The following is a 68,438-nucleotide window of genomic DNA, read 5'->3' on the forward strand; positions in this document are numbered from 1 at the left end:
GATTAAACTACAAAGATTGTACACAATATGTTTGGGATATTTATGTTGTTTTATTTCAAATACATTTCCTTAGCTTAACAATTTTTAAATTGTGTTTATATTTGTATTTGTTTCCATTAATTTAATTACTTATCTTTTAAAGTTGATATTCAAAGTTTTATTGAAGCTTTATATGCTTTTTATGGGATAAAATGCAATGAAAATAATAATTTATGCGGTATTTAATGCATCATTAAATAATCCATTAATTAACAATTATCCATAACTATCTGTCTGTCTGTCACTGTCTCTGTCTCTGTTTCTGTCTACGTGTGGGTGTATTTTCACTCTAACGTACGTGCAATGGATTACATAATAAATAGAACAAATATTTACAAAATCGTAATCGTTTTATTTTAACATTATGTTGATGCGTACGCGTACAACATGAAATGCATTATTTATATAGTATAGTGTTATTTAGTTGAGAAGAGATACGACTACTCGCATATGAGTATCTGCAGTTTTATCCGGCGCTAAGTTAAATGCAAGTCCTACACATCTAAGCCATTATCTATGCTATACACATTTCATGTTTAAGCTGTACTACTATATATGCAATACGAGTACTGGCTAGAATGTAATCAATTTTCAGTGTTTAACTTCCGATTCTTGTAGTACAAACCAAGCAGATAAGGCAGCAGATGTAAATGCTGCCAATATGGCTAATATCCGACCTGCCAGCTGCTGAGGTGTAGAAGTAGGTTTCCAAGAAATTTCGCAATCCAGAGTCAGATGAGAGCGTTACTGAAATGGGCATTTTCATTAACATTTTCATTTTCGTTTTCATTTTAATGCAATGTGTTTGGGGTTTGTGTGTTTTGCCAATGTGAAAGGTGTTTCAATTGCTGCTTGTTGTGGTTGTGGCTTACCTCTGGCAGGCACCGGATCCTTTTGTGGAGTGCCCAATTCGATTTCCTTATACTCCTGATATAAATCACCAATTTGAGCCGTGCACCGTAGCATGAGTCCACCTCGAACATTGCCCAATGCATTTGTCATCTGCACATTAGCTGCTCGCCCATTTCCATTGATATTTCCATTGGCCGCTGTGTGAGTGGTGCTGATGGCGGTGGTACTAGCCACAAAGTGCACCGCCTGTAATTGCAGTTTGAGGCTCAGTCTGGAAGCGATGAGGTTGTCAACAGTGCGAATATATTGTGTTTCCTCGCTGGCCACCTGTCGGAAGTAGATTTATGCTTAGTGGACTCATAATTAAAGGCAATCACCCCTGTATACATTGTTGTGCCTTAAAGAAATATCATTAAATTTGCATTATCATAAAAACATAATGATAATAAAATCACAGTGTTGTGCATTTAAGCAATATCGTTAATGTTTATTATCATTAATAAAACAATAAATATGACACTAAAGGCATTATCATTACATTTGTATTATCATTAAAAAATAATGATAATGAAATCACAGTGTTGTGCATAAAAGCATATTATGAAAGGAAAATCGAAATCATTATTTGGTCAATGCAATTGAAACTAAGTCTTAAGTCCACCGGTAAAGGAATTATCCTTAAAAAAAAAAGGAATTTTTTCAATGCTAGTAAAATTTTGCTTCATTGTTTTAATGCTTGCGACATTTAATTTCTTTAAAACTTTTGTTTTTAATGCTAGTCAAATCTCTATCATTAGCACTACTATTTTTAATGCTAAGGAAGTTAATTTTTTTTAAATCAATTAATTGATTGATTACAACACTGTCTGCAACCAATTGATTTCATCTGCTTATTTATAAGCAAATATGCTTTTTCTAAATTATTGCATATGCAATTTATATGCATATGAAATGAGTGCGTCGAAAAGTATGCTTTAAATTATTCAGAGCCAACTTCATAGTCTGCTTTTGTACAGAAATACACACGAGTGTATGTTAAAGCAGATGAAACTGATTTTGCTTTTCGCTTCCGCTTGACAAACTAAAAATATATTTACTGAAAGCGGCAAAGTCCCCAAAAAAAAAGTTGCTGTCCGTTATGTGAGTGGGTATGTGTGTGTGTGTACAAGTATGAATGGCCAATTTGTCGTCTGAGGGAGTTATTACAACTACAACTACAGCTACAACCATGTGGCATTTGCCACAGAGCCAACTGTCTGAGAGCTGGGGGCTACATCAGTGGTAACAAATGCTTTTGGCCAAGTTGCTGGACAAGCAAGGAAGCGGATACTGAGAACGAACGGACATGGTATGTCATGCTCATACTCATACTCGTATTTTGTTTTTATATATGTGTATTTCTTTTGCTCTGGCCTTTTTATGTTGCCTTTTAAAAACAGTTTTCAGTGCTCCACTGCAGAGGCAGAAGCAACAGAATCAACAGAGCCAACAGAGGCAACAGAATCAACAGCAGCAAGAGTAACACTCATACGCCTAGTTGGTTTTTCGCCTCTGCAACTGTCGGACACATTGTTTGAGTGTCTGCTGTTCAAGGTTGTTTGTTTGCTGTTGTTGTTGTTTCAGTTGCATGTTGGCTGGTTAGTTTCTACTGCTGCTGTTGTGTACAGTGTACACTGTTTAAGCTTGCCTTTAAGAGCATGAGACGCCTTTCCGTCCACCTTTCCGCCTGCTTTTAAACTGCTATTCCATCTGCGTTGTGTGCATTTAAAAATTTCATTTCCGTCCTGACAACAACATGAATAGCGACTCTTAACAAAATGCACCTAAGTCGGGTCCATACACTTATAAAAAAATGTCCTAAAATTAAGATTTTGGTCTCAAAACTATGAATTTTATGCTAACAAAATGCGATGATTTGCTAAACACAAATGTAAATGTAAACTTGAACCTCGAGCTTAACGCACTTGCAGGTTACATTTTCCAAAAAGACATCAAAACTCACAATGTATGTATCTTAGTTATATTGTGTCAAAATTTCAGGACTGTACGACTTATGGTTTGGGCTGCACAATGATCAGTCAGTCACTCAGTCAGGTGAATGTTCTTGATTTTAGTATTGGTCGTTTTCTTTCAGTGTAGCACTCTGGTCTATCTCAAGTCCTTAACACATTCATGAACATATTCATATTCATATTCATATTCATTTTAAAATGCATATTCATATTCATATCCATTTTAGCCTTTTTCTCTGCTTTCTGCTTCATTTGCTAGAGATTCCATTCTCACTGCCTACTGGGCCACATAATTTCCGTTTGTCGCATCTTCTCGCCTGAAATGAGATTTTTATGCGCAAATGGTTGTAGTGTTGGCCATTGTTGTCGACAAAAGGAAGTGCAGACGTCATTTTGCAAATGATTGTGATGTGATTTCCGTTTGCTGCATGCTCGCATACCGCAGCCTATACCCTGCATATATTTCCCTTTTTGCTGCCACTGTTTCTAATGACAACCTGTAAACCGCTGGCAATTTAAATACAATAAATACGCATTTCGTTTCCACTTACAAACATTTGAGCACCATTTACTTATACATGTATTTTACTCTGTTTAGTGCCCTAAAAAGGTGTAAGAAATGTCAGAATGGAGCCAAGGTGCCCACGTTGAATTTGGGTCAACGTTGGCAAGAAAAACGTAATGCCAAATCGACAGCGAAATACCCTGTGCTTAAGTGAATCGTTACACTTAATTGAAGCATGCGATCGGTAAGTCAGAGTGTTAATAGATTGAATATAATAAAAGATCTACCCATATGCAGAACAGTACTCAGCAGGGTGAATCGATTTGTGTAGGCTCGGAAAATTTTAAAATTGAAAAATGTTTTGTTTTTTTTGTAAATTTTTAACATGTTATTATCAGCGTATCTTTAGTGTTTTTTGTCCGATCCTGGCAAGATTAACGTCAAAACTATTGATAGGACCAGGACTTTCAAAATTTCATTAAATCATAGGACCAATTGTTCCTATAATCTAATTTTCGTATTTTTCAACCCAAAAAACAATGACTACCTTGTATCTTTTTTAAGTGGTATCCGAAAGGAGCTGAATAACGCAGTGGGTTATAGGCGGAGCCAATTCTCAATTCTGAAGCAGAGCACACACCCACAACATTAAAAAGCAAAATCGCTTTATTGTTGTGCGTCTAGTTGTTGTCGTTTGTTGTTGTTTTGTGTTGCGCGCCTTTAACCCTTTTTAGCATCCCACTCAGCCATACTAACACACACACACACTCAAACACACACACACTCAAACACACACATACACCAAAAGGCATTTTATTTTTCTTCTTGTTCGTTCTTTGGCTTAACTTTATATTTGAATTTTATTTTTATTTTCATGCTGGCAAAGGCACAGCGACATAAAAAGCCATTTTAGTTAACTCGTTTTCTCACTCTTTCTCACACTTTAGTTGCCTTCCTTTCTTTTCTTGTCGTTTCGTTTCTTTTCTTTTTATGTTGGCTGTTGTCTTTCGGGAATTTAATACCACGTAATTTACGAGAAACTCTTAAGACGCCAAGCGCTTTAATTAACCATGTGGCTGAAACAGCGACCCAAAAGTGTAAATACCCTCATATTTCTTGTGATTTACCTTTACGGCTTTGGCAGTCCTTATATAGGAAGGAAACCCATTCCCAAATTGATCCCTTTGCCAGTGTTTTGGGCCGTTAAATGAATGTTTGGCATTTGTTTGCGTAAGAAGTTTGCAGGCTAATTGTTTTCAAGCATTATAAATATTGCTCGAATAGGCAAAAATTTTGTTGATTTGACATGTTGTTTGTTTTAGCAAGGTTAAGTTAATTTTGATGGCCACAAGACTTGTTAGCTTTGAGATAAAATGCTAAAAATATTATTAAAAAACTTTTATTTTATTCCTCAAAAATAATAGTCATTTAAGACATTTAAATTTACTAATCAGAATTAAAAGCTTTTAAAGATTTTAAATTTATTTCATAAAAGTCATTCAGAACTCTCATAAGAGACTATTCAGTTTTTTTTAGTCACAAGTAACTATTTAATTTTATTTATAAAATAAAACAATTTAAATAACCATTAAAGGTGTTTTTTTGCCTTTTACTTCATAACAGTTATGCTCCCTTCTTTAAAGAAATATTTTTATACCCGTTACTTAAAAAATAAGTAAAAGGGTATATTGTGTTCGTTGGAATGCATGTAACAGGGTGAAGGAGACATCACCGACACTGTAAAGTATATATTCTTAATCAGCATCAATAGCCGAGTCGATATAGCCATGTGTGTCTGTCCGTCCGTCCGTCGGTGTGAACAAAAGGATCCCAGAGACTATAAGAGATAGAGATACCAAACTTTTCACCCACAGTTTTTAAGATAATACTTTTTTTGTGATAATTAACGTTATATATTATTATTATCTATTACCCCACTGAATCGCAACAAGATCGGACAAGTAGAAGGGCCGTTATGCCGAATACAAGTCTTATATATATTAAAGTAAGTAACATGTATCCTATGGTCGGGATCTCGACTATAGCCTTTCCGACTAGTTTTTTATTAGCAACACTGAGAGTTTAAGTTTAAGTTCAAGAAAATAAAAATGATTGGGCGTTTAACACAGTTTATTATCGATTAAGCTGCTACAAGTATTATTTATTTTTTAGAACATCTGCTAGCGATTCATTAATCACATCCACTTAAAGCTGTTGCTCATCTTCATTTGTCCAGGGGACTTTAAGTAGTTTCAGTTTCGAAATCGTTCCCCACTAATGCCGAATAAATAATTTATCATAAAATCGATGTTTAATGGCAATGGCCAACAGCAGACACTTGTTTGTCCGCCAACTCCCAAAACTGTCGACAGCTCTAATCCCAACTAATTCCCATGATTCACCAAAAAATTTCATTTTCTTTTCAGTTACTTGTTCATTAATATGACAAAAACTTTTCAACAAATTATGTTAGTCGTTAAGGGCATTATGTTATTTTATGTGTGCGACTACGAATACGAATTCGAATACGAATCTGAAAACGAATACGAATACCATTAAATAAGTTTTCTTTCTTGATAAATTGCTTAGTAAATTACATTTCTCTTTTATCAAACAAAGTAAAAAGCTGTGCTAAAATTAAATTAAAGCTTTGCCAAATATGTTTAATGGAAATGTACTTAAATAATTGTATTCCAACAAAATTCAGAAGATGATCACAAAGTACTTTAAAGCAGTGTGCCAATAAATAATAGTTTGTACTTATTCAGCTACATATTTGGTAATACTCATAAGTCAAGACAAAAGCACAAGCTGTTGCAATATTTAAAGCTGGCATTATTTATTTATGACTGGATTGCAGAGTGAAACTCAAAGTCGCCTGAGGTTTTGCCGTTCTAGACCATTTAAAGAGCGTACAGCCAGATCATAATTCAATATCAAGAAAGCATTTACTCTACTGCCATATGAAACTAAATTGCCAGCAGAATGGATATGGATGAAATTCGTGTTGTGTTGTTGTCTACGCCAACATAAACACAACAGACATAAAATTTTATATGGAACGCCGAGACAAACGAAAAGACTGTTAAACCCGACTCCCAATCCCCAATCCCCAATCAGTACACTGATAGAAAAATGCTTGAACACTTTTACAAGCATTATTTATTTACTAACACTTTCATAAAATTGTGTTTTTATATAATAAAGTGAACGAACTTTAAAAGTATTAAATATGACTTTATTAAATTTGAATGTACGTCATACTTGATTAAAATATTACAAAGAAATAAAACATATTTCGTTTGAAATAATTTTAATCAAGTTTTCTGCACTTTTAATATAAATATGGTATTTTTGATTTGAAGTGCATTCTCTTTGATTTTACAATATTCATTTTAACATTGACATTTAAGTATGATTTTAGGTAAATTAAAATTTCATATTTAAATTTACACCCAACAGAAAAAAAATTTATTACAGTTATATTTATATTTTATAGTTCGTTTTTTCTGTCAGTGTAGTACCCCCTCCCCCTGCACCATGCAATCATACACACGTACACACACAAGCACGACACTTTTGTCTCGGTTTTTGTCATTAGTTGGTTGACTGGAAGTAGAAGGAAGCAGAAGGAACCAAGCGGCAAGTGGCAAGTGGCATCTCGATAAAATGTTCAACGGCCTGCATGTGCTGATGTGTGTGCACATATGTGTGTGCATGCTTGTGTGTGTGTGTGTTCCCCGAAAAGTAGACAACAGCTAGCGACAGATACCAAATGACTGGATAAGACGCCCAAATGAAGGAAAGAGAAAAGTTGAATGAGAAAAGGGGAATGAGGGAAGATTGAGGCAGGAGTAAGCGTTGTGCCAGTGCACGTTATGTCTGATGATGTGGGTAGACATAATATAAAAATTTATGAAGCGTTTAATAAGTTTTCTTTGGCTTCAGTCTCCTGTCGGCAGTCGAATGCTCTTTACTATTCGTGTGGGCGTGTCAACTGAAAAGTGTTGTCTCGTAAATTCATTTGAAAGACATCCGAGTCCGAGTCGGAGTCGGAGTCCAAGTCCGAATCGGGCAATTTCAGTGCACAGAACTTAAACTTGGTAACGTAATTTATTTTATGTCGTGGCTATGATTAATAACAGCAATGCGACAAAGAAAAAGGTTTTCTTGCCCTGCGGTCAAAATGGGATACAAAAATGGAAACCATTTGCTTTTTAAAACGATAGACCCCGCCCTGAAACGGGCAAAGTTCGCATTTCATAGTTGATTTATGCAACTGATTAGCACTAGAGTCAGTCCCAGTGCCATTCCCAGTTTCAAAATTGATGCAAACATGAATATGCCGCCAAATGACTAATGATGCTCTTTCACAATGTACAAGAATATACAAAAAAAAAAAAAAGACCTTAAAGGTAAAAGTTTCGTAGCGAAAGTCTTTACATACCCCAAAATTTCTGATGTCCAATTTTGTGACGCACTATATTAAATTTAGTACAAGAATAATTTAAAACTAAAAGTATGTTTGGCATTCAGCACTGCGCAACAGGGTATTTTTGGGTGTAAGGAATCGAAATGCACAAAAATTTTTCTTTTAATTATTTTTGTACTATATTTAATTTCGTTCGTCAAAAAATTGAATATCAGAATTATTGGGGCATGGAAAGACTTTTGTCACTAGTCCTTAACCTCGTAAAGAGGTTTTTCCTCTTTCATACTGTAGGGGAATATACTTATACATATGACTGTGGCCCAAGTGACTTGTTCGCTTCCTTTTCTATTCGCTATTTGCTATTTTCCATTTCCCATTCTCCGTTCTCCATTTTATTTTGCCTTTTTGCATAATGATAAATGACAAGGGCAAATCGCACAATCAAATCAAAGCCGAAACCCTTTTCTGCGTTTATTGACTTAATTCTGTGAACACAGGTTTGAGGCTTCAGACCCAAATTTTAATTAAGTACGAGTTTCATTCGAGTAACATCATATTCATAAATAAATGACAAATTTCATGGCGCACATGGGCTGAAATTACACGAAGCCTGACATCGTCTATCACATGTGTTTGAAATGAGCTTAAGGCTCAGGAAATGGCTGATGTAATTACAAAGGATTTACGAGCCCATTTACTAAGCCCAAGCAATTTAACTAGGCGCCAGCAACCCAATTGACAACGTCTTATATTAAGTCTTGAAAAAGGGTCAAAAGTCATCTTGACAATAAAAAACTTAAATCCATTGCTTCGATGTTATCTTTGAGGGATAACCCAATTACACTTACCGGCATATGGTTGATGGTGAAGCGCAGTTCGGCGCGGGGTCTTGACGGTGGTGTACTGCAATTGGCCCTCAAAACATCACCTGGCTCGTACCGAGTGTTTTCCGTAAAGAGTTGCGGTCGTTTCTCCGGAAATTCTACAATATTTTTTCAATGAAAACAAGAGTTTGTAAAAATTTTTAAGACACAAAAATGCTAAAAATATCTTACTAGAAAATAGTTTACTTCTGAAAAAATAAACCTAGATTTTGAGATTTTAAATTGCTTTTCCTGTGGCCGCAACTTATTTAAATATAATACTCACCCACAACTTGCATTTGCGCATAAGCGGTGGCTGTAGAATATAACGGTGCATCGGCGGTTACTTCGCAGCTAAAATTACCGGAAAGGCCAAAGCTAACATTGCGTATCAGCACCAGGGTTGCATTAGAACTGCTTTCCTGCAAGTATATTTGATAACTATAAAGATGGGCTCAATAAACGTAATTCTATCCGAGTTGACTTACATCCACTTTGATGCCGGGATATTGAAAGACCTTGGTGTGGGGATATTCTCCCGGAGTGAAGCGATAAAACTCCAACTGTCCGCGATAGAACTTAATCGAATAAAGCGGTGCACCATCCAGCTGATATTCACAACGTAGCACCACCGACTGGCCTCGTCGCACCGCTGGTGGTTCAATGAGCAGGTTGACATTGCGCAGTGTCGCCTGGGCGGCATCTGCAATGAAAGGTAGAGGGTTGAAGAATAGGTTTTAAATTCAATATTTTGGTCTTAAAACTAGGAAAAACTAGGACTGAAAAATACGTTAAGAACACATAGAATTCGTTAAGTTAAAGCATATCTTGGTTTAAGGAACATTTTTAATAAGTCCAAGTTTTTTAAGCCCATGCGATTCGAAACTACGCCTTATATTCCAATTTCAAACGGCGACTTTAACTGGAGCGCCACAGGATCATTATTGGTATCGCATGAAAATTCGAAATAAATCACTGCGGACGGCAGTTCGCGCTAGTGACGAAAGCAGCACGAAGGGTGCGAAAGGCGACTAGCTATATATACAGCTAATATGGGAAATTTGCTATGACTGTCCGATCAGTTCGAGTTATATACCGATCGAAAGGTTTAGTCCTAACTTACAAAATACTAAAACTTTTTCTAACTTACCTGGGTGATGAGATACGGAGGTGTAAGTGGGAGGGGAAAAATTTAAATGATTGCAGGTAATGGGGCTGTTAAGGCCTTTTGGTAAAATACTTTATTTTTTAAAAATTCTAATTAAAAATACGAGTCGATTAATACCCCGATCAGCCAAATCCGATAGCTGGTTTAAAAGATAAATAAATTTGAAAACTTTTGGGGGACTTCTCAAAATAAAATGAAGTCAGTTTGTTTGTCTGTTTGCATCAAACCGCTAAATAAGCTTAGATGTAATGATGGGGATTTATTCTATTTCGAAAATCTAGAAATGTTTGTTCTACGACTTTTTGAAAAAACCGCTAGTGTAGCGGGAAAAAATTGAACCTCAACAGTCTCCAAGCCATAGAAGTTACAGATATGTCCTATATATCATTGGAAAGGTGTGCTAGAGGGCTTTCAGGCCTACCTTTAAACTTTTTATCTAAAGTACTCAGGTAACATTTTACAACTGAAATAAGGTTTTTTAGCTTACATTTTGGCGATTTATGACAAAACTGCTCTAACGATTTTTATTAAATTCGAGTATGTTAAAATTTTTAGATTAATCTAGAAATTGCTTTCGTCACTAGACTTTTACCTCGTGTAGAGGTTTTTTTTGTGGGACTTGTCTTACCTACATTGTGCCAAAATTTCAGGGATTTTGGTCTTACCGTTCGGGCAGCACAAATATTAGTCGGTCAGTTAGGACAAATTTTTTTTATATATGTAGATTCATATTTAATAACAATTTAATTTTTATTCCTCCGATCTTTGAGATTATTGTTTTTAATGTATTAGTAATTTGGGCTTAAAATGGTCCTATTTTTAAAACAAATTATGTTAGTTTTTTACTCTTGATTGTAAAAGTTTGTCTTTTTTGTCAGTGTAGAGGGTGGAGAATGGCGATATCAGATTTATTCAAATTGATACGGCGTGCATGCGAGCATGCCATAAAAGACAGAATGCCGCCAGTCGAAGGTAAAACCCACAATTTGCCAGCAGGTACCAGCTATCCATTGCATGTGTCTTCTGTTTCTGCACCTGCTCCTGCTTCTGCACCTACTCTTCCGAATGTTTCTACCGCCTGTTATCGTCCGGTAGAAATGGCAGAAGCAGTTGCCTGACTACGTGGTCACATTTGCATTTTCGGCACGAGAACGTAAAACAATATTGATACGGCGTATGTCCGTTTTGAGTGGAGAACCGACATCATCCATACCATATACCATTTACCTTATAGGATACCAGCCATAACATCGTCATCGCACCGCTTTTCATAGGCACTGGCCCACATAAAATGCAGGGATTAAAATATGCTACGATTCAGGGATGAATTCTGTGCACGCTGGTGACTGCGAGTGCAGTTGCCTTGTGGAAAACCAATAATTTTGGGTGTTGTTCTTAAAGCTGAACCGAACCAGACACGGCTTTAAGTGCTTCCTTCGTTCATGCAACTCGTTCTGCAACTACAACTACAACTACGAGTAACAGCAGCTGCAACAACAGTCAACAGTCAATGATGAAGTTGACATGCATGCATGGCCAATTGGACTGACTACATCAAAAAGCAATTTTCCATTTGTCTTACAATTTTTCACACATACACCCATACACGCACACATCCACGCTTATAGAATCTGATTCTGTGCAAAGTGTGTTTGGCTTTTTATAAACTCGCAAATCGTTTAAGCCATCTTACGAGAAGTTGTAAACCTCTTTGCCTCTTTTTTCTGTTCTGTTCTGTTGTTCTTTCACTCTCCATCTCTTTTTCATTTGTTCTACCCTTTGATGCCATCACCACGAGGTTCTTTTTGGAATCACAGACATTGTTTTATACCCTTACTTTATATTTAAAATCTATTGATATAAAAATATAATACCGGATCTGAAACTAGCTGGTTTAATTATTAGTAAGCCGAATTACCGAATTTTCGTGTAAAAATATATAATCAGTGTGTTCCGGTTGGTTCTGATATCAATGCTAAGGGTCCCCCCTTTGGAATTTAGAAAATGAAAAATTTAAAATCTCAAGTTTTCACTTTTAATCAACTCCTTATATCATAATTAGTATAAAACAACACTTTAAATTTGATTCTGAGAGGTTTTATTTTTTTGTAAAAAATCATGGGAAACTGGTCAAAAAATTTGACTTGTAAAGTTGTTAGGTCAAGGGTTGAGCCAACTTCAAACTTCCATAACTTTATCAAAAATGAACCGAATTTCAAACGGAATGTCATTTTGTTCATGATTTGGCTTCCAAATTCATTCTGCATTCAAATCTAATTAATTTTGTTTAAAAAAATATTTCGGTCTATTCCGGACAAGTGCGATATTAATGCTAAGGGTCCCCCCTTTGGAATTTTGAAAATTGAAAATTTTAAATCCCAAGTTTTCACTTTTAATCAACTCCTTATATCATAATTAGTATAAAACAACACTTTAAATTGGATTTTGAGAGGTTTCATTTTTTTGTAAAAAATCATGAGAAACCGGTCAAAAAATTTGGCTTGTAAAGTTGCTAGGTCAAAGTTTGGACCAACTTCAAACTTCCATAACTTTGTCAAAACTTAACCGATTTTTAAACGAAATGTCATTTTGATCATGGTTTGGCTTTTGTATTCAATCTGCATTCAAATTTAATTACTTTTGTGTAAAAAAATATTTTCAGTCTGTTCCTGTCAGTTCCGATATCAATGCTAAGGGTCGCCCCTTTGGAATTTTGAAAATTTAAAATTGTAAATCTCAAGTTTTCACTTTTAATCAACTCCTTATATCATTTTCTTGTTAAAAATCATGTGAAATCTATAAAAAATGTTAACTTGTAAACTTGCTGGGTCAAAGGTTGAACTAACGTTAAACTTCTATAACTTTATCAAAAGTGAACCGATTTTCAAGTGGAGTGTTATTTTGATCAAGGATTGGCCACTTCATTCAATCTGCATTAAAATTTTTTTAATTTCGATGATGTAAGTTTTTTGCCAGTATTTGATTAGCAAGAGTATTTAAACTTCGACATCTCAAGCTCTTTAGCTTGTGTATTCCATCTGCACTTTTGATTTCGAACTTTAATCTAGATAGAAACGCAATATCCTCGGTCGCTGTCTCTCTCTCTTTCTGTCTCTCGGCCTTAGTGCCGGCCTCAATTTCGCCAGAACTTCTCCCACTTTGGGATTTTTACTGGGCTGTTAGATTGCCTCCTCTATTTGCAGTTGTTGGTTGTTGTTGGTGACTGTTGTGCCGCATCTTTGTGGACAATATTCTCATGACTGACAATGTTTTGCTTTTTGCATCGCAAGGCTTTGGAAATTAGGCCAGGCTTAGCTCTATGACCATTCAGTTTTGTAACAGAGTGTACAGAGGATGGAATTTGTAGATTTGAATAGAGCATATGGCAAGTCGACAGAAGAGAGCGCGAGAATGACTTTATGTCGGCCAGTGTAGTAAATCTCTGCAGATTTAGGAACAACGTAAGTATAATTTACACTTGATACACTTGTTGTCACAGGTCTAGAGTTTAGGTATGTGAGACTGTGATCATAAAACGTTTATTGACTGCACAATTCAATATATCATGCATTCAATATGAGTACTACCCAGATGCTAAGGACTCAACAAGCAGTCCATATCCCACATGCTACACATCCACATAAACTGTGAGCTCATAGATTTAGTTGCAAGTTCCAACTATGAGCAGGGGAAGGTTCACCGAGAAACACCGGTGATGGTCGGTGAAGTGGTGACGTAGGGAAATGGTAAAGCAGCTGTTATGCGAACTTTGCTGTGGAGTAGTGCAAACCACGTGATGAACTCACTTGTGATAATTTATGGGTAATATTTTTACTGTCAGAAAAGCACAGAAACAAAGTTAGAGTAATCTGAGGATACAGAAAGAGAGGCAGAGAGAGAGAGTGAGAGAAACGGCGCAGACATAGACGTTATGCCGCTTTCAAACTAATTCAACTTATTGTCTGCCTCAAGGCAATCTGTCGGATGTTAGACACCTCCTTCTATACGCTGTCTTAGTCCAAATTTGTTCCTCATCCATTTTCTGCATTTTTCTCATATATACCACACACTCGACAGCTGAATATACCATTGGAATTTGGCGCAAAATGGTATGCAATAGTTTCAACAAATCTTGTCGCGCTTTTTAAGTCAAATCCTTGTGAATTTGATCCTCATTCAGTGCGAAATTTGAAAAACAAAATATAAAAAGCACGATGAGTTTGTCTTAGCTATGTTGGGTCAAAATTTCATCCTTCTGTGTCTGTCTGTTAACTGTGCTTGAAATGCAATAAATATTTCGGCTTGAAAGTTCAACAATTTTCGGCTAACAATAACAATTTTTCCACATGAATTCTTCATGTAATTACGCGTTCCCAAAAAGTAAACAAGATGCACGGAATTATATTGTGGAGTTATACACTGACTCGCTTCTAATAATAACTTTGCCCAACGGCAGTAATAAATTTGGACGGTGATAATTAACGCAATATTTTTGTCTAACACAAATTGCAAAAGTGACCAACAACTTTTATGAGTCCCTCGTTCCTACCCCCTACGTAAAGAATGTGTTCAATTATTTAGCATAATGCATAAACATGGCAAATAATATATTTGCATATACTGTAAACTGTGCCTGCAAAATGTTTGCATAATTTGTGAACAGCGGAATTTGAGTTCAAATCTCATTTCAAATCGCAGGATGTTAGACGAGACGAGGGGTGCAAAAAGGACGAGGAATGGTCAACGATTTTGCCGACAAATTGCCGCTGTTACAGTTTTGAAAAGTTTACAACATTGGAGTGTTGGAGCAACAGAGATAGCGAGATGGAATTAGAGATAGACAGAACTATCGAGATATAATTATGTGTTGAATTATGAATTGAAATGTTGAAAAGTTTTTATAGTTTTTCTGCGTGTGAGAACTTGGTCCTTCAACTATCATTTTTGGTCAGCATATACTGCCAATTCCAACTGGCCAACTGTCATTCTCTACACTTTTGTATATGTGTGTGTGAATGAAATTAGGTTTGCTTTGCGAGTGAAATAGTTTTTACGTTATTTTAATATACGAAAATTTGTTCTACTAAGTTGGGCTCTATTGTGGACACTTTATGGCTTAAAAATTACTGACATTAACGGATTAGTATAATAGTGTCAACTATTAACATGATCACAAAAATAAAATGCGTTTGCTCAACCTATTAAAATTATAAAAACCACACAAAAGAAATTTTGATGCAGAACCAATATAGAAAAGTGAAAATCTGACAAGTTTTGGCAATGATCAAGTAAAGGTTAAGTTTTAAAGAGTAATGCCAGTTTGAACTACTGTAGAAGTGTCAACGGGAGAGTATGCAAAATGGGCAGTGAAAGTATGGAAATTAAATATAGGTATAATATCATTTAAAGACTGTGTATGCCAAGACTTTTGTGCAATTAAAAATGAAGTTAAATAAGAGCATCATCCAATTGTAAAATATTATTAATATTTGCATTAAGACAACATAAAATTTTATTCACTGCGACACAAAAGCTAAATCCCATAAATTGCTTTCTTTTATTTCCATTTCTATCTTTAGTCTTTTTTTATACATGTTTTATTCTCTCTTTGTTGATACGGTTTTTAATAAAAGTCAAGTTAAATGCACGATTTTTATACCTTGTAGATTTTTTATATATTTTCAATTGAGTATTATATGTTTTTGATGTTTGTAACACGCTGTCAATAGGCGAGTTGACTTAAACTATCTGTCTATGTGACAGTTAATATCAATTATAGACATAGCTAACTAATGAAGTGGCGTCAAAGATTTTAAAACTGTAGTTTAATATGAAAGTATTCTTTCGTTCTATTTTAAGATCTAAAATACCATGAAAAATATATAAGACCTACAATAATATAATTTGAATACACGAGACAGGGTATATCATATTCGGTATCTCTCGCGGTTACTTATTTTGTATCTGCATTTGTCAAATAGTCATCAGAATGCTGGTCAAAGGATACGAACTGTAGTAACAGCTGCCAGAGCGGCATGATATTTTTTTCAAAGCTTCAATGTGAAATCGTCAATAAATATAAAAATTTATTTTTACTGTGTAGTCTCTATTTTTGCTTTCGAAGGGTGCCAAATGAATTTTCCATACAGATTCAAACATATATTTCTCAAATAATCAACAAAGCAATCCGAAAGAGCTTTCAGAGTATGCATCAATATTGTTTATTAAATTTGTTGGAATTTCTTATTAAATTTATTGCGAATTTCAGGTATTATTAATATTCCCACACATATCCATTTTGTCTAGTTAGATAATCTATATCATATTTAACTTTTAAAATGTTTTTCTGAATATTTATTGTGCTCAAATTTAATTGATTAATTAGTCTTAGGTTTTGAAAACACACTGAGCAGTAGTATTTACAGAAAGTCTACTAAATTAAGCCTATTTTCATGCAAAACGAAATGGACAGCCCTGGGCATGGTTAGTTTTAAGCAGGGATTAAAACCGAAACGAATAGCGGTTACAGTTACGGTAACGGTTATGCTCGCATTAAGGTTTTCGGCTTAGGGTTACGCAAAATCTTCAAATCTTCTTTGAAATAACTGTTTGGCTTCGGTTCACAAGAAATACCGAAATTTGCAATAGTGAGCACTACAACAACATCTACAACATAAATTAAAGAAAAATTAACACTTTAATTGCCCTATCGTCGCGTCGAAAATCAGTAGACATTTAGTTTTGATAAATTTCTGCGACGCGTCGCGACGCCCATAACTGGAATTAACCCTTATAAATGAATCGGTTACTAAACGGTTATTTCGGCTTAAAGAGTTTTGATTTTAAGGCTTCGATACAGAGAAGAAATTTTTTTTCGGTTACGGTTTTTTGTTACGGTTAAAAATTTCAATCGGTTTTGACCGGTTAAGGGTTACGGTTTCGGTTAAGGTTTTAATCCCTGGTTTTAAATAAACAAATTGAAGAGGTTTCTATGATGCTGTTCACGCAAATTGGCTGATAAATGCAAAATAAACAACAAAAAAACCAACGTTTATAATTAAATGTTGAGAATATTTTGCACGCCCACACCAATTTAATTATTTTTTTTTGATTGTACTCTTAAATAAATTTCAGCATAATGTACGTAATTAATGCGCCAAGCCGAGCGAACTGCGCTCCATATAAATCAGGTTGGGGTTGGGGTTGGGGTTGGGATTGGGGTTGGGAGTGGAATTTATCCGTGTATCTGTGCACATTTGCGGTCAGCCTCATGTTGCACGCACAATCAGTCGCCTTTCGTTGCTTATCGTTATCGACTGGCGCCATTGATTGCAGTTCATTAAGCACGCCCAGCCCTGGCACTGACACATTCTTGACAATGGTACACTCAGGAAAATATGCCATACTTAAATTCGGTAGCACCGTCCTTGAATTTATATCATATTGCTTTTAACATTTTAAGATTGCTGGGTAGTAAAAATCTTTAATTAAGTACACATATTCCAAATTTGTCTCAGCTATGCATTGTCAAAATTTCAGCCTCCTTGGTCTTACCGTTTGGGCTGCAAAAATATCAGTCAGTCAGTCAGGACAACCCGTTTTTAAAAAGGCGGGCTTAAAATTTAAATATATTTATTTTTGTATTTTTAAAAAGGCAGGTTTTAAATTTAAATATATTTATTTTTGTATTTTCTTCTTCTTTCTGGCTTCTTGTACTTGAATATCCCCTGTTTAAGTACTAAAATCCTAATTATTTTTCTGAGTGCATGAGTTGCTTCTCAGGATAACTATGTACACCCGCTGCGGTAGCGGGATTCATTAGCTTCCCATAGTCCAAAGTCCAAAGTCCACCTTTAGTCATTTAAGGGACCGCTTGACCTTCTGTGTATTCAGCACTTAAACGGCAGGTGCGCTTTCACCTTTTACGTTAATTTCGCTCTTCGCTTGTACTCATATTCTCGTAGTCTGCGTCCGTGTCTGTGTCCGTCTCTTTACAATCTCCACTGTCAGCCAATTGCTGTGGCGTTGGTCATTACTGTTGATTGCTTATTCATGCAATCATTAATTTATTCATATGCCTTCAACTTTTGTGTTGTGTTGTGTTATCAAAATGAAAGCGACCATCGTCTGCTTTGACGGCAAACTCAACATTCAACACTCAGCACTTAGCAGTCAACATTTAACATTCAGCATTCAACATTCAACAGAGGAGACGCAGCGTATACGTAATCCTCAAACAAAGGGCTTGACATGGTTGCTTCTTCTTCGTTTGCTTGTGAAAATTAATTGCAACCGCGTTGCGTTTCATGTTTATATTTTAAATTAATTATAAATATTTATTTATCCTGATTAGGTGAGTGGGGAAGTGCTTAGTTAAGCTTAACTAAATTGATTTCAGTTTATTTTAGCATAGAGCAGCGTTTTCGCTTGGATGCTTGGTAAATCGATAACAAAACTTGGCTTTAAATCTAATAGAGCCGCAAGCGAAGCGGCTGCCAACAACAGAACCTACACTAAAAAAAGACCAAGAGCATTTATCTTACACATTTTGTTTTTAAAATAAGACCATTTTGTGTCCAAATTACTGATACCAAGAACATTAGTTTTAGAAAAAGCAGTTTTTAATATAAGAATACAAATCTTAAAATGTTAGGAAAATATAAATCCATATATATTACTCATCATCCTGACTCACTGACTGACTAACCTTTGTACACCCCAAATCGTTACACTTGCAACCTTGAAATTTGGACACAACATGGCTAAGATAAATTTGTCATGACTCATGAGATAATACGACGTTTTGCGAAATTCGAATGTCAAAATTTTATATTTTCAAGTGAAACCAATAAGTCGTCGCTTCAGTTTGAAAACAAGCGCGGGTTCGAATCCCACTCATGTCAATAGAAATAGAATAGAAATAGAAATAGATTATAGAGACCATTTTTTAGAACAAAATTCTTGATTTTAGAAGCGTTATTTTTGTCAGTGTAGAACCTCATTTTCTGGTTGGTCATTACTCTTGGCTCTGTGCTGTGGTTGCTGCTAAGCGAATTCGAACTCGATTCTTTGTTCTTTCGTTTCTCATTTTATTCTATAATAAATTGCAGTATCAATTTCAATACAAAATAATAAAGCGATTCTCTCTCTCTCACTCACACCTTATGTCTTGTCTCGTCTTGTCTGATTTGGCGTATTCGTTTTTTGTGCGCTGGAGTTAATTTCATTCTTAAGTGGTAACAGCAGCAGCTGCAAAAAAGCCACCAATTTCAACTACAAAATCAAGCAAAATTATTAAATGCAGCACTGCAGACTGTGAAAAACGCTAAAATAAAGAAAATACAAGTCAATTTGTATTACCGCTGCCATCTCTTTCTCTCCATCTCTCTCTCTCTCTCTTCGCTACCAAGTGTCCTGCCCGTAAATCTTCTTCTCTTCCTTTTCTTGGTACTACCTTCAAATGCTTCTTCTTTGCCATTTCCGCTACCCTTTTACAATGTACACATATGGGTGGAAAAATGTGTAATGAGCATATATACATAAGTATTTTTCTAATTATTAGAATTATTTACTTATTTTAACTGTTGCTTACAGTGAATCTTCTGCAATTAAAATTAAAAAAAATTAACTAAGCAATCCGTATAGAAATAGCTTTAATCGCGTATTTCTCCAAAGGGTATTTGGTTGTTGGGTATTTGTGAAAAGTGTGTTTTTTGTAGCATTTTAGACTTGGCCAGAAAACCACACACAGACACTGTGGCATGTGGCATGTGGGGCAGACTGAACTGAACGCTTTCATTTCATTTATACTCGTATCGTCCTGACTGTGAATATATCTTTTTTGTATACTCGTATCTCTTTTTTGCAAAAGATACACCAAAATCTGCACAAAAATGCACTGAAATTCATCTTGATTTGCGCTGCGATTTTTTGCGAGCTACCGCAGATTTAATGCCGCTTTACTTTTTTTAGACTTCGTACTTTCTATTCGTTTTTTGTCCAATTCTTATATCACTTGACTTGTGGCTGTGTCTCTGTGTGCGGTCGTCTAGTCAAAAATGAGACATTTAAGCGCAATTTGTTAACAGTCATTGATGTGTTAATGCCAAGCTCATTGGATTTCCGAACCTCAAAAAAGCGTACTTGATATGATTTTTTTTTCTCAGTTTTGGAAATTCCGAAACTAGTCAGCTATTTAAACAGTTTTTACTAGAATATTTTGATCTAGATTTTTTCTGAGTGTATCTTGTACTTACCAAACAAAGTGCACAACAGCAGAAGAAAGTGCAGCAAGCTTATTTTAAAGAAGCTGGGCCAGAAGGAACGACTCCGACACCGACTCCATATCTCACTCCGAGTCCGATTCGGACTCCTACGCGTTGTGTCTATTCCTTCCATGGTTGTCATAGATCTCGTTGTTATTGTTGTTGTAGTTGTGGTTGTTCTCGTGACGGTGACTGCGGAATTTGATGGCAACATTTTGGACGTGTTGCAGGTACTCCAACTCCGACTCCGACTATGACTTTGCACTTCCGGGTTGATGTTGTTGATGCTAATGTTGGTACGATGTTTTGACCAGATGCGACGCCTGAGCTCACACAGAGATCCAAAAGTACACATATGTGTTGGCGTCTGCCACATTGACAATTTTTGGACACTTTGTATGCGTTTGTTTTGTGTCTCTCACTTGTACTCTGCACTCCCCACTCCACACTCTACACTCTACGCTCTGACATTAATTAAGTAAGAAATTAATTGAGCTGCATGGATGCAGGAGACTCAAGGGAGGGAAGGTCGCAGAAGAGCAAGTACGAGTAGATTAATTTGGCACGCTGCTTGCCAGATTTTACAAGATGGGGCTTGAAGAATTAATACGAGTATTCACTGCAAATCATTAGTTAGTTATAAAGTTAACTAAAACTTTTCTAGGATTTATTTTAGTTTATATAGATATTACTTTACTATTATATTTTAAGGTATTTTTTTTTAATTTTTAATTTTAAGCTCATGAAGCATTTCAATTTGCACTTATAGACAGTATTGTTTTTACTAAATCTATGTCTAATTTACTGGTATGTTTAGTAATAAATTTATTGATTTTATTTTGATTTCATATTTATTTTATTTTGATTTTATTTTTATTTTATTTTGATTTTATTTTTAGTTTAAATATTGCATTGATTTGGCTTTACAAACTGTTGCCATGTAGATCTTGCTTATATTTCGCAAAGCATTATCTCTGTGTCACACTTTATTTCATACGTCTTTCTATTTAATCACAACGAACGCGCCACATATCTCACAGATACAGATACAGTTACGCAGCCGACAGACGCACGAACACGACTAAACGCATCCGAAGTTAATGTGGGAATGTTGTCATAGCTTAGCAATAATTTGGAAATGTTGCTGCTGCCATTGGTTGGCAACATGTTGCCAAGTCTTTGCTCTTATGTTGCCGGAATATTGTGGTGTCGTTTACTTTTGCTTTTCCTTTACTTGCTCTTGCTCGTTAGATTTTCCGCGAAAATGTCTGTCACTTAACATTTGTAAGCGATTTTAGTGTCTCGTCTAATTGCCGCAAGTTCTAGTCACACATGCCTATAAACTTTTCCTAATGAGCCGCTCGGCAATCAGCTAGAAAGAGATAAAAAACAATGTTTCAATTAGTTGTTGACAAAGCCAAAAACATATACATAAGTGCATACATGTGTAGTTTCTGCATGTTTGGTTTATTGCATCCCTTTAAAAGTACAAAGTTCTAAATAAATAATTTATGATCAAACAAAGGCACACGCAAAATAATGAAGAAGGCAATTTACATATCGAGGTATTTATCGGTGTTAACTAAATTTTTATCAGTGTAGCCACCTTTCCTTACTTGATTTATTTACTATTGTCTGTGTCAATGGGCGTTTCTGATAAGCATTTTCGTTGACTTTCTGTGGTCAATTGGCATGTGCTTCACAGATACAGATATATATACAGATACATGTTGTATGCTCGTAATTATGTACATGACATGTATATGTGTTCATGTTAGATATACATATGTATATCTATAGCTGACTAATTGGCTAGTTGCACGACAATCGCTTCGGCTTGAGCCCAACAGCAAAATCTCGAATTATTTCGGTCAATAGAAGCTTACTGGTAACATTATTTATGGCATCCCGTGGCTGTTTAATTATGCGCTGCAATTCGGGCATCATTTAAAATCCTTAAAGCATTGCTTCAATTTCTCATTCCCGCTACGTCGCAGGGAATTTGTATTTGCAAAACGTTTTCCTTGTTTGATTGCACAGCCCAAACCATAAGACCCAGGAGTCTGAAATTTTCACACAACATAGCTGAGTCAATTTTATTGATCAATAAGACGCCGTTTTTTAAAATTCGAATTGCAAAGAGTCTTAAAGTTCGGGGTAAAACTACGTTTTATATTTATATATATATAAAGAGTTGAGTATCTGAATGTGTGTGGAGTACCATTCCATGTTTGCATGGATTTTAAATTGGCTATTGTTGCAACTAAGGGCAGCATTGTAAATTTGAATTGGGATGCAGGCTAGTTATCCAGTGACCGGAGGGAGAGACAAAAGGACAAAACTCAGTGCATTATCTTATCGCATCGTGCACAAAAACCAATAATCACTTCCGGCAACTATCAAAGGGAAGGGGGAGAAGTAGGGGTAGGGTTAGAATTAGGGTTGGGAGTTTGAGGGTGGCAGATCGGCAGCACTTCACACATCATTTCCTACGCTCAACATTTGTTATGCCTTTTGTACGACCAAATTGCCACAATTACTCGACAATCATTATGCGTAGAGGAGTTGTGGGGCTCTAAATATAGCCGTTGACTCCCTCCCTTCCCCTCCTTTATTGTTGTTGCTGTTGTTGTTGTCATTGTCGTCCCATTGTCATTGGCAGGCCAATGTAATGCAGCTTCATTTATCATACTCGTTTTTGGTCATTGTTTGTTTGGGTTCCAAACAATGTTTTCCACTTTTGTCTTGTTGCATTTTTTAATTTGTTTTTCATACTTTTACGTTTGTTTATTGATTAAAATATGACGGCGAATCTGGAATCAGTTGCATTGTCAGCTGCCAGCAGCTGTTGCTGTTGTTGTAGTTGTGGCTGTTGTTGCTTTGTGGTCGCCTGGAAGCAGCTGTAAACATGTGTCTGCAGCAACATTATGATTGCTCGTCTCCCCCACAAATATTATTTTTACTGTCTGCTCCCCCATCCCATCCTATTCCATTCCCTCCCATCCCATCAAAAACTTGTATTTTTTTGACGCTGCTGTGCTCTGGTATTTTTAATAAAACATTGTTTTTATAATTGTTGTCACTCTCTCCATTACTTCTGATTTATTTCTACCTTTGTTCAAATAGTCTGTTGTCTCCTTCCGTGCTTTATTTGTTTGTACAAATTATTATGGGAGATAATTTTGTCAGTTGCATTTTTCATTAATTTTTTACCTATACTTATTTTTGTTTGATTTTTGTTTAAGCGGTGGGCTTTTCTTTTATGAATTTTATAATTAATTGTGTTTGACACTTTTAACATGCGCCTAGTTCTTTTTTTTTCGTGGAGCGAGTACATTCGTTTTATAGCTTGATTGATTTCACATAATATTTTGTCATTAATCATTATCCAGCTCTTGTCGAGGCCAGCTTAAAGGTATTACCAACATCCATAAATATATATATTTCAAATATAACAAAAGTGTGGTTGCATTTATCTTAATAATAGCAGAAAATATTTAAAAAAAAAAAAGGTAATTGTTTTTGCCGGTAATAGCTTTATTACATAACATATATCACATTGAGAGTGTAAACTTATGAGGTAATTTCAAATTTGTAGATAATATTTATCCTTTTGGGACTTAGCGACGATGTAATATTTTAAAATATCAACTTAGTGTTCCTATTTTGGCTCTTTTATCGCATTTGTACTCACTGTCAGTTGAAAATTTAATATGTTGAGTAGGAATAACTCCTTCTGTTTTTAAAAAATGTCCTATACTCGTTGGCTCGACATTTGGATAAATATAAATAACATTTAACAAGGCAAATCAGGACAACTGAAAGACACCAGTTAACATGGATCGCAATTAATTGGGTCAGGTTGATTTGACTCTGAGTCTGAGGAGGAGCAAGAAAAAGCTGATTAAAGCATTGCTTGATGCTTTTAATTAAAAGCAGATTAGCATTGCGCGTGCAATGTATTTGAGCAGGGATAGGGATAGGCATACACTGAAAAAAATACGAACTTCTAAATTTAATAAAATAAGACTATTATAGGACCAAATTTCTAATATTATGTATGTGTATATTAGCAATTGCAAAACTGCGCGGTTTCGAATCCCACTCACTCAAGGAAAAATATATTAAAGAAATATTTTTAAAGCTATCAAGACAGAAAAAAATTTATATAATATCAGAATAAAATTTAATTAAACATCAATTAAAATATTATAAATGCAATACCTGCCTTATTTGTTTGTCTTGAGTATGTAAGAATATTTATTCTTATACTTAAGTTGTGGTCTTGAAAAAACAAGAATTTCTGATTTTATAAATAAGAGTTTGGTATTATTTGAAATGTTCTTAAAACCAAGATGTGTTTTCTAACTTGAAGAGTAAAATTCTTAGTTCTAAGATCAAAATCTGGATATTGGAACCCTTTTTTTCAGTGTAGGAAGTGGGAATGGGAAGGGTAAGGGGACAACCAACGCCATAAACAAATTATTGCCAAGCTTTGTCATGGAGACATTGACAGAGTCAGCTGTATCTTAATAAGCGGTTATTGGGTGGATGACTCCAGTTAACTGACTCCGACAATTGCCGCTATTAAGCCAACGCCATTTTAAGTGACTCCCTTGCTTAATCTTAGTCTACGAGAACTCTTAACTCATATGTTGTGTGCTACAATGAATGATTTGTATGGCAACAGAGCCTACTACGAGTTTGTCTCTTTAATGTGTCTTTGTTTGGTGCTACAGGCTTCCTGCTTACAGTCAGTCACGTCAGTCACCGTTCACTTGACACATTTTGTTTGCCATGCAATTGGCACGAAGATGTTCTTGTCACATGGCAATAAAGTCGAGGTGTCAACCAGCAGAAGGAGCAGGAGGAGCTAGAGGATTGGGAAAGTCGACAGCGACACCTAAAAATAGTTGCAAGTTTTTCACACCAAATTGTCGCAGCAGCACCGTTAACAAATTGAAATGTTTATTTCAAAGTGTTTGGGTCGCTTTTACGACCAGTTGTCTGTCAGGTGAGGAAGAGAGCAAATTTAACGCAGGCTTCGGTTTTCTCTTCAATATCCAATACTCAGATTAAATCCATTAGCCTGAAGTCTTTTCCGACTTGCTTAGTTTGACTGCCATAAATCTGTTGTGGTAAAATGCATCCAAAATTGTGCATTGGGTTAAGCTTTTTTTTTTGTTCGGATTCGGTCATCAATTTTATTGCCGGCTGTTGTCTGTGTTCGCACCACATCAAATATATTCACATTGACTTTATTACTTCACGTGGCCCCCCTTCAGATGCTACCTTGGAGATCCCATCCAACCCAATCACACTGAAAAAAAAGACCAACTTCTACAATCTGGAACATTAGTCTAACATATTTTTTCTCAAATTAAGCCCACTTTAAGACCACATTATTAAAATTTTATATATTTATATTTTCAAGTAAAACCAATATTTGGCGTACAAACAAGCGCGTGTTTGAGTCTCATTCTTGCCAAGGAAAAACATATAAAATTATCATTTATAAAGAAATCTAGGGAGCTCTAGAACTAACAACGTTTTTCATACTAAGCAATTTTTTGATTGTGTGAACTTTATTCCCGAACTTTAACCACCTTGCAATTCGAATTTCTGACCCTTATTCTTAGTTCTTACAACAAAATCTTGATTTTAGAACCTTTTTTGTTTCAGTGTATCCAAACCAATTCAACCCAACCAGGCAACATGGATTTAAATGTGCTCAGCATTTGCAGTGACAGCAGCATTTTGTATGTTGCTCGACAAATGCTCGACATTTACTGTACTTAATTGCCACTAAATGCGCATAAATGCATTTTTATTAAATTCGCTTTAAAATTGATTTTGTCCGTCCTGTGATTCTGATGTGTGTGCGATGTGAGGCTGCTAGCAGCATGTGGTTTGCCAAACGAGCCACAGTCACCACATTCACATACACATCCATTTTCACATCCACATTCACATCCATATTCACTCACACATTCACATGCCAAAGTGCCACACTTGCGGTTGAGTTTGGTCGCCTTTTGTATGAATGGATTTTATTCATCAAATTTTTTTTGTATTTTTATTCTGAATCATTGCCTCGACTCACAACTCGCAACTTGCAACTTCTGCTGCTAAGAATTAATTAAAAACGCTACGCACTATTCAATAGAATGGGGTGTATTGTTGTTTCCAGCCACGCCCTATTGACCCTTCAAACGCCCCTTGGCATTTAATATTTCAAATTTAGATTGCTCTTGTACTGAAAATAATACACGACCTCATATACAACTCCAATACATCGTTGTATGTATATCATGCAAACATTTCACTTAGCTGCCAAAATAATAATAATAATGTATGAATTATCTCTGGTCAGTGTGAAATATATATAAAAACAAATTCGAAAAAAATGGAAGCAAAGTTTCGTTTCCATTAGCTGCGGCGGGACAGCTAATTGGTTTTGCTTGGCGTTTCATTCTCATTGTAGCCAAAACTCAGCCAATATCCAATTACGCAAAGAGCCGAAGTGAGTTAGTGTAGTTAAGGTCAAAGTTGAGAGCGGAGCCTGGCCAAGCCGCACTTGAAATCCAATTTTGATAATAAGTGCGAAAAAAGCAAAACACCCAAAAGAAAAAGCGAAAGCGGGTGTCCATTTAATAAAAATGAAATTTGCGCACAATTATCTCAACAAATTAAGCTTTAGCCACATTTCGTTCATTCTGTTAGCAACTTTCGAGAGGGTACGACTGTACACAGAAAGAAATTATTCAGGAATCCGGTATAACATCAATCATATTTAGAGCTTCAGTTTTTAAAAAGATTGGGTAAAAAATCTGTTGTATACCTGTCTAGTGAAAAATCCTACATTGATTTTATAAACAAAATCTACATATAATAAATTCTTTGACCAAACTCATTGATTAACTCACTAATCATTGCACAGCTCAAACCATAAGACCAGGAGGCTGAAATTTTCACACAACATAGATGAGACAATAATGTATTTTAAAAAAAAAGGTATATAAAATATCTTAATTTTCTTTGACGTTCTGTCTTAATTCAACAATAATATCCTAAATACATATTTAGAAAATACATGCTAAACTCAAGAATTCAAAATGTTCATTTTAGAATGTATCTTTTTTTGTTTACGAGTACGAGTACCCGTAAGAGCCTTAGCTCCACTCAATGCATGTAATTAAATTGAAATTTCAATATTCCCCAGGGCTGAAAGAGCCTTGTAGGCGACGGTTCCTACCAACAGCTGTCGTTCAGTTTCATGGCGGCACTCGCTCATTTTTTTTATTTTATTTTTTTTTTTGGTTTTTTCGTGTCAGCTGCTCTTCAGCACATGCCGTTGATTTATAAGCCGTGGCAAAAATGTTGCAAAATTAAAGTGTAATTTATGTGCCGCATTTGCCGCGCGCTTCCGGTGAATTCGAGTCCTGCTTATCCGGTGGATTCGAGTCCTGCTTATCCGCCTCATGTCTCACTTGGCCACGTGAGTGCGAATGCGAGTGCGTAATGCGGGGCGACCTTGTGACCCCAGTGACCCGATCCGAGCGAAAAAAGTAACTTAATGTGGCCTGACCAACTTTGACCCCGCGCCCCTGTTTCCGCTGCCACTCCCGCGCCCGCTCCCTCACTCACTGCACCTGCGCCTCACGCAAAGTGTTAATGTGTTTATGTGAATGGCGCTGACTCGGCATTGCCTGACTGCCCGACCCACCGACTGCCTGCCTGTGCGACTCCCTGGCTCCTGCCTCCTGACTCCTGACTCTTCACTCTCGACTCTCGTATGTCAGCCTGTGACTGTGTCTGTGTCGAGTGTCCTTGCCCTGTGCTGTTTGCCACTTGACTTATTTAAATTGTGTAAGTATGAGCGGGAGATAGGCGAAGAAAAAGATTGATAAAATATGTTAATTGCGCTTGTCGCGGTCCATACTTCAGTATCCCCTCCCAATCTCCCTGCCATACAACAATGCTGAAAAGTTAATTTTCTTGACACTTAAGTTAAGTCAAAACATTTTAATTATCTTTAACGCGCACTTTTGTTAAATCGAATTGCCATATAAGCCGGAGTGTCTTCTTCAGTTGGTAGTTTGGAACCAATTTATAAAAAAAAAGTAAACGTAACGCCCCACTTTTACAACAAAAGCTTAAAGAACATAATCAGCAAATAAATTAAAATTAATTAATATAATATTTAAACTACATTTATAGTTAAATCAAAAATATAACTTAAATAGCTAATTATAGTCAACTAAACAAAAAATATATGTACAACTCTTTGTCCTGACTGACTGATCATTGTTTCAGTAAGTTTCAAATTGTATTTATTTATTTATTTATTACTCATTCATTCTTACTCATTAATTATCAATTGTTAAGTCTTAAATATCGATGTTTGTAATATTGACTAGTGGCTTAAATTGTAAATTGTACCCCTAGAAATCTAATTAAATGAACAAAAAAAAAATTTCTCCATAGAAATTTGTATCACTTCACGTGACTCCAAATTAGTTTGCACTTTTTCTTCACCTACCGCAATAAAATAATATACATTTGAAATTGTAAGTTTTAATGGCATCGAATTTCAACTGCAAACTCAAAAGACTTTTAAATTATTTGTATCGCCTTGGTCCGCTGCATATCAAAAGTTTTTCATAATGAGAAGCTTTGGTATGTTTTTAATTAGTAATAATAAATATTAAATGCAAATTAGAGTAAGAGTAATGCAAGAAACTCAAACAGGAAAATAGAAAGTTTGTTGAACAAACTTAGAAGACCCAAACCCTTACCCTTCAAAGTTTACAATGGTTGTCATGGTACTAAAGTTTTCCGTTTTCCGTACCGTTCACCTGCTGTGTAATTTTGCGAAATAATCAAAAATCTTTCAGTCGGTTGGTTGCCTAGCTAGTTATATATCTAATTACATATTATATTGGCAGGTTTGCCTTTGCTTACACTAATTATCTGCTAATGAGTTTACTTTGGGGGAAACACAGGAACGGAGTCGAATATATCTCCAGCTTTTCTTGGCTCCTACTTTTGTTTGCAGCCAAGTTGTAAAAGCTGCTTTACCCATTATAAATACACCCTGTATGTAGTCCAATTATTGCTGCTGACTTTGGTACAGAGTATGATCGAGCCTAGTGTATTTATGTGATTACCCCAATTACAAATAGATGCAGTTCTTAACCTAAGGTTGCATTCAGAACATTGAACACCGAACAATGAAAACCAGTAATCTTTCCTCTTGGCACTCATGAAATAGCTTCCGATTCATTTTGTGTTATCCGATTGTTCGATATGTGTTTTGTTTGCTATAACTGTGTACGTGTACGTGTATATGTTTGTGTGCGTGTGCATGTGACCTTCCTGTTTGACGTTTAGACTTTTCTTCACCCAATTTCCGTATTTAATGGTCCGTTACCAAATGTGCTTCAAAATTTGAAGCCAATTTTGACAACCGAATTTTTCTCAACTTTGTTAATAAAATGGAAGTTGCTCATACGCAATGTGTAAACATATGTACACATTACAGATATTTAATCATAAGTATTTATTTTCATTAAAGAAACACTGATCTACTTACTGGGGTTAGAATCCGTTACAAGCATTCGTTCTTTTTACCAATTTCATGGGCCAAATTTATATAAAAATAATGTTCTTCTAATGTTTGGGAGAAACACTGAGGACTAAAGGGATAGGAGATGCAAAGGGAATGTGAGTAAAAGAAATAAAGAAACACGATACACAATTATAACCTAATCCTTGGAAATAACCAAATGCCATAACCTTGCCCAGTTTCCACTTCCCAGCTCCCAGTTTCGGGCTGAATCGTGAACTGTGTGAACTTGCTGCTATGGAAACAGAGCCATGTATCGCATGTATGTGTGTCGCATTTCTTTTGATTATATCGCATAAATATTTTTTAACAACAGCAAATCAAAGGCTATCGGGAAGTGAAAGGCGAATTGCCCCGAAAATTAAGCGAAGACAGAAAATCGTAGCCAAACCATTTGCGGGATTCTTTTGGGCAGTGAGTGGAGAATATGGGGATTTGAGAATGTTGCAGGACATCAACATCAGGACACATAAACAACAGTAAATACGGTTGTGCCGGCTATTGAGCATATTATTGGAAAATCATACTGGGTTTCTTTCTGATGATGATTTCGGTGATTTCGGTGATTTGGCATGCATAGAACGTCATGTGATTTTTTTTCCTCGCTGTTGTTGTTATTATTTTCAATCCTTTGTGTCAATAAATTTTTATGGTGGCTTATTGGAACCTTTTTGGATTTGCCGTTGCTATCCTGCGAGGGGATTTCTTTCACTTCCACTTTCTCTTTCACTTTGATTTAAAAATATGTTTTACACATTTTCAGAGTACCCCACTTCAAAATGTAAACAAAATGAAAAAATAACAAATAAATGATGTTCCTTTCTTGTCCAAGTCTTTGCTTTTAGAATCCGCCTTTATTCGATACAGATTTCCTAGTTCTGTCACATTTTCATTTTTGTTTTTCTTATTACTATTTTTTAACTTTGTAAATTATGTGGGGTCACTTTGTCAACTTCAAAGGTTTTGTAATTTGCTGTCTTCTTTTATGAGAATTAAGATGCTCCTTAAATACTAGAATATCGTTTTGTATTTTCATATTCGTTGTTTGCTGTTTGTTCCATTCATTACCGTTGATTGTGTACATTATTAATTTTAATGCGGTTGCCTTAAAATTTATTGCTGTTAAATATAATTGACTGAGTAATTTTCAATACACACAGTATATATGTATATGTGTAAATATACACACATGTGACAAAACAAAGTTTGCTGAATGAAATATTTATGTTTCATTTATCGCCAGGTCTTTCTGCTTAAACAATTGTTTATTTTCTGATTGAAGCCACAATTAATTAATAATGCGTATATACATTGATGCCGCGGCTGATTAAGTACTTTTAAATAATTATGTAAATATGTAAATACAAATATGAAAACATTTTTTTACTTTTAACTTCTTATTTCGAAAAATATTCATTAGAGTACGAAAGTTCTGAAATAAAAAACTAGGAAGCATTTAATGTGAAAATAAAATATGAGAATCCAAATCTATTCACTCAAATTAGATTCTTAGTTTTTATTTCTTCTTTTTTGTAATTCCTTAACAAAATAATTCGAAATTCATAAGAAGTACCTTATTTCTATAGACGTGAACCCAACTTAGTATAATTGTAAAGGAAAGTTTCTATTATTCTCGGGCATACTTTTGGCTTTTTACTGTCCACTCATTTTTATTAGTTCTTATCGAATTAGATCTGGAAAATTATTATTTACTGCAAAACTAAGTTTAACGCAAAGTTTTGAGGAATAAATTGACGCGCTACATTAAACAGATGAGCTATTGAGAATTGAAATAATCTCAAAAAAAAAAAAAAACAAGGGGGCTCCGCCGACTGCTTGCTTCGCTTGCCTACCCCCGGATCGCTTCGCTCGCGGTGAGGTGCGGCTACAGTCGAGCCCGCTCGACAGTAGGATACCCTGAGCCCAGGTACTCTTTTATAAAAGTTTATTTTCGACCAATTGTTTTTTAGGCAGCTATATGATATATGGAGCCGATTTGAAGCAATTCTGGTCAGAATGTGCAAAACCAGCACTAATGCATATTCTATCAGTTTGGTTAGGATGTCTTAAAAAACAAAAAACTTGTTATACTAAAACTTGATTTTCTACCGATAGGTCCTATGATAGCTATATCATATAGTTGACCGATTTCAACCAAATTTGGTCAGGATGTATAATACCAGCCCCTAGGCATATTCTATTAGTTTGGTTCTGATATCTCAACAAACAAAAAACTTTTCCATACTAAAACTTCATTTTCGTTCGACTCTGCTGTTAGTCCTGATCAAGAATGTATATACTTTGGGGGGTCTGCCACGCCCTCTTGTGCTTGTTACATACATTCTGCCAAACACATTATACCCTTTTTTGACCATTTTCAATGGGCTAGGGGAATAAAAATCAGTCTGTATATGAAACAAATGAAGGCAACTAAATAACAAAATGAACAACAATAGTACAATATCAGAGTCAATGAATGAATTGTAATCTGGCATATCAAAATGAGTCAATAAAAACTAATAAAAATATAATGAGGTGAATGATGAGAGGAGAGTAGAGAGGATATCAGAAAGTATCCATCCAGATTCGAAACCCACCTACGACTTTTCCATTCTCCACTTTCCACTCTCTTACTCGTATTTCACCAGCGTCATCAATGTTATTGTTATACGCTTACACATCACACACATTCATATGAAGAAATGTGTGTATATGTATTTGTATGTATGTACAGAGTATATTTGTTACACATACCCCATAAATTTACATTTTTATCGAAAAAGTTTCACAGCATTCGCTGTTCTGATGATGTTGATGATGTTGCTCATGTTAATGTTAATGTTGTTGTTGTTGTTGTCGCATTAAAACGGAAATATCAAAAATAAATCTCTTTGCTTGTTTCCGCTGTTAGAATGGCAAATTCCGAATCTAACAGAGTCTTGTAATTGGCACACACACACACACTCACTCACAATCATACGTTACATGTTTGAAACAAAAAGATCCATTTGCGATTTTTAATGCCATCATCATTGACTCAATCAGTTGTGAATACGAATACGAATATTATATTCATTTCATGCTTGTAACTGTTTTTTATATGATGTTTATCTTATAATTCCGTGTACGTCACGTCATCTATTTTGCTCAGGAAAGATGGAAAGTATAATTGTCGCTTAGTTAGTCTTTTTATTTTGTTGCTTTCATCGTTGGTCATTGTTACAATAAAAGATTATTTTTATTTCGATGTTACTAATGCCAGCAACATACAAATATGCATGCGCGCCTGAGCAACATGCTTCGAAATCATTCGCAACATTTGGTCAGCGAGTGCCCGTTTTGGTTGTTGCTAAGCTTCGCTTAGCATTGATCTGTTTACATATACACACAGATTGGCAGCTGATAAGCTCATACGCATGTAGGTTTGAGTCAGCGCTAAGCAGCGAGAAAGCTGCGTGAATGCTGCGTTCTCAAAGAGCGCGTTTGCTGATAACGATCATCCTAAAATGCCTCTCTCACGGCCGAGAGAGCACACAGCTCTCTCACAGATCGGCAGTATAAGGTAGACGTTGCTGCTGCTGTTGCCGTTTCCTGGCTTTCGCTAGTTCGCTGTCTTCTTCTGCCGTCGCCTGCTGCGTTGTCCTTGAAGGGCTCATTCTTTTTATATATATAGAGAAATAGCCTAATCGGAAGCATTAAATTTAAATAAAGCAACTTACACCCCCGTGTCTCATGACCCAGGTGAGTTAAAAAATGTTTTAGTATGGCATTTTGGAAATTTGGACTAAACCTTTCGATCAGTATATAACTCGATCTGATCGGACAGTCATAGCAAATTTTCCAAATTAGCTGTATATATTGCTAGTCGCCTTTCGCACCCTTCGTGCTGCTTTCGTCACTAGCGCGAACTGCCGTCCGCAGTGATACATGCTTGTACACTGATAAACATTTTTTTTTTCTAAAATCAATATTTTGCTTTTAGAACTCTAAAAAATATTTAGTTTTGCAAATTCATCTTGGTTTTAAGAAAACTTTAAACAAGATCATGTTCTTATTAATAAAATCCAAAATTCGTATATTTTCGAGACCCCGAGTAAATATGAGAGTAAATTTTCCTAACTACTCAAGACATTACAAAAACAAAAGTTAAGCTTGGTACAAATATTCCTTTTCAATAGTAATTTGGTCCCTAAACTGACTTATTTTAAGAACAAAAAATGTTAGATAGTTGTTCCTAATATTAGAAGTTGGTCTGTTTTTTCAGTGTAAGAGAACAAGGCTAAATGTGCTAGCATAGTTTCACCTACTTCTAACATATTGGCGAAGGTTCTGCGGTGTTGTCACGACACGTCCTTCCCTCTCCTCTCCTCTCTTCACCACACTTCTCCCCTCCTCAACTATCCCCGCTTCATTAGGCGCTTCTTTTGTTCAGTGTCAGTCTTGTGATGCATGTCTCTTGGTCTGGTCTAACAATTGTTTTTGTTTTTGGCATTTTATTGCTGTTGTTTCTCTGTTCTCAGTTCTTTGTAAGGTGTTGCTCTTGTTGTAATCGTGTATTGACATGTGACGCACTCTGCGTCACATTGGAGGCAGCTTTTCAATGTGTCCTCATTAGTTACAGAGCTCACACTCCCCAATGTTCGTTTCGTGTTGCACGTCAGTTAGTTTTCTGTCACCGGTCAGTCAGTCAGTCATTCATTCAGTCAGTCCTCCATTGTGTATCTCATTCAGTTAGTCAATGCTACACATGCAAAGTACAGTCAACAGTTTTGGAGTTGAAAGTTAAACAGGACAAAACCAGGTAAAAAATAAAAGGTAATTCTTTATACTGAGTGAAAGCTACTTCAGTGCATTCTTTCTAAAATAATTCAAAAATTTGCAATTTTCTGCTTAATCCGCAGCAAAAGCCGATAATTTTAGATCTTATAATCTTATAAACGCTCAAATTTCAAAATTATAATGGCATCTAAATGCTGAAAACTCTCTACTAGAGCATTCCACTTAATATTTTTTCATTTTAAGCTTGGTTTTTTTTTTTATTTTGTGTTGTGAAAGCACTTTTCTTTAGATAGGTTGGTTTTATTATATTTCTTGTTGCTGTCGCTTTTAGTGCGGGGTTTCAGAAATTTAAATTAAAACTTCGGCACTTTGCATTTTATCCTTGACTTTATGACTTGGGTTAACATGGCAATGAAATTGTTCTACTTGTTTTTGCTGTAACGCGTGAGAAACTTTGTCTCGGCATTTTGCGATTGTAAAGTGTCAAACGCTTAAAACTTAAATCGGTTTTTTTTGTAAGCAATCGCTGCAAGCTACACGAGAAAAACGTTTTTCCCATTATCGTTTTAAGTTTCAAAACTCCAGCTTATTTGGAAATTTGGAACCACATACCAATTTCGTCAACAAAATTCGCTAATTTTGTATATAGATAAATTGTAAACGTGCATTGAAAGTGTTTAATTAAGAAGGAAAGAGTGTTGTTTTGTATCCATTGAAAGTTTTTATAAAATAGGTCGGATAGAAGTCCTAATTTTTTAATATTATCATAGCTAACATCAGCATTTTTTGAGGATGTTGAATACATTTTATTAAATAAGGCTTATTGTGAAACACTCTTTGAATCAATATATATAAAAATCGTTGTCCTGTCTTAGTGACTCACTGACTGATCACTGTTGAGACCAAACCGTAAGGTCCACAACGCAGCTGTGTCGATTTGATAGTGCAATAAGTGAAATTTGGAATCGAAGTTCGCACTTCGAGTGAATTGCTTTGAACATATGAACAACTTTTTTTTTCTTTAAATATCCTAACCAAATTAGTAGATTGTATATTTGGGACACCATAATATATATTATTTGAATACCTTATATATTTTTCATTCACGCGATATTTTGCAAAAATATTTTTCTACACATTTCTGTCGCAACTTTGAAATTTAAGTGAATTTTACTGAGTGTGAGTGTGTAAATATGATAGTGTGTGTTAAACATCCGAAGCATTTCTGTCTCTTTCTCTTCGGCAAGGGGCACCGACATTATGTCATGGTGCTAGGTTCTGGGTCCTGGACCTGCTCCTTGCTCATTCTCATGCAATTGGATGCCTTGGCCTTTAACACCGTTCTGCCAGAAAATTTGCATATGAGTGTGTGTAAGTGTATGTGTTGTATTATATATATGATGTGTGGGAGTGTGTGCGTTCCAGCGAGTTGGTATTCATTTTGTGTTGAAATTTATGCAATAGCTTAAATAAGTGCAAAAATGGCATTTTTCCGTCCGCAAGTGACAAAAATTTCGTGCGTTTAGTAAAAATAATTATACGAGTACAACACAAAATATTCGTATGAATTTTTTATAAGGTAGTACACATCTGGGATAGGACAAAATACTGTCAGCTTGGCAAAAAATAGAGGGTGGGTAATTTAAAAATAAACTTTTAGAAATATTTGCAATTGGCCTTTGGTTCAGCTGAAAGTTTTGTTAACGTTCGTGTTTTCATCAGTTCTGATAACAATTTTGATTATGTTAAAAACACGGCTTTAAGTTTTTCAGCACAAGTTGTTTAGACCAGATTCTCTCAAGTTGACAAGTGTTTTTTACGTGTGCACAACAGTACACACCTTGTACGAGACTTTATAACGTATGCAAAGTAAACACAAGCAATTTTTTTATTTGAGTTTCATATTTCGATCTGTTACCTTTCAGTTTCCAAAGTTGACAGCTTATACAAAACCAATAAAAGCTTGTGATTTTTTATCATGTCAAAGAGGTTAACACCTAGCAACAAAATAAAAAAAATAAAGACATTTCGGTAGAGAGAAATGACATCAGAAATACCCTGTATTCAGTTTTTTATAGCATCACTGATCAAAGTTACCTACAACTCACTTACAGTTTGTCTATTGAAAATTATATTAAAAAAATAAAACTGAGTTTGATGTATCACAAATACGAAATAAATTTAACCCGTATTGGGAAGTCAGGATGCCCTTTTCTTTACCAATCTTTTTTTTATTCATTTTTAAGAAAAAATAAAGGAAACCTTTAGTGTATAGGCGGGGAGTCTGAATAAAAGGAACGTATCACATCGAAAATCAATTTCCTGAAACACCAAATAAAAAGCGAGAAACTTTTGTATTAGTTTGGCAAAGTAAGAAAGTAAGAGTCAAGCTTGGACAACAACTTGAAAGGTGTTGCCAACTTTCACCTGGTATTAAAAAAGGATCGCAGTCAAAGTGAAATCCTGTGCCACAATCGCCCAAACAATCAATAGTTTGATTAGCTTTGAGCGCCACGTGTTGACTGTTGGGTAACAACAACAACAACAGCAACAAATCAACTCTAAGTTTGACAGCAACAAACTTTTAACTGTAACTGTAACTGTTGCTTATCTGTGGGCGCTTCAACTTTCAGCAGTAGAAAGAAGAAGCACCAACATCGTCAACATCAACATCACTTGCCCCAAGCACCAACTTATATTTATTTGAGTACGAGTATGTATAAAAATGTACATTTATTTATATGCATAACACAACTTAAGGTCAGATGACCAAAATATGCACATAAATTTCATTGTTTCAAAAAAGAAAAAAACACTAAAGTTGCAAATGTGCACAGATAAGCGCATGCACTGAGAGAAAAATGCTGTACTAAAATTAATTGGAAATAAACTTGAATAAAGTACTTTCTTAAGTTGAAATTAAAATTAATAAATTAAATTTTACACGAATTGTTTTGAGCAACTGTTTTTGGAGTTTCTTCGTGAAACTTTCAGGACTGATAAATTCCAGGTCACTTGTCGTCCTTGTCAGGATAATCGACAGGACCATTTTTTCGGCCGTTACCATATGGTAACGCTGGGAATAACAGGGTACAGGTTTTTTTAATACTGCCAAATACGAATATTTGCGAAAAAGTCTAATAAACACAGCTTTATCCAACAGGGGGGCTCCTCCTTGATATATATACCAAATTTTGTTAAAATAGGAACAATCGCGGTCAAATTCACCTTTAGTATGGAAAACTTTTATGAACTAAACAGTACCGAAACACGAGTAAAATGTATAGAAAAAACCTGTACCCTGTACTTCCCAGCGTAACACGAAAACAAAAAGAGTAAAATTTACCGAAAAAAAGTGTTTTTATTTTTTTCAGAATTTTTTTTTATAATTAAAAAGTACTAAAATTAGTTAAACGAATTAATTACTTGCGACGTATTGCCAAATGCCGTTTTTTTGCACTGCAGAATATAGTGAACAACTTAATGCTTACTTTTCGATTAGCTAGCTTTAAGAGATTGTTTCAAGCAACTTTTTTTTTCAGTTAGAGACAACAATTTACTCCTAAAATATCATATTAAAGTTATTCTAATGTTCATATGTTGTCTAAAAATTAAGTTTTAGTAAATGCCTATTGCTTGTTACCCAGACCCCTGAATACGAAAAGTCAGGCACATATGCCCATGTAAAGATGATTAAAAACACGATTAAAAGTCAATAATTTTAATCGAAAGTTAATATTTTTGGCATATTTTAGTGTTAAAATTTTGACAACACTTGTTTTGTGACGTCACGACACAAAAGCATTTGTTTTATTGTAGGAAAATTTTACAATGCAGCCCACAACATTTTTTGCTAGTCGAAGCAACAAAAAATTAACGGTATTTTCATATTTTATAAATATATAAATATATAATTATATAAAATAATAATGGTCGCATCGAATAAAAAAAAAAAACAATGAAAGAGATTCCAGATTTGAACCGGCAACTTTCGTACGGATGGTCAACTCAAGCATCTAGACTACCAGGAAGCTCAAAAATTGTCAAACCAAATTATAAAACTGAAATACAAATTCCTGGGTAGGACGATTTCAGGAATGCACATGTGCCTGCTGCCACGCTGCCACTGTGAAGTGAACACCCTAAATGTATTTGGAATCGAGTAAAACTCACAAATTTCTAGAAATGAGTTTGAAAACTTTTTATAGGTTCGGGTCTAAAGCTTGGGAGTTATTAAATCATGTTCGTTCTTAAGTAGTTTTAAATTTGAAAATACTAAAATTCTTAAACTTTGTACTTAAGATATTGTCTTTAAAATAAGATCGAAATACTCGACTATACTTATTTTAATTTGAAGTAAGAAATAAAGTTTGAATCTTGGCGTTTTAAGTATGAAAAACCTTTCTATTTTCGCTCTGTGTATTTTCGCTCAACAACTACGAAGTGATAATAACGATATGTGGCACCATCATTATCATTATCAGCAGTAGCAGTAGAGATATGATGAAATTAACCAAACGTTAGGTAAAACTCGAGTCTTTGAATTATTGTCAAAAGATCCAGGAGGAAACAACTTTTGTGAATGCCACGCCTTCTTCTTGCCATAAACAAATGAGTTGTCTGGGCGTACAACAAATGACAATTCATGTAAATTGCTTAATTTATTAGACTTTTTCAGAGTCTCCCAATCCTCAATCCCCAATCCCCAATCCCCTCAATCCAAATGGGCGCCTTACATTTCCGGCAGAGCCACGCGGCTTTCTGACTTTGACAACGTCGCGACTTTGGCTTAAGTATTTCTATTCGTACTACTCTTGTTGTTATGAATTCTCTTCTACTGGCTGTTGTCGTTGTTGTTGTTTTTCCCCCTGTCAGTTTGACTGCTTGCCTGCCTGACTTTTCTATTTGAGCGCTGTAACATTTTCTGTGCTTGGGCTTTTGTTTTATTTGCCGGTACAAAACTTTTGGAGACGAGGTTTTTTTTGCTTTTTATTTGCCCGTTATTCTTTACGTTGTTATGTGAATTTGTTATCTTAATTCTTGTCATTTAAAAAATCTGCCACCATTTGTTTTTAAATAAAACTTAAGGCAATTGAATTCGTTACCAAAAAGTTTTTTTTTAAGTTTTATTGTATCATTTTTCTGGCTTTAATGTGAAACACAAATACGAGTAGATGTAAAATGTAAGAATGAATGCTTGCGACAAGTGTGCTTGACTTGGGGTACCCTATACTTCACTTGAGGTACCCTGTACTCAAACACTCATTCATACATATATGAATGTATGCGTATCCAGGTGAGTGCACAAGCAATCATACTATACACGCACATGTTGCAAGCCGCTGTATAAATGCTGCAATTAAAATATGTCCCTCTAGTACTGCTGGTGATATTACCAATGAAATTTTGTAATGAAAGTAAGGCAAATTAAGAAGTGAATTGGAATTGTGGAATTCACTGATGATGGTAATGCAGAAGGTGTCGAGTGTTTAGCGCCAATGACAACTCCATGTTAAATTCACCTTTTAATTCACTGATGATAGGTAATGCAGAAAGTGTCAAGAGGTTAGTGCCAAAGACAGCCCCATATGAAATTTACCAATGAGGTAATTTGACGGTAACCAATAGTGGTGAGTGGTAACCAGTCAGTCACTAGCTCAACAGTCTCTCACAAATGAGCCGTACTACAGAGATATTCTTAAATAATTTCTGTGCGAACGGATACGCTGTTATATATATATCCCACAAAAAAAAATTCTACACGAGGTAAAAGTCTGGTGACGAAACCAATTTCTGGCCCCAAAATTTCTGATATCCAATTTTGTGACGAACAAAATTCAAATTACCTTTCCAAATTAGCTGTATGTATAGCTAGTCGTCTTTCGCACCCTTCGTGTTGCTTTCGTCACTAGCGCGAACTGCCGTCCGCAGCGATATCAAAAAAGCGGTGATATATTAATGCACGTATGTATATGTATTGGGAGGGGAACATCCTATATACCATTAGAAATGACCGTATGTAAAAGCCGGCAAATAATGAAGAAAAGTGTAAGGTGAAGCACGCTGTTCTCCTTCTTCTTCTTCCCTACCTCTTCTCGTTCAGCTGACGTCAGCTTAATGGCAGCATTCATTGAAATCACTGTTGCTTTTTCCTTGCTGCCATTGCACTTTTCAGTTGCACTGCAGTATGGGTATGAATAATACGAGTACACCCGAAATACACACGGTAAAATGCCATAAAATGCATTGCATGAAAGCAGCGAAAGCAGCTCGAGAAAGTGTAAGAAATGCGCGCCAAGTCATTCACACACACACACATACAAAAATCAAGCAAGCAACACACAACAGACGCACACACATCCACATTATATATATATATAGCTATACACGCACATACCCAAACATGGTGTAGAATGACACGAGTTACCGAAACTAGGTTACAAAATGAAACTTGAAGCGTTTCTTTCGATGCCGGGTGGTGATGCTGCTCCCACTGATTCTATTGCTCCTTCAACTCCTACTGCTCCTACTGATTCTATTACTTCTACAGCTCCTACTGGTCCTACTTTAAATAAATGTTAAACATACCCGAAAAGTTGCTGGTTTTTTGCGAGTTCTGTGCTTGGACTTCAATTCTGAATTTAGTTCTTGAAGTTGTCTTTCGGTGAACACTCTTATCTTTTACTTTCAGTGAACACTTTTATTATGCGGCCTATCACAATTTCCTATTACTAACTATCACCGGTGAATAGTAAAGCATCGCAACGCGACATTTGATACTCGCACTTGGAATTGGACTTGGTTGCTGAGCCGGCTAACTGCACACCAAAAACGGACTCGAACTGTTTCACTTTGTTGCCTGCTAGCAACTGGCGGTCGCTCTGATGCCGATGCGGCGAAAATGCTGCCGAATGACCCGACTCCCGAATGACCCGACAGTCGACTCTCAACTCTCGACACCCGACTGAATTTGCCATCATTCGTTGGCGAGTTTCGAAAACGAGAGGACGGCACGATGTTGGTCTCAGCTGAGAAGAAAACACGCATACGCCGTGTGCACCCTTATATAGTATAACAGTTTTCAACTCGCTCTGTCTGATTTTGTGTAGGTGTGTGTTTGTATAGGTGTTAGTGTTGGTGTAGGTGTGTGAAATTGTGTCATTAGGTGCATTTGTTTTCATTGTGCTTTCTCAACTGCTGGACCTGTCGCATTTGCCGCCACTTGTGTTATATTTTTTGTAAATGTTTATGTTTCATACTACTAGGTTCTACTCTCGTATTGGCAAGTTAAGCTAAATGTGACTTGAAATAAAATATTAAACATGTGCATGTATACGTTGAAAGATATGTCACTGCTCAGTCTCATCTAAATGCCAACAATTATGTTTTGGAGTCTCATTAGTTGCAACTCTCAGTGCTCTAAAGCGCCAGTTAGTACCTGGTAAATGATGCCGTTAATGATGTAAATGAAAGCGAGTCAAGTGTCTTGCTTTGAGGTCGAGCTCGTGTGACAGCTTCATAGGTTTGTTAATTGGAATTAACTGTTATCATAGCTTAGTATTTAAGCATATGTACATCTATCTATATAAAACTCTTTATCCCGACTCACTGACTAACTGATCATTGCACAGCCCAAACCATAAGGGCTGGTAGACTGAAATTTTCACGCAACATAGCTGAGCTGAGGTCGAATTTACAAATGGGTCAAATTTGGGGCCATATTTACACTATGCTTCTTATCTCTATCTTCTATCTCTTATAGATATCACAGTGCAGATAAAAGGAGACAACAATAAAACAATTACAAAATGGAACAACTTATCAGGCTGACGTTGACACAAAATCATCAAGAGAAACAAAGGCAGCATACAAAAAAAAAAAAATCAATATCAAGAACAACCACAACAGACAACAAAAACACGGGGCTGAGGGTACAGATCACATACGAACGTGTTTAATGAATACCCAGTGCCAAACCAGACTTGATGGTTGCTGGTGCCCTGGTCCATTCCAGAGCGCCTGCTACCCCGTTGACCTGCCTGTAGTTGACCCGTAGTTAGCGCAACGCCTGTGGAAACTAATTAAAGTAACGCTTGTTATAATTAAGGCAGTTTCAGCCAAAGGCAACAAAAGTGCTGGAAAATGATGCGCACGTGACATCCGGCTGCGGTCTAGAGAATTCCTGGTCAAGAGAAGGTGAGTGTAAATGGGCAAAATGTTTAAAAAATCAGTCAGCAGGAGTCAAAATAAAGAACACAGACTGTTTTTATTGCGCATTCACACAGTAAAAACAAGTGAAAACAATTCAAGCTAAGGTTCTCGAATTCCAACTGACATAACTTGATTAAAACTGAATCGATTTTTAAACGGAACGTCATTATGATCATGGTTTGGCCTCTAAATTCAATCTGCATTTGAATTTAATTAATTTCCCCTTTGAAATTACGAAAATTCAAAATTTTAAATTTCAAGTTTTCACTTTTAATCAACTCCTTATATCGTAATTAGCTTATTTTTTTTGTAAAAAATCATGTGAAATTGATCAAAAATTTTGGCTTGTAAAGTTGTTAGGTCAAGGGTTAAACCATCTTCAAACTTCCATAGCTTTATCAAAAACGAACCGAATTTCAAACGGAATGTCATTTTGCTCATGATTTGGCTTCCAAATTCAATCTGCATTCAAATTTAATAATTTTTTGTAAAAAGATATTTTCGGTCTGTTCCGGTCGATTCCGATATCAATGCTAAGGGCCCCTTTGAAATTACGAAAATTCAAAATTTTAAATTTCAAGTTTTCACTTTTAATCAACTCCTTATATCGTAATTAGTATAAAACAACACTTTAAATTTGATTCTGAGAGGTTTCATTTTTTTGTAAAAAATCATGTAAAATCGATCAAAAATTTTGGCTTGTAAAGTTGTTAGGTCAAGGGTTGAACCATCTTCAAACTTCCATAGCTTTATCAAAAGTGAACCGAATTTCAAACGGAATGTCATTTTGCGCATGATTTGGCTTCCAAATTCAATCTGCATTCAAATTTTAATAGTTTTGTGTAAAAAGATATTTTCGGTCTGTTCCGGTCGATTCCGATATCAATGCTAAGGGTCCCCCCTTTGAAATTACGAAAATTCAAAATTTTAAATTTCAAGTTTTCACTTTTAATCAACTCCTTATATTGTAATTACTATAAAACAACACTTTAAATTTGATTCTGAGAGGTTTCATTTTTTGTAAAAAATCATGTGAAATCAATCAAAAAATTTGACTTGTAAAGTTGTTAGGTCAAGGGTTGAACCAACTTCAAACTTCCATACCTTTGTCAAAAGTGAACCGATTTTGAAACGGAACGTCATTATGATCATGGTTTGACCTCTTAATTCAATCTGCATTTAAATTTAAAATATTTCGTGTAAAAAGATATTTTCGGTCTGTTCCGGTTCGTTCCGATATCAATGCTAAGGGTCCCCCCTTTTAAATTACGAAAATTCAAAATTTTAAATTTCAAGTTTTCACTTTTAATCAACTCCTTATATCGTAATTAGTATAAAACAACACTTTAAATTTGATTCTGAGAGGTTTCATTTTTTTGTAAAAAATCATGTAAAATCGATCAAAAATTTTGGCTTGTAAAGTTGTTAGGTCAAGGGTTGAACCATCTTCAAACTTCCATAGCTTTATCAAAAGTGAACCGAATTTCAAACGGAATGTCATTTTGCTCATGATTTGGCTTCCAAATTCAATCTGCATTCAAATTTTAATAGTTTTGTGTAAAAAGATATTTTCGGTCTGTTCCGGTCGATTTCGATATCAATGCTAAGGGTCCCCCCTTTGAAATTACGAAAATTCAAAATTTTAAATTTCAAGTTTTCACTTTTAATCAGCTCCTTATATCGTTATTAGTATAAAACAACACTTTAAATTTGATTCTGAGAGGTTTCATTTTTTTGTAAAAAATCATGTGAAATCAATCAAAAAATTTGACTTGTAAAGTTGTTAGGTCAAGGGTTGAACCAACTTCAAACTTCCATACCTTTGTCAAAAGTGAACCGATTTTGAAACGGAACGTCATTATGATCATTGTTTGGCCTCTTAATTCAATCTGCATTTAAATTTAAAATATTTCGTGTAAAAAGATATTTTCGGTCTGTTCCGGTTCGTTCCGATATCAATGCTAAGGGTCCCCCCTTTTAAATTACGAAAATTCAAAATTTTAAATTTCAAGTTTTCACTTTTAATCAGCTCCTTATATCGTTATTAGTATAAAACAACACTTTAAATTTGATTCTGAGAGGTTTCATTTTTTTGTAAAAAATCATGTGAAATCAATCAAAAAATTTGACTTGTAAAGTTGTTAGGTCAAGGGTTGAACCAACTTCAAACTTCCATACCTTTGTCAAAAGTGAACCGAATTTCAAACGGAATGTCATTTTGCTCATGATTTGGCTTCCAAATTCAATCTGCATTCAAATTTTAATAATTTTTTGTAAAAAGATATTTTTGGTCTGTTCCGGTCGATTCTGATATCAATGCTAAGGGTCCCCCCTTTGAAATTACTAAAATTCAAAATTTTAAATCTCAAGTTTTCACTTTTAATCAACTCCTTATATCGTAATTAGCATAAAACAACACTTTAAATTTGATTCTGAGAGGTTTCATTTTTTTGTAAAAAATCATGTGAAATCAATCAAAAAATTTGACTTGAAAAGTTGTTAGGTAAAGGGTTGAACCAACTTCAAACTTCCATAGCTTTATTAAAAGTGAACCGAATTTCAAACGGAATGTCATTTTGCTCATGATTTGGCTTCCAAATTCAATCTGCATTCAAATTTTAATAATTTTTTGTAAAAAGATATTTTTGGTCTGTTCCGGTCGATTCCGATATCAATGCTAAGGGTCCCCCCTTTGAAATTACGAAAATTCAAAATTTTAAATCTCAAGTTTTCACTTTTAATCAACTCCTTATATCGTAATTAGTATAAAACAACATTTTAAATTTGATTCTGAGAGGTTTCATTTTTTTGTAAAAAATCATGTGAAATCAATCAAAAAATTTGACTTGTAAAGTTGTTTGGTCAAGGGTTGAACCATCTTCAAACTTTCATAGCTTTATCAAAAGTGAACCGAATGTCAAACGGAATGTCATTTTGCTCATGATTTGGCTTTTAAATTCAATCTGCATTCAAATTTTATTAATTTTGTGTTAAAAGATATTTTTTTTCTGTTCCGGTCGGTTTCGATATCAATGCTAAAGGCCCCCCCTTTGAAATTTTGAATATTTTAATTCTCAAGTTTTCACATTTAATCAACTCCTTATATCGCAATTAGTATAGAACAACACTTAAAATTTGATTCTGCGAGGTTTCATTTTCTTGTTAATAAACATGTGAAATCGGTCAAAAATTTTGGCTTGCAAAGTTGCTAGGTCAAGGGCTAGACCAACTTCAAGCATCCATAACTTTATCAAAACTGGACCTATTTTAAAGCGAAATATCATTTTAATCATGGTTTGGCCTCATATCTTATTCGCATTAAAATTTGTTTTATTTTGACAAACAAATTTTATTTCGATATTGGTTTGATATTTAAATTGAATCAACAATGTAAGTGAATCTAATATTTAAAATTTGCAAATTACTTATAATTTTACAGCGGAAGCTTGCAAGGAAATATAGCTTTGGTCATGCGCTCAAGAAAATTAGTCGCGCTTTCGCGTCCGTCGGAAAATAATAAAACTCAAGGGTAAATTTAGTTCCGCTGCAAAAATGCGGGCGCGTGTTGACAGCAACTTGCATGAGGAGAAGTGGGGAAGAGGGGAAGACCCGGAAATAAAGCGTTGAGGTGGACGCTGCAACTTTTTCTAATTAAGCGTACGTGCGACTGTCAGCAACATCAGCAACGAGAAGCAAGAAACGAGGCACTGAGAAAGTGAGAAAGGTTCGGGACAGCTTGCTCCTTGTGTAAATTATTGTCGTTGACAATTGCTTTAATTGAAAAGAGCCAGCTTCGAGTACATATATAAATGTGTACACATTTATTTATATATAGATGTCTATGCAGGTAGAAAATCTTCCTGAGATTCTTAAGCCAACTTTAAGGCGAATCCTCAGCAATAACAATAACAATTCAATCAACCCTATAGTTCGGATAACAAATGCTGACTCGTTTATTTCCTGCCCAGATGCCAGCTGCCAGTAGCCAGACAAGAGCGAACACCCAGCAAATACTTCAGACAACCTTTGCCAACATTTGTAAGCATTTCTCTTGCCCCACGGCCATTTGACGAGTGGTACAAGTAGTGGGAGTATTACCGGTTAGGGCCGTGGCCTTCACTTGACTTTGCACGCTCTTGGCCAGCTGAACAGCTGACCAGCTCGAATCTGGAGCCTTAACAACTGCATAGAGAGCAACTTGAGAGCAACTTGAAGCCTTAATTGAAGTTGTAGTTGCAGTTGTAGTTGTAGTTGTAGTTGCAGTGGTAGTGGTGTCACTGAGACAAACACCCTACGCTTCGATAAGCGTTGGTCGCATAACTCAAGAGATGCGCCTCAGAATCCATTTCCCGTCACGCCGTTGCACATTTATCAAACTGAACTAGCACAGCAAAATAGACAGAGAGACAGTGAACACTAAGCCATAAATAAGCCTACACGGTATTCAAACGGCTACCTGTCAAGTTTTGCTCCGTTTGCTTCAAATTCTCGTACAACTTTCTTAATTTTCGTTTGCCGTAAATTTTCTCAGTGCACCCGCCTAAGATATTGTTGCCATTTTGTTGTGCAACGAAAAAAACTTTAGTTGTTGCTACACTGCAAAAGTTTACCCTTATTTTGGAGTATCTGAATCCGAAACTGCACCTTGATTGTCAAGTGCCATCCACTTAAGTTTTTCCTACGGTTGTCTCGTATATCAGCCAAAGTTTCTTAGTTCTGTGTGTGTTTACAGTGTGATTTCCTCAGCGTTTCCTTTCAACGACATTCACCATTTAATTTCAGTCGCTTCGATTTACAATCTGTAATTACGATCCGATACTTTTCATACGGATTACGGTTTAATAAGTAGTTGTAAATGCCAATTCCAGTTGAAGTCTTGAAAATACATATCATACATACGTAAATGTATCTTGAAATTGTCGACTGTCGCGAATTCTTGGTTTTGACGCCGAAAGTTTCAGTTAGTTTTGTTTGTTGGCATTTCTAATGCTGTGGAAAAAGTTTTTGATAGTTTTTGATTGCGTTGCAATTGCGAAAAGATTGCATATTTGATTTGTGCTGATTTCTGTTTGCCTTGGCAACACTTTGCTTAGAAGCTCATGGTGAATTTAATATGAATATATATCCAACAGCCTGCACAAATTTTAACTCTCAGTTGATGTAAGTCCTCCCCCTTCTATGAGCAACATTTCTGATCCTAATTAGAAAAGTTGCCACATGCCCGCAAAACGCGAGTGAGCAGCATTTCTCTTTCTCCTTTTCTCCTTACCAATTTGAACGTCGTACGCTTATTAACACAAAATTGACTCTTATAGAGTCTCAGTGTTATTTAAACTTTTTCCAATAAGTTTGCAAGTGGAAAATTGCTACAAAAAAAAAAAAGATTGTCTTAAAAAATTCATAAAATAAAAGGATTAAAAGGATATACTGTTTAGTTAATTTGCATTTAATTACAAAGTTATGCGAATTGAAGAAAAGGCAATGCAAAGTGCTTAGAGTGGACGTAGCAGATCAATAGATACGCACACTGACAAAAAAAACCAACTTTTAAAATCAAGAACATTAAGAAAAATATATAAACCAAAGATGGTTTCGGTTAGGGTCGCTTCTTCAGCTCAAAGGCAGGCGCGGGTTCGAGTCCCACTTTAGCAAAAAAAAAAATATTATTAATAACAAATATTTATAGATATATCAAGCCAGAAAAAATGTATATCTTTTGATTTTCTAAATATTTGAATTTTATGTTCTGACTTCTGAGACCAATAACTTGATTTAAGATAATTTTTTCTGTCTGTGTAGTAAGCAACAGTTCACGCATATAAGTCAGAGATAGCATTGAAATTTTGTGTACTTCTAGTCTACACATATGTACTTAGTATAAAAGTAGAGCAAGTAAGACATTGTAAAATAATATGTTATCACATAAAGAGCAATAGAAACAGTAGTGATTATAATCACATATTTATAAAATTAGGTGAGTAGTCATATATAGTCAATCCTAGTCCTGTTACCCGTACATATTCCTCGTGATTTGTATTTTCTACTAGCACATTGGGAGATTGGAAGAAATTGAAGTGACGTGCATGAACTTGCGCATTTCGTGCACGTCCTTTCGTCCTTACGTCGTGGTCCCGTTTTCGCGAGATTTTGTGAATTGCTTTTGCAAATGAAAGCTATTAAATGGCAGCTACAGAGGCATTCCATCCCCTCGATTCCCCGACCATGAAGCGTCGTATAAAAAAATAAATATTTTTATGCTGCAACTTACGAAAAGTTCCCATTGAAGTTTTGATTGATAAATGTATTTTTATCGCGCTCGCTTTTGGCTTTTTTATGACGTGCCTGAGACGTGAGCAGCGTCAGAGAAGCGTCAAAGCGATGTCTTGTATTAACTTACTTTTCAAATTATCTCTGGCCAGCCTGAGTGCTTTTTAATTACAAATACCATACCCCTGGAAATCTAGGATAACAAGCTCCCAATTTACACCCTAATATGAGTTCTCGTCGCCTTGTCGCTACAGCGAGTGCCTGATTAAATAAATTGGCATAAATTAAAAGAACATGTCACCATGCCAACAATTAAATCAAATTTCCGGCTTTGTAAAAAAGCCTGTCAGTCTTTCTTCTTTATTTCCTCTGCTTACTTCTAACCGAATTTTTCGTTAACGATTGTAATAGGCTTAATAACTACAAATTTTAAAAACATATATATTTGTATGTTGTGTATTATTTTCTAATAATACAACAATCAACTTACATGGCAACGGAAACACTGCATACCCGCTGCGCTCTTTCTGCTGGGTATAAACATGATAATTAGACCCATAAGTAAGGAAGTCAGTGACTGTTATGTCTGTCACAGTGTCTTTGAAGTATTTACGCTCGAGTTTCCATACTGTAAAAGCGACGAAGTACGCGAAGAATTTGGATACATTCAAGTTCCATATATACATTTGGTTAATCTCAATTTAGGCCACAATTAGCTGTTAGACAAAGTTACGCAAAATAAATAATATGTTCTTCTGTATAAAGCAGCTACGGTACCAGAATTTATATAACACATATTGCATATATGCTTCTCTTTGTACTTATATTTATGAGAATTCGCTATAAATAATCAAAGAGTCAATGGTGTGTGGCCAAAATCGATTTAAAATGCAATAAAAGCAAAGTCTACTTTTGGACTCCAATTGCAGTTTCAATTGCGGCTGGATAAAAACTTTTTATTTAATTGGCAGCGCTGAAATTGAAGCCAAGTTAAGAGTAAAACAAACAGGAAAAACAGTTACCCAACTACACATTTTGTTTATTTATATGAAAAAAAATCAGTGCAGTTTTCACGGGAGTACAATTTGGTAAAGCATTTGCGCAAAGAATGTTATTCAATTTGCCGGAAGACAAACACAATTCGCCACTGAAAAACACAATTCGTAATGAACTAAAAGCCAAGCAAAGGGAATGTAAAAAACATTAGAATAGAGCGCAAAAAATTTACTTCATAAACGAGTACAGACTGAGTAGAAAGCATACTGACTTATTTGGTTTTGGCCGGGAAAGGATTAGCGTTTCCCGCATGTAGTGTAGAATACGGAAAGTTTGGTAATGTCTTTGGTTGGAAAAAGAATAACCTCTTTCACACAGCTGATAATTTAATGAAGATTAATTACACCTTATACCACAGTCAAGATAATGCGTACTTCACTTGTGCCAATAAAAGATAAAAGAGATAAAATATTTGCCCATATGTTATGAAGCACAGATATCAGATGTGTTAGTTAATCAAAATTGCTTGCGTGATTTTCATTTTAATGTGATGTTGTCGTGTGTTGAACGATGTAGTCAGTCGATTTCCTTTAATATAGAAACTAAGCTGTGGATGCAAATTATTTTATGACTCACTCGCGGGTTGTCTCAAATACTCAATATGAGAGCTTGGCTAGGATATCTACAGGAACAATAAAATTTTTCATACAAAAAGTTAATTTGTTTTTTAGACAGCTATAAGATATCGTTAACTGAATTTGATTAAATTTGATCTGGATGTAAAATACAGTAAAAAATCTACAATCTGTAAGTTTGGTTGTTATAACTTTAAAACTAACACACATTTTCAAACAAATCAATTTTCTCGAAGTCTGAACTTTGACCATAAATATCGCTATGGTCTTATGGCTATTGAGTCAGTAAAGACAAAGAATTTTATATATAAATATATATAGTTTGAAATCTATAACATAGTTTTGAGCCTTTTTTGTTAAAACAAGTTTGTTCTGGTCGTCGCTTGTTATAAGAATAGGTCAGTGGTTGACGCCTTGGTCGGATGTGATTCAATATAAATCAGCAAGCAGTCCCATAAAGGCTCAGAAAAAAGCTGTGTTGGTTCATTGTTATGCCGTTGGCGTTTGCTAGTCGTGATCATGCTGACAAATTATGCTGTTTTATGCGTATTTCGTCACTTACCAACACATGCGTACCACACTTACACTTTTGCACCTTCACTCGGTTGGCACAACATCAAGATAAACACACGCATGAGAGACACCGACACGACAGCGCTTTGAGACACTGTCAAAGTCAAAGTCGACCTGAAGTGCTTGTTTTTGTGGCCTGGCTTGGCTTCCATATTCTTATTGCCGTTCCCATTCCGATTCCTGTTGCTCCTACTGCTGTGGCTGTAGCTGTTTCCCCAGTTCCCATTTCACATTTCCCTTTTCCCAAGAGCATTATCTGTATGATGCGCGCGACTGGTGAAAATATTAAATGCGCCTGGCAAAGTGCTTGCCACAAGGATCATCAGGAGACGGAGATGGAGAGGGAGACGGAGACGGAGACGGGGACGGGGAGTTGTGAAAGACATGTGAAACAAGACATGGCGCATCGTAGGAACTGTTAATATTTCAGCTGCGGCAGTGACAAAGTCAATGGCAGCTTCTCTACTCCTCCTACGACAACCAGAACAACAACAACCAGAACAACGACAACGCTGACGTGTAAACAAATTGACAGCTTATAAAAACCCGAACGTCATGTGCACACCAGAGAAGCGTTTTATTATGCAATTCAAGTTATTTGCGACACGTTTCTTTTTACCTTCTACCTAGCACAACTGAACTGAACTGTGAATTCTGCGAAAATTAATAATTAACAACGGAAACGTGTCTATCATTTTTAATAACGCCACCAAGAAGACGATGATGACAATATTTATGCTCAAAGCAGATTTAATAATCCATTTTATACCCCATTTGCACCATTGAATTCTTATAAAGTAGATTTACATACACAATGCGTCAAACAAGTTTTACACGCTGTTAAAGTTAAAAAATTTTTTTAAGGGCTTTCCAAGGTTTTTTGGTTACAGAACTAAGAATTTTGGTCGACAACATAAAATTAAAGTTATAAAACACAACTTGGTTTAAAGAACATAGCAAATAAGAAAAAATTCCTATTTAAATTTTAAATTTATATTTCAATTATTATATTATTTTAATAAAAACCTTTTTTTCCTGCATAAGTATGTAATTTGCAATTTATCACATCTATTTCTTTTAAGCGGTTATGTCTGTTAAGCAGTTAATTAAATAATTAATGAAAGATAATAATGTTAATCTCTTGAAACTGTTTTCGTAATAATCCTGTCACAACAATCTGTCTTATTTTAGTGTATCACGACAGTTGCATATGAAATCAATTGTCAAGCGAAATCCTCTAATATGAATATAATGCTGCCTATTTGAATTATGTATTTCTAATGAACAGTTGAACGACTTTATCAAATTTTAAACCTCAAATGGCAAATGCACCTTGGGAAATTCAGTAGTTTTGGGTTCGCTTTGATCTTGGCAACTATTGACTAATGCTGAGGTTGCTGCTAAGGCCTAAGCAAACAGACTGTCGCATGGGAAAATCAAACAAGCTGTCCCCACAGCGAATCTGAATCCGAATCTGAATCTGAATCCGTGGAAAAGCAAACAATAGAAATGAGCGCGCAGATATGTATGTAAATAAATAGTTTGTATATATAGCTTACTATCCCTTTTCCCTAAATACAGTATGCTGTGCTCAACGATTATATCCTTGATTGCATGTGGCCTATTATTTATATTTTGGCAACACTTAGTACCAGTTGCTGTTGATTTTGTTGTTGGGTAAATAAGCTAACTGTTATGTTTATTCTGCAATTTAATACGTTCAGCTAATAGCTTTTGATGGCAAACATTTGACAGTTGGATTGTCGGCTTGTCGGTTGCTTGGGGGCTGCATTGCATAGCTCACATGGCACTAATGAAAAATTGCATTTAATTTTTTCATTAAGCATTAATTGTTCATCCTAATTGTTGGCATAAACTCTCATGTGTATAATCCGTGTAATTACATTAAATATTGGTATTGTTTTTTGATCAATAACTCTTATTTTTCTCCATTTTTGAGGTCCAATATTTATGATGAAATTAAATAAAAAATAATTGTGATATTTTTGATAATTTTGTATATGTTCTCATGTTGATACTGCTTTATTTTTCCGTGTTCTGACAGGTTCAGCATGTTCTTCTCAAGTGTGTTTGATGGCCTTTTCACTTCCCATTTGTATCCTGACTGCTCTTTGCAATATTACGTCCAGTTTCTCATTTGTTTATAATACAAGAGTTCTTTTTGCTCATAAAGCAAACAGAGGAGAAGGAAAGGAAAGTATATTAATGCTAGTCCATTTATTAAAAAGGCTTGCAAATGTGTATTTATTTGCTTGATTGCCCCCTCCAGCAATCGCATCGCCCTATTTACTTATCAGGCGTTTACTTTGATTTGTTGCGCCCAGAAGTGAATTGGCCCGGAGTCGATTTGGCTACAGATTCCTTAGCAAGCTGTTAACCCAAATAATTATGGCTTCATTAATTTAATTGTGTGTGTAAGTGGTTTTTGGATAAAGCCTCTGAGTTATAGCCAATCTCATTGCCATGTCGATTGCGACCAACAAAAAAAAATACGTTTCCGCAAATGACACAAATTAAGCAGCGATTAAAATGCTAATTTCGTTGGTGTGTAACTGAATGCTGCCAAAGGGTTTCACGAAATTGAATACTACATCATTTTACATATAAACATATATATAAACAACAACATCTACTTACTGCTTACAGCCAATTCTGCATGCTTGCCAATTACAAGCCGCTTGTCAAACTCTTCAAAAAAAACAAAAAATATATGTGCCACGTGTGTTTCTCTAAACTTAGCAGCACATGCTTATGTGAAATGTTTAATAATAATCACATGGAGGATACGCGACTATTAAATACTGCTTGAAAATAATGGAATATATGCAGAAGATGACTTAACATGTGACGAAATATAAGAAAGCTGTTTTGGCTAATGTTATTACGTATTAATTAAATCAGTTTATAGTCCATTAGATCGAAAGAATGTAGATGGAATGATTTGAAAATCTTATTGCACGACAAAATTGTCTCATCTATTTTGTGTGAAAATTTCAGCCTCCTAGGTCTTATGGTTTCGACTTTGCAATGATCAGTGAGACCAAATGAGTAATTCAGAACAAAAAGATGTACATGTAAAGATTTGAATTTCTACCAGTTACATTCACTGTAAAAACTTCAAGATTCCCCTTTGTATATTTTTTTGGTAAAGAGTATAAAAATTTGACTATAGCAACAACCACACTATTATTTTTAAGGGCCAAACATTACAAGCCGATGGGACAACAACGGTGGGAAGCGGTGGGGAGGAGAGTAGAGGAGAGGAGAGGAGAGGAGGGGAGGGGAGGGGAGGGGAGGAGAATGGCAACATAAAAATAAATAACAACAAATTGGCAAGCAAATGTTTAGTTTGCGGCAGTGCGCCATGTAACATTACTTACCCCTATTCCTGTTCTTGTCCTGCCCCTGCAGCATTATCAGCAACGGAAACAGCTTTAAATTCGAATAACTTCCTCTCTCTTTAGCTTTCTGTCGCTGACTCACTCGTGTTGTCCTTCCCTGGGCAGCCTTTGAGTTGCCTTTGAGCTATTTTATAATTAGTCCCAGGCATGACAAAAACTTTTGGCACAACAACTACGAGTCGAGTAAAGCGCCTGTCGCTCTTTCGGGTCCGTTTTAGGGAAACAACCGCACGCGGCGTACAACTACAACTACAGCTACAACAAATACCCTGTACTCTATACGGCGGTGAGGAACGGGATCAAGATCGGAATGTCCTGCGTAGGTGCGCCAGCTGCCTCATGTTTAATTTTTTGGCAAATAAAGGGCAACATATGGGAAAAACTTTGCCACATGCTTCACTGCGCAAAAATTAGTTTGGGGTGCAGAAATCAGCCGAGTTTAAGCCTAAGTTTAGGTAATGCCACCCACTTCCCCCTCGAATCCCATTCCCGTTTTAAACTGCTAATTGGCCACTAAGACCAAGGCATGAACGGGTCTGTTACCTATGGGAGTTAAGCCTTGCGCTTGGTCATTTCGCCTTGGCTAATTGGCAGCAGCTTTTCAGGAACATAATATATACTCAGCTTGCTGTATTTGATGTACAGTTGGTCAAGAACGTGTTTGGCAAAATAAAAGTTCACCTGCTTTTTTTTTTTTTTTAATCTACTTGATTTAAAAATCTTATTATAATTCTTATTTTCAAATTTAAAAAAAAAATAAAAAAAATTTATTTTGAAATTTTTTAAATAAAAATAGCATTAAACATAAAAATTGTTAAAATCTATTGAGCCAAATGTTGTACTTTCAAAATCTAAAAGCAATCACGATGTGTGGCTCAATACTTTTTATATGAGATATCAAATATCCTTAAAGGACACATGTAACTATAATAAAAATTAAAAAAAAGCTTAAATTTTTAAAATAAAAATTAAAAAGAGTTACGGTTAAATTTTAATATATATATCATTTTTAAAAAGATAAAAACAATAATTTTTATATATAATTTTTTTATTGAAACATTCTAATCGTATCGGTCCCTGAGAGAAGTTGTGTACAGTTAAAAAAAAAACTTAAATTTTTAAAATAAAAATTAAACAGAGTTACGGTTAAATTTTAATATGTATATAATTTTTTAAAAAGATAAAAACAATAATTTTTATATATAATTTTTTTATTGAAACATTCTAATCGTATCGGTCCCTGGGAGAAGTTGTGTACATTAATGATTTAGTCAAAACACTATCTTGACTAACTGTATATGTATTATAATCCGGTAGTCGGATAATTTGCTAGTCGAATCGGTGTTTGTAATTTTAATCAAACAATTTAAGAAATGCATTAGTCCTTGCTCTGTGTGCAGTTGTGAAATGTGAAGGTATTCAGTGTCAAATAGGGTGTGTCGAATGGGAATGGGAAGAAAAAACGAAGGTGTCGCTTAAGTGTATGAAATTCATCAGGTGTGTCAGAATTGCAGTAAAAGCTCAGCGAGCTCACAGCAACTGCATAACTGAAATAATGTACAAATGGCAGCAAGGATAATGCACGAACACACACACACACACACACTCGTACACTGAGGATTGTAAAAATAAGAAGTTCACCTTTTGGGTGCTGTGTTGCCTTATAAATTGTAACATTCTATCAAGTGTTGGTGATTACTGAGATATTTTCTTGGTGTGGGGTTTTATTTTGGTGGGAGGATAAAGGAGTTTCCTTGAGCTCTTCAAACAAGATTACGTGTCTTGTAAAGTAGAAATGTTTTTACCGTGCAAAAGAACATTAAATTAAAATTCTTCCATTACTCCACACATACTAACTTTTCTAGCATTTCAAAATTGTATGGAAACGGGAGACTGGAAGCGGTAAATGATAATGAAAAGGGAGAAGGAGAAGAATATGTGTGGGAGTGGAGAGAAAAAACTTTATCTGTAAGCTATAAGTTATGCTTAAAGCTAGAGTTGAGCTTTCTTTGATAATATATTCATTTCATTAAGAAAATTTTCAATTTTCTTGTCAATTAGGCAGCTGAAAACTTTTGACTATTTATCTTCGTTATCCGGTTGTTGTTGGTAGAACACACATTCATACAAATATTTGTATTCATCAATGCATGTGAGTATACTCATATATGAGCTCATCCCACATAAAAACACACTCACATACAGTTTCTTGAACAATTGATAAAAACTGTTGTGAAGTTTTTGGCATTTTCGTGCTCCAATCGATCGAAATCTAGTCGGAAAGGCTATAGTTGAGATCGTGACCATAGGATACCCGTTATTTATTTCAATATATATAAAAGTACTTTAAAGAAATTACTTGTATTACTTTGGAGACATTAAATCGCCATAACTGCCGTTCTACTTGTCCGATCTTGATGCGATTCAGTGGGATGATAAGTAATACTAATAGATAACATTAATTACTACAAAAAATAAATTATCTTAAAAACTGGGGGTGTGGTGGTTTTTGCGATTTGCGGGCTTAAATTAAAAAAAACTTGATCTGGGGTATATAGAAATCGATGTGCCAAATTTGGTTACGCAACCTCTTATAGTCTCTGAGATCCTTGTGTTTATACAGACGGACGACCGGTTTTTCGCGATTTACGGGCGCGGAAGGGGACGTGTCAAAAATTTAAAACAAGCTTGACCTGCTCCAACGCCTTTGGAGTCTGTGAGTAGGTCTGTGGTATTTCTATCTCTTACAGTCTATGAGAACTAGGCGCTCACACAGACGGACAGACACACATGGCTATATCGACTCGGTTGTTGATGCTGATCAAGAATATATATACTTTATGGGGTCGGAGATGCCTCCTTCTCCCTGTTACATACATTCCAACGAACACAATATACCCTTTAACTTATTTTTTAAGTAACGGGTAATAACCAAAGTAAATTTACTGCGTTTGCAAAAGGGGAAATTACATTTTCTGCCAAAGTTTTGGCGTCTTGGCTGTTGCATATATATATCTTAATTACTAATTTAAGTAAGTAAAGTCATATATTTGTGGGTGCGACTTTGCTTATCACGTTAGGATTCGCTATAGTCCTTGTAACAATGTCTATGCATTTGCTTCTCCTTCTTTTTTTATTTATTTTTTATTTCTTTTTGGCAATTTCTTTTGAATTCTTCCGGCTCGAGTGTTGTACATTTTTGCATATTTTCAGTTGCTCTGGTGTTTTGCTTAGCTACTTTTTTAAAATAAAATTGCAATATCCTTTAAACCATTTCCGCTTGTTGCTCAATGCTGCTTTGTATAATGCGGAAATAACAATGCGCCTTGAGGATTTAGTAAGAAGTGCAACGAACACACACGCACATGGAAAATCCAAAGCATTTTCATAAGAATTCTGTTTTCCCAAATATTTAAGCTGAGCAATGTGGAGCATGATATTTGTGAAATCTACTTTAGACTTTCTTGAAATATTTTACCTTATTTCATGTTGTACTCTTACTTTTTAGCAGCTTCTTTTTGCCAAGGCCAACAGTGCAAAAATATTATAGCAATAAGTGTCCACAAAAGTCGCAGAGCAAACAAAACACATTAATATTGCAGTGAAACTTTTAGTTTCGTTTTCATTTAATAAGAAAACAATCCGAGTACAGTCCAATACGCTATACAGGTCTTAAACTTGGTCCTACTCAATATTCAATATTAAATTCATAATGAACTGTTACTCAAATCTCTAGCTTAGGAACCACTTGGAAGATATAGCTCTGTCCTAATTCCTGGCGCCAGTTCTTCATTATACTAATTGTCTGCATTTATTGAGCACAAAAAAATATTCCAGAGTGTGTGTATTTTTTAAAAAATATTTTTTAAAATACACACACCAAAAAAAAGACCATCTTCTAAAATCAATAACATACATTTTACATAGTACAAAGAAAATTTTATTAAAATAACAAGCGAAAAAATATGAATAGATATCAAAATAAAACATATAAATTTGTTCGTATGCTTATATTTGTAGTCTTATTTTAAATGTTCTTCAAACCATGATGTGTTTTCTAACTTTAGGAATCTTATCATCTTTTAAACCAAAATTCTTAGTTCTGATACCATTATGATCTTAATTTTATAAGCTTCTTTAACAGTAAATGCGAGTATAATAATTTACAATTATTAATAAAATAAAGCAACTGAAAAAACACTTGCACTTCAAATATTTGGATTTTCACTTGTGGCGCCACTTTAATCGAGTATTTTGAAAATTGGAGCAACGACTGTCGCTAACTGAGTAGAGTATTTAGCCAATGGGGCAATATTATATAACTTCTGCAGTGTTACAGTCGGCACTTGATTTATGCAACAATTGCATTTTCATATCTCACAACTTGGCACACACTTTTAGGAGTGTGTGTGTGTGAGTAATTTTGCACTAATTTGTAGCTAGTTAAATAAATGTTTCACATGAGCAAAAAGCTTGTAATTACAAGTCACAAACATTTACTTTCTTATTTGGCAAGCGATAATGTGTTATAAATCTCAAATACTCGACTGGTTATGCAAGTTCCTAGATGTGTTATATATATATTATTTTAAAAAGAAGTCACTGCGCGCTAAGCTGCATTCGTAAATCACCCAAAGCCCGTATAAATTACAATGCTAATTATTGTAAAGCAGCCAAGGCAACAGTTGTCCTTCGATATAACTTCCCATGACTGACTTTTTTTTAAAGATACTATCGCTGCATCTGAAGTTGCTGTTGCCATGGCTTCTGCTTTTCTCATTTTCTTCAATTGCATTATAAATGCAATGCAACTGCTAAACAATAGCAAAAAAACATGAGCACAAATCAGCTTGAAAGTATGGAACAAATAGGCAAAGGAAACGGACATAATAAATAGTACAGTTCACTGTAACTGTAACAGTAACAGCCACTTAGTTGCTTTCATGTGGACCGATAATGATTACAATACTCTAGATTCAATGCAAAAGTCTTGAAGATAGTAGCAAAGAGTCTGTTAATGTTTCTGTTGAAGGGCCGAATATGGAGTATGGATTTCGGATTTGATGTAGAATACACTTCCGAATTCAGAATTAAATGGAAATTGAAAAGAGCAGTCCAGCTGGCATTTGAGCAATTAAGTAAGTTGCTCCAAATGACACTAAAGTTTCTATCTGATTATCCTTGCAAGAGTTCCAAAGCGTTGACAAGTAAACAATCCAACAAGCCAAAAGTAGAAGCAGATGGAACATAGTCAAAACAGAAAAAAAATTAAGGAGTCCAAGGAAGACAATGTGCTAAAATAATCAAAGCGAAAAAAAACCGAGCAACCGTTGCATGAACAATACTGCGATACCAGCTGGTCACCGGTTACCTTTGTGGACTTGGTAGCTAGGTGACAGCAATAACAGAGAAGCAAAGCAGCGCAGCTAAGCAGAGAAGCAAATGAAAAAGCGGAAGGCCGGCAAGTAAAGCGCATTATGTGCCCGTCTTCTTCAGCTTTACTTTCCTTTTTTTCTGTTTCTCGGTGGACCTTTGCTGTGCTATCTTTCTCTCCTTGCCGCTTTGTTATTTCGATTTTATTTTCTAACGATGCTCACCCTTTGATTGCACACCTTTTAACACCCTGTAACAGCCAGCTGCATGTGGCTTATTACTTATAATATGAAGTGTGTTTCAAATCGATAAAGCAAAAACTATTTATCCATTGATAAACAAAATTTTCTAAAACCAAGATTATGGTCTCAGAACTAAAAATATCGGTCTTTTAAATAAGGCAACTTTAAAATTGACTATATTTTTATTGTTGTTTTATTTTGATGTACAATTTTCTTGTCTGGTATGTCTTATAAATATTCGTCTTTCCTTGGCAAAAGAGGGAATCGAACCCGCTCTTGCTTTCAAGATTGAAGCGGCGACTCTAACAAGAGTGCCACGGGACCAATATTGGTTTTATATTAAAATATAAAGTTTTTCATACTAAGCAAAGTGTGAACGTTGACCGCAAATTTGACCGACTTGCCGGTCGAAATTTTCAAAACGCCGTCTTATCTCTTGATGAATTTGTCTTAGCTATGTATTGCTTAAGTTTTAGACTTGTAGTACTTATGGCTTGGGCTGCACAATGATCAGTGAGTCAGTCAGTCAGGTCAAAGAGTGTAAAAACTATTTATCCATTTGCAAATCTGAATATGACCAGGGTAACAAGCAGCTCAGCACCTCTTCTACTTCTTTGCCACTTGTTCTAGCCGCTACTGTCCCATTGGAGGGGTTATAAATATGAGCAAGCATTTCACGAGATATCCTTAATTAAAGTCATTTCCTCCTGCCAGGCTTGGGTCTGGAATGGAATGGAATGGGATGGATTTCGCGCTTGGAGCGAGTGCACAAGTTGAAATTAAATTTGCAAAGGACAGCACAAGGAAATAAGCTGCTCACATAAAGGTACCACCAAAATATGGCAGCGGAATGACCTAGTTACTCATACACACACTCACACACACACACACACACATGTGCATAATATGTGTGCATGTGTGTGTGTTGACCCCTTGGCAAAAGGTTAAGAGCGAAGCTTCGTGCGGCCATTAACATGAAATTTTTAACAACAGCCACGCAAGGAGTTTCGTGGTCCACGTGGGTCCAAAATACTTGTTAGTATTTTTGTTATTATTGTTGTTGTTGTAGCTGTGATTGTGGTGGGTGAACTCTAACGACATAAGCAGTGGTGCCGAGCAGCTTTTGTCTTTGTCTTTGCTTTCTGTGCATCTTTTTTTCCCCCTTTGCATCTTTCCCTCGTGCAGAAACCCATTCCCCTTACCTTTCCTGCCATTTTCATTGTTGTTTTGCGACTGCGGCGCTTTGTTTTTAAGCTCTGCACTACGTACTTTCTCTTTGCAATTCTTTTCTCACTCAGCCTGAACTCTTTAAGCCGAAGCGTGTGTCCTTACGTCACATCCTTTGCATTGTTTACGCTGTAAACACTCAAAGCTGTAGGTACGAGTACTCCTAACGAATTCACCAGCTACCATATAAGCTGCAATGAGACTTCTGCTTCCAGTCCCCCAATTTACAACCCATCCCATCTCTTATCTTATCCCTTACAGAGTCCTTATTCTCGTCGCCTTAGCACAGGATGTGTCGCTTATTTATCGCATTTTTATGTGAAATAAACGGTTTGGAATTGGCTAGGTAAAACATTAATTTTATTGTGGGCGAAATTGAGATGGCAGAATGGAACAACACAATAACAACAACGATAATAACAAATAACTAAGTTCAATGCGATGCATTTCAAGTTAATATGCAGCATGAAAATGAATTGGAACCAAATGGATTTGTCTTGGAGCAGCTTCTCTAAAAGGTTTTCTATAACAAGACCAATGAATTGGCTACACTCGAATATTACGAATTTTCTAGTTGTGTCCAGTAGTTGTCAACATTTTAAGAGGGACAGAAACAAAATGATATCATATTATGGTCTATACTGTTTGATGATGCTATGCATGAATGGACTGACAAGTGCCAACAATGACACCCAAACAGATCCACCTAAACAGGCAGATCTTCCAAATCAAGCTGAGCAACCAAAGGAACTGAATGACTCCAAGTGCAAGCCCAACGAAGTTCTAACTGCCAAGAAGGGGTGCGTCAATCGGGAGGAATATATGGAACGCATACTCATGGACACATGGGTCGATGAGAACTTGGATGCTGCCAAAAATAAAGCGGGTCTTGAGCGAACAGTTGAGTGCCAAGAGGGTGAGATACTTACCGCCTTTGGCTGTGCACCGGAGAAGCAACCACTCCGAAACAGTAAATGGGAACGTCCGACCATCCTTCACAGTCATCTGTACGGAAACAAGGTGTTCAAGAGCAGCGACGGAATTCCTGATACGGATACCAGCAAGGAAGCATTAGACAAGCTATTGGGTTCGTCTAATATCGGATCTGATGCCAATAGTGTAAGCCGTGGAACTCTCAAAAAGGGGGGTAGGCCAAGAAATCTTGACATTGATGAGAATTTGACCGGCGATCGCACTATCGGCCACAATCGTCCTCGCTCGTATGTTTTTCTGCCGGGAAGGAAGCTACAAAGCAATCGGAAGTGTCGTCCATACGAGGTCCTTGGTCGCAATGATCGGTGCATTCGAAAGCTCGGAAGAACCGGATTATACAAGCACAATGATCATCAGTACGGAAGGCAGCTGCGACATCGTCATGACGCCTCTAATTTAAGCTGAGTCTCGTTAGTTTCCAAAAATATCCATAGACTCAAATCAATCATTAATGAAATGAAAAAAAATTAATATTAATAATGATAAAGTGAAATAGAAAAACAATTAAAATGAAAATTGAATGACTAATGGAAATATTAAATTAAAGAATAAGGAAAAAAGTATTCATAACCAAATTGATCCCTATCATTAAAATAAAATGAAAGTAATAATATTAAAAAATAAAAGTCAAAAATAAATAATTAATAAATATAAATTTGAATATTTAATTGAAATATTAAGTAAAAGATGAAAGAATAAGGCATCATTCTAAGCCAAAGTAAATCTGCAGGAGGAAGGTATTGTCATCAAATTTGTTGCTTTAACTTTTATAAATAGTTCTTGCAATGGGACTCATTGGATCTGACATTAAATTAAACTGGCTGAATCCTTTAATCAAACTCATTGGCTTTGCATACTGTATTTCTATGTAGTACTCCTTGATTTGGGCGTTTAACCAAATAATTTAATCAACACTTCTTTTAAACTGTGGATTATGTAGACCATTCTGTTAAACAACTACAAAGAGTACTTTTGATGTCATTTAAAGCAAATTGGTTATTTACCCCAAGTCATTTAAGGAGAACAAATTAAAATAGATACGTGTTGGGATTCCTTGAGCTTCAAGTGATGTGCCTCGGCTATTTTATAATATGTGTTAAGCTTATGAATGTAAAAGCATAATTAAACGAGATTTGTGCTCTGGGGCATTCAAGTGAGCAGTTAAGTGAGAGTTTAAGGAAAGTAGAGGAGAAGAGAGGTACCTTGAATGGGGTTATGTACCATATTTGCGCAACGGATTGCTAGGTTGGTACAAAATGGATGGCTTTGACATGCTAATTAGTTAACCTCGCACATAGTTTCCTGGATACCATACTCAAGTTTTGTGAACGGCTACAACAAAAGCGAAAAGCAAATGAATACCTTCAATGTGTGTTGAGCATTCACACTATTCACAGTATTCACACGCCATGTTTGACAGTGCTTAAGCCAAGCGATTAAGTGCCAGACTGCCCGACACCAAACATGATGAATAGTTCTGCAATAATTACATTACTTGGCACTTTAATGCTTGTCTGCCAGATGAAAGTCACAGCCCCGAAACGGACACATATCCTATATATGTATTTGAAACCAATATTGTGGGTGCTTCTTGCTTTGTAAATAACCAGCCATCAATTTAAGCAACTACTTGCGCGAATTTCGGTTTGGCAACATTAATCATGTCCTGTGTTAATTAACAATTAATTACATTTTCAAAATTATAAATTTGTCGCCGGCCGCTGGACATCAGTTGAAGTTTAAAGCGGCAGCATCATAAATTAATGTCATATTCCTATCACAAGGCAACACTGAACATTTAAATGATGCAAGCTAATGATGCAATGCCATAAATTATTCAAATTTCTAATATAATGTTTTTGGTTTTTATATCAATTATTATGCATTACTTTTTGATAATTTCATTAGTAAAAGTTTCTTTCGCATCATAATGATTTACATCATAAATGTTTTAAGCAGGAAATGTAATTTTCATTAGAAATAATGACCTATTATGAGTACTTTTTTGATAATCTGACTATAATCTTCATATTTAAGCAAAAATAATAAATATCACAAATTGTAATTTTTTAAATTGATGAACTAAGTATTATTGAAAATCAATTAGTCGGAAAGTAAGGCTTTAGCTTTTTAATGTACTCTAGTTATGTAATTGTGAGTTTAAATGTGAGGATTACTTGTAGTCGATCACGACTGCTTCTTCATTTTCATGTTGTCGCATAAATTGTCTAATGCTTCATTAATTGACGTGCAGCGCATTGAATCACAATGCTCAATACTTGAATAAATTGTGGATATCCAATTTCAATTGTGGATATCTTTCTGGTAATTTCTGTTCACTTAAACTAAAATGATTTGTGTTTTCTGTGAAAGTGGATGAGTTATTAAATGGCCTCATAAATTTCTCAGCCAATATAAATGTATCAGCTTTAATGCGGAGGCTTGAACTCGTTTTGGGCAGACGTAAGTGGTTGACACTTTGTTAAGGATTTAAGAGTTGGCCTTATGTGTATAGTATAGTATGAATGCATATGTATGTGTATGTGTACTGAATCTGCCATTTATTTGAATTGCTATTGCAATATTCAAGCAGCAGACCATTCATTGACACACAATGGTGCAATTAATACATCATTGCACCTGCACCCGAAAAAATGACAAGTGCAACACTCAAACTGTCGGTGTAAAAAAAAACTTGTGCATGACACTTGTTTGATTTATCCAACCGCTTGAGATTTAAAGTGGCAATTACAAAAAAATTTACTCGTACTGTCTACAAAGTACTTACTACTTAAAATTGTGAATCTGCTTTGGGTTGCGCATTTTTCAGTTCCACTTTCCTGATACATCAGTGTCAAGTGTCATTAAAATATTACAATTAAGCATGCCTTATTCTTATATATCTATATATATAAATCTCTATGTCCAACTGACTCACTGACTGACTTAGCATTACACAGCCGGTTTGACGTACGACTTTGAAACTTGGCCACAATATTCTTAAGATAATTTCATCGGGAGATAAGGCTGCGTTTGGCCAAAATCGAACTGTAAGTGCGTCAAAATGGAGTTCAAAGTTCACATGTATTTTCAGTTTACATGTAGTAGAGTTTGGTCAAACGAGGTATTCAGTGTCAAAGTGGTGCAGAGGATGGTGTGTTTGATTCAGAAGCAGAAGGTTCGGGCTCGAATCCCGCTTGATCATGTCTTTTTTTAAATCAATTTGACACAGCAAAGACATACATTTACTTAATAAACATATATCAGTGTTTGGTCAGCTGTCGAGCTCAGTACCTAAGTAGTGCAGAGGATGGTGCCCCAGGTGCAGAGAGGCGCGGGTTCATTTCCCACACCAGGCAGGTATTTTATTTTATTTTTCAATTCAATTTTATTAACATATTTTTAAATTTTAGGATATTTTACAATTTGGTCAAAATCGGGTTAGTATATCATATAGGTGCAATAGGAACAATCGGGTTCAAATTCTACATTAGAACTTTTTTGTTTTTCAAGTTATCTCAACCAAACTCACAAATTGTGTTTTTTTTTACCATATTTTACACCCTGACCAACTTTTGTCAAAATAGGATGACTATATCATATAACTCTCATAGGTACAATCAAGCTCAAGTCAATCTTTAGTATGAAATCTTTTTTGTTTCAATTGGATGGAAATTAACTCTTAGTATGAAAAGTAGTACAGTTCACCCTTTTTGCGCACAGTGCACAATGCCAATTTTCTCTTTTTTTTATTAATTTATATTTTTATTTAATATTTTTAGATTAAACTGAATTTTGTTCGTCACAAAATTGGATATCAGAAATTTTGGGGCTAGAAATTGCTTTCGTCACTAGACTTTTACCTCGTGTAGAGGTTTTTTTTTTTGTGGTTTATTTTCTTACATTCAAACACGTTAATGTGATTGGATTTCAGAATAAACAAATTTGTGTGGTACCCGGGTTACAGAATATTTTATAGATAAAAATTAAGTGTCCGAATTATTAGGTTGTCCGAATTAACAAGTGTTCGAGTTATTGAAGTAGTACAGTAATTTAGTTTTGCGTTAAAGATGTTTATTCAAGAAAAATAAAAGAAGTGCTCCTCTTTTTCACGCATCAATTTCGCGACCGAATCGAGCCGGGGGTTGGTGGGCGAAACGAGCAGAGGGCGGAGCCCCGTAGTTTTATATAAAACTTTTTGTACTGACTCACTCACTGACTGATCACTCTGAAGGTAAACCGTAAAGCCTAGAAAGCTGAAATTTTTACACAACGTAGCTGAGACGGTTTGATTGTGCAGTATAAAATATATACTTTCATTTATCTGTTTGCTAGCTCAATTTTGGGACAATAATTTATTGATGATTATCCCAAACAACTTTTCTAATTTGTATGCACATTAGGTGCCCATTGATAAATGCGATTACCCAAACAGTTGCTTAATACATTGAGTAAATTTATTATACAGGCATGTAATTAAGTTAAAATTAAGCGGTTTTAAATCTGTTGACGATACAAACAGTGAAATTTGTTTGCAATAATATTCGCTTGCTGGATTATTACAACTCTGATTGATGATGTTGCTTTGACTTTGTGTCTAGATTTGTGGCTATTTGCATTTTAATGTTTTAAATAAAAGCAAGGAACTTAATAATAATAAACAGTGTACAATAAACTGTGCGCTGTATTACTATGAAGAGGATGCTCTTTTAGGTATCCACAGAAATAGTTAGTTTATTTTCCACGTTCGCCCGTCTTGTTTATTTGCTATTAAAATGCAGTTAAAATATTTATTAACGAGTTCATGTATGTGCTTATTATGCAGATGCTTGCAAATGCTGGTCTGATGTCAATTGTCCTCAGAACATGCTCATAAAAGATACGCAAACGTCGTACAAACATTACAAGTGCCTTTACTCAGTTCAAAGACGACATGACGGTTTCTGGGTTTCCTTCTGGACAACTTGAACATGGCTAAGGGCCGAGCGTGACATACCTCAAACATTATAATGTTATAATTAATTATCCGCCAGAGGCAACAGAATACACAATTGAATAATCCATGATGCTATCAAATAACTTTTCGACTATCCCCAATAGTGAATCTGATGATCAAAAAGTCTTATTTAAAAAATAAAATACTCTTAAACAAACATTCTAAATATTTGGTATGGAATAACAAAATCAAGGGAAAAAAAAATATTAAATTACAACTTTATTAAACCCACCCTTCAGAAAAATTAACTAGTGTCAAAAACGAATAGTTCTAGATCTAGTATAAAGGCAACTTGTACTAGATAAAGACGAAAAAAAGCAAATGAACCGGAAAAATATTTAAAATACAAACATTAGAAGAAAAGAAGTTTGGGAGACATAAATTAGAATAGGCTAGGAATGAAAAATTAGGAAAACACTAATATTCTTATTTTGAGTAATATTTGTAGTCATTCGTATAGGTATTGCATTTTACTTGTATGTATATTCTGCAAATTTATATATTCTTATCAGGAAATAACACCGTAACCGGTATCGGAACCGATTATCGAAACTAACCGATTCTTTTTTAGTACCGAAACTGAAACCGTGACCGAAAATAATGCTCAAACAAGAACCGAAAACCGAAACGTTCGTACCGGTCCGGTTGTGGTAAAGTGGCTAGGTCAAAGAGTTGACCAACTTCCAACTGTAATAACTTGAACAAAACTGACCCGATTTTCAAGCGAAATGTCATTTTAATCATGCTTTGGCCTCTTAATTCATTCTGTATTCAAATTTAATTCATTTAGAAAATGCAATTATTTTTGACAAATAGTTGATTTTGATGGTAGAGGTCCCCCCTTTAAAATTTCAAAAATTATAAATATTTTAAATTTCAAGTTTTCACTTTTAATCTGAGACCTTTCATTTTCTTGTAAAAAAAAAATGTCAAAATTAAGAAAAATTTTGACTTGTAAAG

At 35.3% G+C, this 68,438-nt stretch overlaps 2 protein-coding genes and 1 long non-coding RNA gene across 3 annotated transcripts; 1 reads left to right on the top strand and 2 right to left on the bottom strand.

Moving 5' to 3' along the window:
- Window positions 1–370: 370 nt before the first annotated feature.
- On the bottom strand, window positions 371–20,843 carry LOC117792595. Its single transcript, XM_034632797.1, has 6 exons — window positions 20,128–20,843; window positions 9,192–9,406; window positions 8,990–9,125; window positions 8,689–8,822; window positions 912–1,218; window positions 371–786 (listed from the first exon to the last, which is right to left on the bottom strand). Exons 1-6 carry the CDS (start codon window positions 20,510–20,512, stop codon window positions 638–640), a joined length of 1,326 nt encoding a protein of 441 aa, XP_034488688.1. The 5' UTR covers window positions 20,513–20,843; the 3' UTR covers window positions 371–637.
- A 512-nt stretch (window positions 20,844–21,355) lies between these two features.
- On the bottom strand, window positions 21,356–41,416 carry LOC117792597. The gene is made up of 2 exons (XR_004618187.1): window positions 41,132–41,416; window positions 21,356–21,508 (listed from the first exon to the last, which is right to left on the bottom strand). It is a non-coding gene; the product is annotated as an uncharacterized LOC117792597 (long non-coding RNA).
- Window positions 41,417–62,078: 20,662 nt separating this feature from the next.
- LOC117792596 lies at window positions 62,079–62,949 on the top strand. Its single transcript, XM_034632798.1, has one exon. It carries the CDS (start codon window positions 62,108–62,110, stop codon window positions 62,885–62,887), a length of 780 nt encoding a protein of 259 aa, XP_034488689.1. The 5' UTR covers window positions 62,079–62,107; the 3' UTR covers window positions 62,888–62,949.
- Window positions 62,950–68,438: the final 5,489 nt, after the last annotated feature.

This window comes from Drosophila innubila (assembly GCF_004354385.1).
Source record: "Drosophila innubila isolate TH190305 chromosome 3R unlocalized genomic scaffold, UK_Dinn_1.0 2_E_3R, whole genome shotgun sequence".
Classification (NCBI taxonomy): domain Eukaryota; kingdom Metazoa; phylum Arthropoda; class Insecta; order Diptera; family Drosophilidae; genus Drosophila; species Drosophila innubila.

Excerpts from the sequence above, each read along its gene's own strand:
- LOC117792595 (XM_034632797.1), bottom strand. The coding sequence starts at position 20,512 with ATGTGGCAGACGCCAACACATATGTGTACTTTTGGATCTCTGTGTGAG. Across the intron at positions 8,823-8,989 it reads TGCGCAAATGCAAGTTGTGG|AATTTCCGGAGAAACGACCG; the intron begins GTGAGTATTATA and ends AAAATATTGTAG. Across the intron at positions 1,219-8,688 it reads TCACCATCAACCATATGCCG|GTGGCCAGCGAGGAAACACA; the intron begins GTAAGTGTAATT and ends TACTTCCGACAG.
- LOC117792596 (XM_034632798.1), top strand. The coding sequence starts at position 62,108 with ATGATATCATATTATGGTCTATACTGTTTGATGATGCTATGCATGAAT.